At 38.6% G+C, this 66,244-nt stretch overlaps 2 long non-coding RNA genes across 2 annotated transcripts; both read right to left on the bottom strand.

Annotated features, from left to right (window-relative positions):
* Positions 1 to 19,175: 19,175 nt before the first annotated feature.
* Positions 19,176 to 19,847, bottom strand: LOC115186744 (uncharacterized). Its single transcript, XR_003875869.1, has 2 exons — positions 19,815 to 19,847; positions 19,176 to 19,491 (listed from the first exon to the last, which is right to left on the bottom strand). It is a non-coding gene; the product is annotated as an uncharacterized LOC115186744 (long non-coding RNA).
* A 28,940-nt stretch (positions 19,848 to 48,787) lies between these two features.
* On the bottom strand, positions 48,788 to 64,947 carry LOC115186714 (uncharacterized). Its single transcript, XR_003875850.1, has 2 exons — positions 64,797 to 64,947; positions 48,788 to 49,040 (listed from the first exon to the last, which is right to left on the bottom strand). It is a non-coding gene; the product is annotated as an uncharacterized LOC115186714 (long non-coding RNA).
* Between the last annotated feature and the right edge of the window lie 1,297 nt (positions 64,948 to 66,244).

Below are 66,244 nucleotides of genomic sequence, written 5' to 3'. Positions count from 1 at the left end.
TGAGGGATGCAGATGGGATTTTAGGTCACTCATAGGTGTGACTGTTCAAACCTCTCACCTCGCGCTACCTGGAAGCTTTTCAAAATGACATGTCTCCTGTGTAAGCTTGCCCTTGTTTAACTAGAACCAATGTTTTTGCCGCCCTGACCCCTGCCCTGAGGAATGGCACAGATACATCAGTACGTGCCTTTGACTGGGGAGGAGTGGCTAGCCACTTCACTGCAAGGAGATGACTACAAGAAAGATACTTTTGTATAAATAGTGTATGTGGACACCCCTTCAAATTAGTAGTTTCGGCTATTTCAGCCCCCCTTTGTTGCTGACAGGTGTATAAAATCAAGTACATGAAATGGGTTTCCATGACCGAGCAGCCGCACACAAGCCTAAGATCACCATGTGCAATACCAAGTGTCGGCTGGAGTGGTGTAAAGCTCGCTGCCATTGAACTCTGGAGCATTAGAAACCCGTTCTCTGGATTAATGAATCATGCTTCACTATCTGGCAGTCCAATGGACTAATCTGTGTTTGGCAGATGCCAAGAGAACGCTACCAGCCCCAATGCATAGTGCCAACTACGAAGTTTGGTGGAGGAGGAATAATGGTCTAGGGCTGTTTTTCATGGTTTGGGCTAGGCCCCTTAGTTCCAGAGAAATCTTAACGCTACAGCATACAATTACATTCTAGACAATTCTGTGATTCCAACTTTGTGGCAACAGTTTGGGGAAGGCCCTTTCCTGTTTCAGCATGACAATGTCCTTGTGCACAAAGCAAGGTCCATACAGAAATGGTTTGTAGAGATCGGTATGGAAGAACTTGACTGGCATGCACAGAACCCTGACCTCAACCCCATTGAAACCGTCGGGATGAATTGGAACGCCGACCGTGAACCAAGCCTAATCGCCCAACATCAGTGCCCGACATCACTAATCCTCTTGTGGCTGAATGAAAGCAAGTCCCCGCAGCAATGTTACAACATCTAGTGGAAAGCCTTACCAGAAGAGTGGAGGCTGATATACAAGCAAAGGGGGGACCAACCCCATATTAATGCCCATGATTTTGGAATGAGATGTTCGACGAGCAGATGTCCACATACTTTTTGTCATGTAGTGTAGATGGTACAAATTTAAACATTTGTCTCAGACAGTTAACTGAAGAACTCTGATGATCTTTGCCTGATAAATGGTTACATTGTAACCGGGGGTTGACACCTCATATCTCAGGAAGAATACCTTCAGACTACTCAGTCTATATCAGTTTTATAACATGCTTAGGGAATGTGATTTTGGGAAGGAGGTCATCTTAATGGGAGATTTTAATATTAATTATGAAGACAAGGCTTGTAGGAAAACCCTCAAACGGATCACTAATACCTTTGACCTTACACAACTAGTTAAAGGGCCAACCAGGGTGACTTGTTGCTCTAAAACACAGATTGATTTGGTGTTCAGTAATACACCAGAGAGAGTGACTAAATCATTCAATATGGTTACTGGGCTGTCTGATCATAATCTGACACTTATAGCCAGAAAGCTTTCTAAGAGCAGGTTTACCCTCTCTACTGTTAGAAAGACGGATCAACTAAGAATTCCTAAGAGTGAATTAAACTATTTTGAAATCACAATTAATGGAATTAACTAGAATGATCTCTTGTCCTATACAGACGTGGAAGCTGATAGTGAGGTTTTTCTATCCACAATCCAGACTACAATAAATGGTTTCCTAAAGAAAATCAAATCCAAACCTGGCCAAAAGAGCACTCTAGCTTGGCTAAATGTAGAAATCTGGAAATTGATGAAAGAACGAGATTATGCTCTAAAAACAGCCCTAAAATCCAAATTAGAGCATGACAGACGTAGGTTTACCATGTTGAGAAATAAGGAGATGAAAGAAGTCAGACAGGCCAAGGCAAACTTTTTTATTAACAGGCAAAGGGACATTTTAAATTGATCTGGGAGAATCTAAAAAAGTTAACAGGGAAAGACCATAGTAACACTGCAAAAAGACTAGAAATCCTGGTGAATAACAATCTAACACAGGATGCAGTCGAAATAGCAATAGCCTTCAATTCCTACTTTATTGACTCTGTCAGGGTACTGACACAGAACCCCTCCACTGGTTTCTTGGGCTCAGTGCTAGTAAATGACGCTCAACCTGTCTTCATCATAAGGGAGGTTTCTGAGTCAAAGGTGAACAAGGTGATTAGCTCACTAAAGAACTCTAAAGTATACAGACACCAACTAGTATCCCCTTTATGATCTAGCCAGGTCATTACAGTATATACAGTATCTCTACCATATACAGACACCAACTAGTATCCCCTTTATGATCTAGCCAGGTCATTACAGTATATACAGTATCTCTACCATATACAGACACCAACTAGTATCCCCTTTATGATCTAGCCAGATCATTACAGTATATACAGTATCTCTACCATATACAGACACCAACTAGTATTCCCTTTATGATCTAGCCTGGTCATTACAGTATATACAGTATCTCTACCATATACAGACACCAACTAGTATCCCCTTTATGATCTATCCAGGCCATTACAGTATATACAGTATCTCTACCATACACAGACACCAACTAGTATCCCTTTATGATCTAGCCAGGTCATTACAGTATATACAGTATCTCTACCATATACAGACACCAACTAGTATCCCCTTTATGATCTAGCCAGGTCATTACAGTATATACAGTATCTCTACCATATACAGACACCAACTAGTAGCCCCTTTATGATCTAGCCAGGTCATTACAGTATATACAGTATCTCTACCATATACAGACACCAACTAGTATCCCCTTTATGATCTAGCCAGGTCATTACAGTATATACAGTATCTCTAACATATACAGACACCAACTAGTATCCCCTTTATGATCTAGCCAGGTCATTAAAGTATATACAGTATCTCTACCATATACAGACACCAACTAGTATCCCCTTATGATCTAGCCAGGTCAATACAGTATATACAGTATCTTTACCATATACAGACACCAACTAGTATCCCCTTTATGATCTAGCCAGGTCATTACAGTATATACAGTATCTCAGACACCAAATTGTATCCCCTTTATGATCTAGCCAGGTCATTACAGTATATACAGTATCTCTACCATATACAGACACCAACTAGTATCCCCTTTATGATCTAGCCAGGTCATTACAGCATATACAGTATCTCTACCGTATACAGACACCAACTAGTATCCCCTTTATGATCTAGCCAGGTCATTACAGTATATACAGTATCTCTACCATATACAGACACCAACTAGTATCCCCTTTATTATCTAGCCAGGTCATTACAGTATATACAGTATCTCTACCATATACAGACACCAACTAGTATCCCCTTTATGATCTAGCCAGGTCATTACAGTATATACAGTATCTCTACCATATACAGACACCAACCAGTATCCCCTTTATGATCTATCCAGGTCATTACAGTATATACAGTATCTCTACCATATACAGACACCAACCAGTATCCCCTTTATGATCTATCCAGGTCATTACAGTATATACAGTATCTCTACCATATACAGACACCAACCAGTATCCCCTTTATGATCTAGCCAGGTCATTACAGTATATACAGTATCTCTACCATATACAGACACCAACTAGTATCCCCTTTATGATCTAGCCAGGTCATTACAGTATATACAGTATCTCTACCATATACAGACACCAACTAGTATCCCCTTTATGATCTAGCCAGGTCATTACAGTATATACAGTATCTCAGACACCAAATTGTATCCCCTTTATGATCTAGCCAGGTCATTACAGTATATACAGTATCTCTACCATATACAGACACCAACTAGTATCCCCTTTATGATCTAGCCAGGTCATTACAGTATATACAGTATCTCTACCGTATACAGACACCAACTAGTATCCCCTTTATGATCTAGCCAGGTCATTACAGTATATACAGTATCTCTACCATATACAGACACCAACTAGTATCCCCTTTATGATCTAGCCAGGTCATTACAGTATATACAGTATCTCTACCATATACAGACACCAACTAGTATCCCCTTTATGATCTAGCCAGGTCATTACAGTATATACAGTATCTCTACCATATACAGACACCAACTAGTATCCCCTTTATGATCTAGCCAGATCATTACAGTATATACAGTATCTCTACCATATACAGACACCAACTAGTATTCCCTTTATGATCTAGCCTGGTCATTACAGTATATACAGTATCTCTACCATATACAGACACCAACTAGTATCCCCTTTATGATCTATCCAGGCCATTACAGTATATACAGTATCTCTACCATACACAGACACCAACTAGTATCCCTTTATGATCTAGCCAGGTCATTACAGTATATACAGTATCTCTACCATATACAGACACCAACTAGTATCCCCTTTATGATCTAGCCAGGTCATTACAGTATATACAGTATCTCTACCATATACAGACACCAACTAGTAGCCCCTTTATGATCTAGCCAGGTCATTACAGTATATACAGTATCTCTACCATATACAGACACCAACTAGTATCCCCTTTATGATCTAGCCAGGTCATTACAGTATATACAGTATCTCTAACATATACAGACACCAACTAGTATCCCCTTTATGATCTAGCCAGGTCATTAAAGTATATACAGTATCTCTACCATATACAGACACCAACTAGTATCCCCTTTATGATCTAGCCAGGTCAATACAGTATATACAGTATCTTTACCATATACAGACACCAACTAGTATCCCCTTTATGATCTAGCCAGGTCATTACAGTATATACAGTATCTCAGACACCAAATTGTATCCCCTTTATGATCTAGCCAGGTCATTACAGTATATACAGTATCTCTACCATATACAGACACCAACTAGTATCCCCTTTATGATCTAGCCAGGTCATTACAGCATATACAGTATCTCTACCGTATACAGACACCAACTAGTATCCCCTTTATGATCTAGCCAGGTCATTACAGTATATACAGTATCTCTACCATATACAGACACCAACTAGTATCCCCTTTATTATCTAGCCAGGTCATTACAGTATATACAGTATCTCTACCATATACAGACACCAACTAGTATCCCCTTTATGATCTAGCCAGGTCATTACAGTATATACAGTATCTCTACCATATACAGACACCAACTAGTATCCCCTTTATGATCTAGCCAGGTCATTACAGTATATACAGTATCTCTACCAAATACAGACACCAACTAGTATCCCCTTTATGATCTAGCCAGGTCATTACAGTATATACAGTATCTCTACCATATACAGACACCAACCAGTATCCCCTTTATGATCTATCCAGGTCATTACAGTATATACAGTATCTCTACCATATACAGACACCAACCAGTATCCCCTTTATGATCTATCCAGGTCATTACAGTATATACAGTATCTCTACCATATACAGACACCAACCAGTATCCCCTTTATGATCTAGCCAGGTCATTACAGTATATACAGTATCTCTACCATATACAGACACCAACTAGTATCCCCTTTATGATCTAGCCAGGTCATTACAGTATATACAGTATCTCTACCATATACAGACACCAACTAGTATCCCCTTTATGATCTAGCCAGGTCATTACAGTATATACAGTATCTCAGACACCAAATTGTATCCCCTTTATGATCTAGCCAGGTCATTACAGTATATACAGTATCTCTACCATATACAGACACCAACTAGTATCCCCTTTATGATCTAGCCAGGTCATTACAGTATATACAGTATCTCTACCGTATACAGACACCAACTAGTATCCCCTTTATGATCTAGCCAGGTCATTACAGTATATACAGTATCTCTACCATATACAGACACCAACTAGTATCCCCTTTATGATCTAGCCAGGTCATTACAGTATATACAGTATCTCTACCATATACAGACACCAACTAGTATCCCCTTTATGATCTAGCCAGGTCATTACAGTATATACAGTATCTCTACCATATACAGACACCAACTAGTATCCCCTTTATGATCTAGCCAGGTCATTACAGTATATACAGTATCTCTACCATATACAGACACCAACTAGTATCCCCTTTATGATCTAGCCAGGTCATTACAGTATATACAGTATCTCTACCATATACAGACACCAACTAGTATCCCTTTATGATCTAGCCAGGTCATTACAGTATATACAGTATCTCTACCATATACAGACACCAACCAGTATCCCCTTTATGATCTATCCAGGTCATTACAGTATATACAGTATCTCTACCATATACAGACACCAACCAGTATCCCCTTTATGATCTATTCAGGTCATTACAGTATACAGTATCTCTACCATATACAGACACCAACCAGTATCCCCTTTATGATCTAGCCAGGTCATTACAGTATATACAGTATCTCTACCATATACAGACACCAACTAGTATCCCCTTTATGATCTAGCCTGGTCATTACAGTATATACAGTATCTCTACCATATACAGACACCAACTAGTATCCCCTTTATGATCTAGCCAGGTCATTACAGTATATACAGTATCTCTACCATATACAGACACCAACTAGTATCCCCTTTATGATCTAGCCAGGTCATTACAGTATATACAGTATCTCTACCATATACAGACACCAACTAGTATCCCCTTTATGATCTATCCAGGTCATTACAGTATATACAGTATCTCTACCATATACAGACACCAACTAGTATCCCCTTTATGATCTAGCCAGGTCATTACAGTATATACAGTATCTCTACCATATACAGACACCAACTAGTATCCCCTTTATGATCTAGCCAGGTCATTACAGTATATACAGTATCTCTATCATATACAGACACCAACTAGTATCCCCTTTATGATCTAGCCAGGTCATTACAGTATATACAGTATCTCTACCATATACAGACACCAACTAGTATCCCCTTTATGATCTAGCCAGGTCATTACAGTATATACAGTATCTCTACCATATACAGACACCAACTAGTATCCCCTTTATGATCTAGCCAGGTCATTACAGTATATACAGTATCTCTACCATATACAGACACCAACTAGTATCCCCTTTATGATCTAGCCAGGTCATTACAGTATATACAGTATCTCTACCATATACAGACACCAACTAGTATCCTCTTTATGATCTAGCCAGGTCATTACAGTATATACAGTATCTCTACCATATACAGACACCAACTAGTATCCCTTTTATGATCTAGCCAGGTCATTACAGTATATACAGTATCTCTACCATATACAGACACCAACTAGTATCCCCTTTATGATCTAGCCAGGTCATTACAGTATATACAGTATCTCTACCATATACAGACACCAACTAGTATCCCCTTTATTATCTAGCCAGGTCATTACAGTATATACAGTATCTCAGACACCAACTAGTATCCCCTTTATGATCTAGCCAGGTCATTACAGTATATACAGTATCTCTACCATATACAGACACCAACTAGTATCCCCTTTATGATCTAGCCAGGTCATTACAGTATATACAGTATCTCTACCGTATACAGACACCAACTAGTATCCCCTTTATGATCTAGCCAGGTCATTACAGTATATACAGTATCTCTACCATATACAGACACCAACTAGTATCCCCTTTATGATCTATACAGGCCATTACAGTATATACAGTATCTCTACCATACACAGACACCAACTAGTATCCCTTTATGATCTAGCCAGGTCATTACAGTATATACAGTATCTCTAACATATACAGACACCAACTAGTATTCCCTTTATGATCTAGCCAGGTCATTACAGTATATACAGTATCTCAGACACCAACTAGTATCCCCTTTATGATCTAGCCAGGTCATTACAGTATATACAGTATCTCTACCATATACAGACACCAACTAGTATCCCCTTTATGATCTAGCCAGGTCATTACAGTATATACAGTTTCTCTACCATATCCAGACACCAACTAGTATCCCCTTTATGATCTAGCCAGGTCATTACAGTATATACAGTATCTCTACCATATACAGACACCAACTAGTATCCCCTTTATGATCTAGCCAGGTCATTACAGTATATACAGTATCTCTACCATATACAGACACCAACTAGTATCCCCTTTATGATCTATCCAGGTCATTACAGTATATACAGTATCTCTACCATATACAGACACCAACTAGTATCCCCTTTATGATCTAGCCAGGTCATTACAGTATATACAGTATCTCTACCATATACAGACACCAACTAGTATCCCCTTTATGATCTAGCCAGGTCATTACAGTATATACAGTATCTCTATCATATACAGACACCAACTAGTATCCCCTTTATGATCTAGCCAGGTCATTACAGTATATACAGTATCTCTACCATATACAGACACCAACTAGTATCCCCTTTATGATCTAGCCAGGTCATTACAGTATATACAGTATCTCTACCATATACAGACACCAACTAGTATCCCCTTTATGATCTAGCCAGGTCATTACAGTATATACAGTATCTCTACCATATACAGACACCAACTAGTATCCCCTTTATGATCTAGCCAGGTCATTACAGTATATACAGTATCTCTACCATATACAGACACCAACTAGTATCCTCTTTATGATCTAGCCAGGTCATTACAGTATATACAGTATCTCTACCATATACAGACACCAACTAGTATCCCTTTTATGATCTAGCCAGGTCATTACAGTATATACAGTATCTCTACCATATACAGACACCAACTAGTATCCCCTTTATGATCTAGCCAGGTCATTACAGTATATACAGTATCTCTACCATATACAGACACCAACTAGTATCCCCTTTATTATCTAGCCAGGTCATTACAGTATATACAGTATCTCAGACACCAACTAGTATCCCCTTTATGATCTAGCCAGGTCATTACAGTATATACAGTATCTCTACCATATACAGACACCAACTAGTATCCCCTTTATGATCTAGCCAGGTCATTACAGTATATACAGTATCTCTACCGTATACAGACACCAACTAGTATCCCCTTTATGATCTAGCCAGGTCATTACAGTATATACAGTATCTCTACCATATACAGACACCAACTAGTATCCCCTTTATGATCTATACAGGCCATTACAGTATATACAGTATCTCTACCATACACAGACACCAACTAGTATCCCTTTATGATCTAGCCAGGTCATTACAGTATATACAGTATCTCTAACATATACAGACACCAACTAGTATTCCCTTTATGATCTAGCCAGGTCATTACAGTATATACAGTATCTCAGACACCAACTAGTATCCCCTTTATGATCTAGCCAGGTCATTACAGTATATACAGTATCTCTACCATATACAGACACCAACTAGTATCCCCTTTATGATCTAGCCAGGTCATTACAGTATATACAGTATCTCTACCATATACAGACACCAACTAGTATCCCCTTTATGATCTAGCCAGGTCATTACAGTATATACAGTATCTCTACCATATACAGACACCAACTAGTATCCCTTTATGATCTAGCCAGGTCATTACAGTATATACAGTATCTCTACCATATACTGACACCAACTAGTATCCCCTTTATGATCTAGCCAGGTCATTACAGTATATACAGTTTCTCTACCATATACAGACACCAACTAGTATCCCCTTTATGATCTAGCCAGGTCATTACAGTATATACAGTATCTCTACCATATACAGACACCAACTAGTATCCCCTTTATGATCTAGCCAGGTCATTACAGTATATACAGTTTCTCTACCATATACAGACACCAACTAGTATCCCCTTTATGATCTAGCCAGGTCATTACAGTATATACAGTATCTCTACCATATACAGACACCAACTAGTATCCCCTTTATGATCTAGCCAGGTCATTACAGTATATACAGTATCTCTACCATATACAGACACCAACTAGTATCCCCTTTATGATCTAGCCAGGTCATTATAGTATATACAGTATCTCTACCATATACAGACACCAACTAGTATCCCCTTTATGATCTAGCCAGGTCATTACAGTATATACAGTATCTCTACCGTATACAGACACCAACTAGTATCCCCTTTATGATCTAGCCAGGTCATTACAGTATATACAGTATCTCTACCGTATACAGACACCAACTAGTATCCCCTTTATGATCTAGCCAGGTCATTACAGTATATACAGTATCTCTACCGTATACAGACACCAACTAGTATCCCCTTTATGATCTAGCCAGGTCATTACAGTATATACAGTTTCTCTACCATATACTGACAGCCTTCCATCTGACAGACACCAATTAGTATCCCCTTCTATTATGTTACATTCATATTAGATGGCAAGACTCTGTAAAATGAGGTACTTGCTGCTGGACTGTTGCAGTGTTCTACAATGTGCTCAACATGGCTGCTATCAACACGTGTTGTACAAGCAATGCCTTGACAAGACAGTCAGCAGGAGAGATTTCATGATGGATCTGGCATGTGAGCTTTGTGAGAACCACATGAACGCAGAGAAAGAAGCTACAGTCACCAAGCAGGCAGCAGGTCCTGCTCTCCCTTTTCCCCCAGGCACCACATCTCCAAGCAGGCAGCAGGTCCTGCTCTCCCTTTTCCCCCAGGCACCACATCTCCAAGCAGGCAGCAGGTCCTGCTCTCCCTTTTCCCCAGGCACCACATCTCCAAGCAGGCAGCAGGTCCTGCTCTCCCTTTTCCCCCAGGCACCACATCTCCAAGCAGGCAGCAGGTCCTGCTCTCCCTTTTCCCCCAGGCACCACATCTCCAAGCAGGCAGCAGGTCCTGCTCTCCCTTTTCCCCCAGGCACCACATCTCCCTCGGGGGAGAAAAGAAGACACAATTTTATTTGAGAATATTTTCATACACATTTGTTTCACCATTTAGAAAAATACAAACAAAACATGCTAACCTCTCACCATTACCAATAACAGAGACTACAACAAAACATGCTAACCTCTCACCATTACCAATAACAGAGACTACAACAAAACATGCTAACCTCTCACCATTACCAATAACAGAGACTACAACAAAACATGCTAACCTCTCACCATTACCAATAACAGAGGCTACAACAGAACATGCTAACCTCTCACCATCACCAATAACAGAGACTACAACAAAACATGCTAACCTCTCACAATTACCAATAACAGAGACTACAACAAAACATGCTAACCTCCCACCATTACCAATAACAGAGACTACAACAAAACATGCTAACCTCTCACCATTACCAATAACAGAGACTACAACAAAACATGCTAACCTCTCACCATTACCAATAACAGAGGATACAACAAAACTTGCTAACCTCCCACCATTACCAATAACAGAGGCTACAACAAAACATGCTAACCTCTCACCATTACCAATAACAGAGGCTACAACAAAAACACTTGTTGACCAACTACAGGAATACTGACCTCAGAGTCTCCAGTCTGCAGTGGGGATTCCCCAGTCCAGCAGAGAGCAGCTTCACTCCTGAATCCTTCAGGTCATTGTTACTCAGGTCCAGCTCTCTCAGGTGTGAGGGGTTTGAACTGAGAACTGAGGCCAACACTTTACAGGATGTGTCTGTGAGTTTACAACCAGTGAGTCTGCCAACACAGAAGAAATACAATGACAGACAGGTTGTATTAAAATGATACCTGTGATACCTATTCAGAAATTAATGTATCATATTATAAATTACAAATGATCAAAGTTTTGCCTGCAGATAGAAACATGTATAGTACAAATATTTGAGTAGACTGACCAGACCAGTTTAAAAGCAGTATCAGTCAAAAGACAGTGTTTTGCAGTGGAAGATGCAGTGGAAGTGGAAGAAAGTGCAAAGTAGAAATAATGGGGTGCAAAGGAGCTAAATAAATAAATAAATACAGTAGGGGAAGAGGTAGTTGGGCTAAATTATAGATGGGCTATGTACAGGTGCAGTGATCTGTGAGCTGCTCTGACAGCTGGTGCTTAAAGCTAGTGAGGGAGATAAGTGTTTCCAGTTTTAGAGATTTTTGTAGTTCGTTCCAGTCATTGGCAGCAGAGAACTGGAAGAAGAGGCGGCCGAAGGAGGAATTGGCTTTGGGAGTGACCAGGGAGATATACCTGCTGGAGCGCGTGCTACAGGTGGGTGCTGCTATGGTGACCAGCGAGCTGAGATAAGGGGGGACTTTACCTAGCAGGGTCTTGTAGATGACCTGGAGCCAGTGGGTTTAGCGACGAGTATGAAGCATTTGATCCCCTGCTGATTTTGTATGTTTGCCCACTTACAAAAAAATGATCAGTCTATAATTTGAATGGTAGGTTTATTTGAACAGTGAGAGACAGAATAACAGCAAAAAAATCCAGAAAAAACACATGTCAAAAATGTTATACAATTATTTGCATTTTAATGTGGGAAATAAGTATTTGATCCCTCTGCAAAACATTACTTAGTACTTGGTGGCAAAACCCTTGTTGGCAATCACAGAGGTCAGACGTTTCTTGTAGTTGGCCACCAGGTTTGCACACATCTCAGGAGGGATTTTGTCCCACTCCTCTTTGCAGATCTTCTCCAAGTCATTAACGTTTCAAGGCTGACGTTTGGCAACTTGAAACTTCATCTCCCTCCACATATTTTCTATGGGATTAAGGTCTGGAGACTGGCTAGGCCATTCCAGGAACTTAATGTGCTTCTTCTTGAGCCACTCCTTTGTTGCCTTGGCCGTGTGTTTTGGGTCTCTGTCATGCTGGAATACCCATCCACAATCCATTTTCAATGCCCTGGCTGAGGGAAGGAGGTTCTCACCCAAGATTTGACGGTACATGGCCCCGTCTATCGTCCCTTTGATGCAGTGAAGTTGTCCTGTCCCCTTAGCAGAAAAACACCCCCAAAGCATAATGTTTCCACCTCCATGTTAGACGGTGGAGATGGTGTTCTTGTGGTCATAGGCAGCATTCCTCCTCCTTCAAACACGGCGCGTTGAGTTGATGTCAAAGAGCTCCATTTTGGTCTCATCTGACCACAACACTTTCACCAGTTGTCCTCTGAGTCCTTCAGATGTTCATTGGCAAACTTCAGACGGGCATGTATATGTGCTTTCTTGAGCAGGGGGACCTTGCGGGCGCTGCAGGATTTCAGTCCTTCACGGCGTAGTGTGTTACCAATTGTTTTCTTGGTGACTATGGTCCCAGCTGCCTTGAGATCATTGACAAGATCCCCCCGTGGAGTTCTGGGCTGATTCCTCACCGTTCTCATGATCATTGCAACTCCACGAGGTGAGATCTTGCATGGAGCCCCAGGCCAGTTCTTTTGTGTTTCTTCCATTTGCGAATAATCGCACCAAATGTTGTCACCTTCTCACCAAGCTGTTGGCGATGGTCGTGTAGCCCATTCCAGCCTTGTGTAGGTCTACAATCTTGTCCCTGACATCCTTGGAGAGCTCTTTGGTCTTGGCCATGGTGGAGAGTTTGGAATCTGATTGATTGCTTCTGTGGACAGGTGTCTTTTTTTACAGGTAACAAGTTGCGGTTAGGAGCACTCCCTTTACTTAAGAGTGTGCTCCTAATCTCAGCTTGTTACCTGTATAATAGACACCTGGGAGCCAGAAATCTTTCTGATTGAGAGGGGGTCAAATACTTATTTCCCTCATTAAAATGCAAATCAATTTATAACATTTCTGACATGAGTTTTTCTGGATGTTTATGTTGTTATTCTGTCTCTCACTGTTCAAATAAACCTACCATTAAAATTATAGACTGATCCTTTCTTTGTCAGCGGGCAAACGTACAAAATCAGCAGGGGATCAAATACTTTTTCCCCCCCACTGTATATGGGGCTTTGGTGACAAAACGGATGGCACTGTGATAGACTGCATTCAATTTATTGAGTAGGGTATTGGAGGCTATTTTGTAAATGACATCGCCGAAGTCGAGGATCGGTAGGATGGTCAGTTTATAAGGGTATGTTTGGCAGCATGAGTGAAGGATGCTATGTTGCGAAATAGGAAGCCAATTCTAGATTTAATTTTGGATTGGAGATGCTTATAGTGAGTCTGGAAGGAGAGTTTACAGTCTAACCAGACACCTAGGTATTTGTAGTTGTCCACATATTCTAAGTCAGAACCGTCCAGAGTGTTTCAGAAACATGTTCTCTTCTTACTGACAATACAAGTGAAGTGACTCCAAAATGACAGGACATTATTCACCATTCAGTTTCTATTAGGAAAAACATAATCCAAAACACAACCAATAAATGGTGACATTCTGTACTGTCAACTAATATGAAACATTCGATCTCAAATCCAAAATTCTGGAGCATAGCACCACATTTAAAACTGTAGGCTTCACTGTCCAAACACATATGGTGTGGACTATGTGTGTCTGGTAAACACATGTGGATCTGGTGAACAATTATCACTTGTTGACCAACTACAGGAATACTGACCTCAGAGTCTCCAGTCTGCAGTGGGGATTCCCCAGTCCAGCAGAGAGCAGCTTCACTCCTGAATCCTTCAGGTCATTGTTACTCAGGTCCAGCTCTCTCAGGTGTGAGGGGTTTGACCTCAGAGCTGAGACCAGAGAAGCACAGGCTTTCTCTGTGACTCCACAGCCTGACAGCCTGCAACGAGATCATCATGACTTCACAAACACACTGTTAATTTAACACCAGTAGTGTAGAAGGACAATGGCAGATTCATTTGGTTTATTCTCTCAAACAGCATATAGATTCATCTTCCGTCTCCTAGAATTGTATGGTCATATTGTTATACTAATGTGAAAATCAAAGCATTTATTCAATATGTTATTCAACATAATATTATATACATATTATAATACATATTTTTATCTAAACGTAATATTTCTTCCTGATGATTAGTTCTTATATGTAATTTGATGTACTCACAGAACAGCTCTGGAGGCTTTGACCACTGGCAGCAGCCTCAGAAGAGTTTCCTCTGATCTGGAGTATTTCTTCAGGTCAAACACATCCAGCTCCTTTTCTGAAGTCAGCAACACAAAGACCAGAGCTGACCACTGTGCAGGTGACAGGTTGGGTTTTGAGAGACTTCCTGAGCTCAGGAAGCTTTGGATCTCCTCCACTAGAGAATGGTCATTCAGTTCATTCAGACAGTGGAACAGATTGATGCACCTCTCTGGAGAGGGATTCTCCCTGATCTTCTTCTTGATGTACTTGACTGTTTCTTCATGGATCTGTGAGCTGCTTCTTGTCTTTGTCAGTAGACCTCGTAAGTGCTTCTGATTGGACTCTAGTGAGAGGCCCAGAAGGAAGCGGAGGAACAGGTTCAGGTTTCCTGTCTCACTTTGTAAGGCTTTATCCACAGCACTCTTGTAGAAAGTAACTTCAGGCTTGTCGTTTGTTTGCTTTTGTCAATTAGATTCTCATTGTTGTTGATGAATGAGAGGAACACATACACAGCAGCCAGAAACTCCTGAATGCTCAGACGAACAAAGCAGTACACCTTGTCTTGGTACAGCCCACATTCCTCTTTAAAGATCTGTGTGCACAATCCTGAGTACACTGAGGCTTCATTGACATCAATGCCAGCCTCTTTCAGGTCTTCTTCATAGAAAATCAGATTGCCCTTCACTAGCTGTTGAAAAGCCAGTTTTCCCAGTGACAGAATGCTCTCATTATTCAAGTGTGGACCTGTCTCTTCTTTCCCAAGATACTTTTCATTTTTCTGTTTGGTATGAAACACCACAAGGTGTGTGTACATCTCAGTCAGAGTCTTGGGCATCTCTTCTCTCTTATGTTTCAGCATGTGTTCAAGGACTGTTGCAGAAATCCAACAGAAGACTGGAATGTGGCACATGATGTGGAGGCTCCTTGATGTCTTTATGTGTGAGATGATTCTGTTGGCCAGGTCCTCATCCCTGAATCTCTTCCTGAAGTACTCCTCCTTCTGTGGGTCATTGAACCCTCGTACCTCTGTCACCTGGTCAACACACTCTGAAGGGATCCTATTGGCTGCTGCAGGTCGGGTAGTTATCCAGAGGAGAGCAGAGGGAAGCAGATTTCCCTTGATGAGATTTGTCAGCAGAACATCCACTGAGGTTGACTTTGTGACGTCCCAACAGATCTTGTTATTCTGGAAGTCTAGGGGCAGTCGGCACTCATCCAGACCATCAAAGATGAACAGAACTTTGTACTTGTTGTAGATGGAGATTCCTGATTGTTTGGTTTCCATTGAGAAGTGATTGAGAAGTTCAATGAAAGTGTGTTTGTCCTCTTTCATCAAATTCAGCTCCCGGAAAGGGAATGAAAACACAAATTGAACATCCTGATTTGCTTTTCCTTCAGCCCAGTCCAGAATGAACTTCTGCACAGAGACTGTTTTTTCCAATGCCAGCGACTCCCTTTGTCAGCACAGTTCTGATACGTTTGTCTTGTCCGGTTAAGGGTTTGAAGATGTCGTTACATTTGACTGCAGTCTCTGGTCTTGCTTGTTTCCTGGTTGTTGTCTCAATCTGTCTCAGCTCATGTCATTATTGACCTCTCCTGTTCCACCCTCTGTGATGTAGAGCTCTGTGTAGATCTTATTGAGAAGTGTTGGGTTTCCTTGTTTAGCGATCCCCTCAAATACACATTGAAACTTCTTCTTTAGATTAGATTTGAGTTCACGTTGGCAAATCACAGCAAGCTCATCTGAATCTAGAAATAACACAGAGGATATTAATATTACGTCTGTTTTAATAACTACAGTATTATAGGACTGTTATAAACATTTTAAATTATAATCATTTATTCTCTTATCTGACTGTATAAATGTGTAAATGTTTTCATAATGCATTACAGACTGGTGTGACTGATTATATTATTATTGGTATTATTAATGTTGTCTCTCTCTCTCCTCTGTCTCTCCTCTGTCTCTCAATTCAATTCGCTTTATTGGCATGACGGAGCAATGTACATATTGCCAACCTTACAATATGAAAATAGTAAGAATCAAAATTGTCAATGGGATTGGTTGGTTGGTCTGTCAGACACTGTCCCTCAACTTATGGCAGGCAGCAATGTAGTGCGCTGCCAACCCACAGCTCTCTGCGTCCTCCCCCAACAGGACGGGTAGCCTACTCTCATCAGAGAAGTCTTTGAAACCTTGAATAAGGGTTTCACATTTGGGGAAATTACACTCTCTAATTGTTTTATATTTTTTACATTTGTCAGGAAATGCAGCTCCGTCTCAGGTTCTACTGTTGTGCAGTGGTTGCACAGCCTTTCCCTCTACAGGGAGCCAGGTTTTCCTGTGTCTCTCTCTCTCTGTCTCTCTCTCTGTGGCTCTCCCTGTGGCTCTCTCTGTGGCTCTCTCTGTGGCTCTCCTCTCTCCTCTGGCTCTCCTCTCTCCTCTGGCTCTCCTCTTGCTCTCCTCTCTCTCTCTCTCTCTCTCTCTAAATTAATCACCACAACACATCCCTGCTGCTACTTGATGAGGTCACTAGGTGTTGTGTTAAGGCTGCTACAATATCATTGAGTTACACAGCTACTTTAGCTGTACTTTAGCTACAGCTTTTAAATGTTTTAAAACAGCATTCAACATGAGGCAGACAGATCTTACAGTTCTCCAGTGTGTCAGCAAGCTCCTTCTGGTTCATTTTCCTCAGGACGTGCAGTGTGATCTTCAGAGCCCCCTCTCTGGCACTGCTCTCCTGCTTCTCATCTTCAGCATCCACCACTTCCTCATCCTGCTTCTGACTCTCAAAGCCTTCTGGGAGTTCTGGACTAAGAATCCTCTTGAACATCTTCAGCTCGTTCTTCACAAATGTCATAATTTTCTCTTCAAGCAACTGAAATAAATCAAGTAAATAAGTTAAGCAAGAGAATAAATGCTTTCTCATTAACACATTAATGAATGATTGACAGATCAACTTTACTTGAGGTAAACAAAAACAAATGTACATAACAGGATCACATACACTGAATATAGAGTCCAGGTCTGTTTGATGACTCTGGGAAGACTGACCACTGAGAATCTCTGACTCTGATCTCTCCTGTTGGTTTCTGTAGACAAAACATGAGATTACAGTACACACACACCACATAAACACACACACACACACACACACACACACACACACAGAGAGAGGGAACGATGTGTTTGTTTAATATTGTTTTAGGGCTATATAAATGGATAAAAGGATTAGCCTGTGGATTATGAAAACAACAAAAAGAAATGAGAAAATGGGAGAGGAGAAATGACTAGAGACAGTGTTGTTTAAGCTCCTGACCATGAGTTCTTCTTACCTTTGTTCAGTAGAAAGTCTCCCTCTCTAAACACTATAGGATGCTTCATAGACTGGTTACTCTTCATGGACACACAGCTGGGAACAGGGGAGGCTGGTCTCCTCCTGCTTGATTGGTCTTCAACACAACAGAGACAAACATTACATCTCTCATCTACTCTGATCTCAGATGGGAAACATAAGAAGAGTTTCATTCCAAAACGCAACATATCACTTTACAGAAATGAGCTTTTATTGTTTAAAGAAATTATGTATTAATTATTACATCTCTCACAGACAAGGATTTGTTTAAAATCTATCACTTGATGGTTTCATTTCAGAGAGACAAAAATCATGTTTTTTTATGCAAAATGCTATATATCTCCCTCACTCTCAAATGTGACCGACCGGCTCAATTTGGTAATTAACTAAATAACTACATATATAGTGATTTTGGTTTATGTCAGTTTAATTGTTTGTTATGGTATAAGTGGTTATTTTATGATTGTAAGTGATAAATTAACTAGTAATTCTCAGTAATTACTACTTTAGTAAGGAATAACACATTTTTCAGCACTACTGCAGTTGTTACATAATTCCAATAGATGGGAGCATAAGACCACAAATTAAATTTCAAGAAGATTAGATTAGTTTTCTCCCTGGATACACCACCACTCCCCACGCTACTTTCTGTCCCTTTACACACTGCTAACGCAAGAGGAGGACTGAAAAAGCATTTAACAGATTACTGTAAAGTAATATTATTATGATTCAATGTTTAGTAATATAACGATGATTCATGTTTATTATTACCTGTTTTTATGCTCATGTTTTACACTTCATTAATATAACGATTATCAATAAGCCTGAACATTAATTCAGTCATCTCTGGGTCTAGAAAAACGTATTTTCCCAGTACATTCATCAACCAGCATCCACCTGCTCTGCCTTCTCGCACATGAAGTCAACTCAGCCCCGCTAAACAGCTGGTGTCTTCACTTCACTCTCACTCGCCTTCTCAGGGGGCATGTCGAGGTAAATTTACTAACCAGGAGGGTTGAATTATGTCATTTATTGGTGGGCTGGAAGACGCGCTCTTGTCTTTTCTATTCCGAGCTTGTTGACTCCCAATATCAGATATTAAGATGATGTTTACAATGTATGTACTACTGATTATCTACCCGGGGTTCAATACCTCACTATTTTTACCTCACTATTTACACCTCACTATTCAATACCCTCACTATTTACACCTCACTATTTACACCTCACTATTCAATACCTCACTATTTACACCTCACTATTCAATACCTCACTATTTAACACCTCACTATTCACACCTCACTATTCAATACCTCACTATTCACACCTCACTATTCAATACCTCACTATTCAATACCTCACTATTCAATACCTCACTATTTACACCTCACTATTTACAACCTCACTAGTTACACCTCACTATTCAATACCTCACTATTTAACACCTCACTATTCACACCTCACTATTCAATACCTCACTATTCAATACCTCACTATTCAATACCTCACTATTCAATACCTCACTATTCAATACCTCACTATTCAACACCTCACTATTCAACACCTCACATTTACACCTCACTATTCAATACCTCACTATTTACACCTCACTATTCAATACCTCACTATTCAATACCTCACTATTCATACCTCACTATGCCAATACCTCACTATTTACACCTCACTATTCAACACCTCACTATTACACCTCACTATTCAATACCTCACTATTTACACCTCACTATTCAACACCTCACTATTTACACCTCACTATTCAACACCTCACTATTCACACCTCACTATTCAATACCTCACTATTCAATACCTCACTATTCAATACCTCACTATTCAATACCTCACTATTCAATACCTCACTATTCAATACCTCACTATTCAATACCTCACTATTCAATACCTCACTATTCAATACCTCACTATTTACACCTCACTATTTACACCTCACTATTCAATACCTCACTATTTACACCTCACTATTTACACCTCACTATTCAATACCTCACTATTCAATACCTCACTATTCAATACCTCACTATTTACACCTCACTATTTACACCTCACTATTCAATACCTCACTATTCAATACCTCACTATTCAATACCTCACTATTTTTGTTTCTCTCCCTAAAGCAACACAGCCCTAATAGGAGATATATAACTAACTAAAGTAATGAGTGACCATTTCAGAAAATCATGGGACATATAGTCTGTGGTTGCATGCTATTTTATGTCAATCATATTGCTGCTTGTAGCCTATAACTGATGCTTCGTGGTCTTATGCTGCCATCTATTGGAAATATTTAGCAATTAAAAGTTATTAATTTACTTACAGACATTGGTGAGGCAGCTGAGAATTAAAATAAACGGAATGTGTCCAGCCTACTGAGGAGCCCCGAAAATAATATTCAAAAGATTGGTCCTTGGACACAGAGGGGTTAAACACTAAAGTGACCGTCCATCTAGTGAAGAGAGGAGAACCGGACAGAGGTAGCCAGCATCCGTCAACGAGAGAGAAGGAGAACTACGATGCTACTAATTAGTAACTAGCTAGCTTACCGAGCTGTACCGACTAGCTAGGCTAGCTAGCAGGTCGTTCGTCTGTCCCTCGTCTCGATGACGAATCCGGTGAACCACAAAATGAAACGAGGATAGAGAGTGAAAAGGATCTGGCTACACTCATACTGTCCCTGACCGTAAAGCAAAAAGCTAATTGAACAATAAACTTCAGCGTTTCAACACTGTAACAAACTCTGTCGTTATTCCCAAAATCACCTCAGCCCACTCTGCGCGTAACCGGACAATATGTTTGGCGCCACAATGTACGTGGACGCGGACAGTTCTGTACGTGGACAGTTCTGTACGTGGACGCGGACGTTCTGTACGTGGACGCGGACAGTTCTGTACGTGGACGCGGATAGTTCTGTACGGGGATGCGGGAAGGTCCAGAACGCGGACATGAGCAGTGCAACACAATCAACTAAACCCAGCCTTTAAAGTAGGTTACATTAGTAATATTATTTTTTATTATTATGTTAAACAACATTCTACGTTTTTTTAAACAATATTTTGAGATCTGGGCCCATGTCCACAAAGCGTCTCAGAGTAGAAAATTGGTCGTATAAGTGCTGAGATAAGACATTTTACACTTATGGGTATAAATTAAAGCTATGCATGAAGTCTCTAGTCCACCTAGTCGGCAGATATTTAGGACACCTCGTGAGCTGTCTTAAGTATTAAGAGTTAACAGCAGGTGTCTTGAAACATTTACAATGAATAGCAATATTACAATAATGGATACATAGACCTCCAAACATTTACAATGAATAGCAATATTACAATAATGGATACATAGACCTCCAAACATTTACAATGAATAGCAATATTACAATAATGGATACATAGACCTCCAAACATTTAACAATGATAGCAAATATTACAATATGGATACTAGGACCTCCAAACATTTACAATGAATAGCAATATTACAATAATGGATACATAGACCTCCAAACATTTACATGAATAGCAATATTACAATAATGGATACATAGACCTCCAAACATTTACAATGAATAGCAATATTACAATAATGGATACATAGACCTCCAAACATTTACAATGAATAGCAATATTACAATAATGGATACATAGACCTCCAAACATTTACAATGAATAGCAATATTACAATAATGGATACATAGACCTCCAAACATTTACAATGAATAGCAATATTACAATAATGGATACATAGACCTCCAAACATTTACAATGAATAGCAATATTACAATAATGGATACATAGACCTCCAAACATTTACAATGAATAGCAATATTACAATAATGGATACATAGACCTCCAAACGTTTACAATGAATAGCAATATTACAATAATGGATACATAGACCTACAAACATTACAATGAATAGCAATATTACAATAATGGATACATAGACCTCCAAACATTTACAATGAATAGCAATATTACAATAATGGATACATGGACCTACAAACATTTACAATGAATAGCAATATTACAATAATGGATACATAGACCTCCAAACATTTACAATGAATAGCAATATTACAATAATGGATACATAGACCTACAAACATTTAAAATGAATAGCAATATTACAATAACGGCTACATAGACCTCCAAACATTTACAATGAATAGCAAATTACAATACGGATACATAGACCTACAAACATTTACAATGAATAGCAATATTACAATAATGGATACATAGACCTACAAACATTTACAATGAATAGCAATATTACAATAATGGATACATAGACCTACAAACATTTACAATGAATAGCAATATTACAATAATGGATACATGGATGTTTGTAGGTCTATGTATCCATTATTGTAATATTGCTATTCATTGTAAATGTTTGGAGGTCTATGTATCCGTTATTGTAATATTGCTATTCATTGTAAATGTTTGGAGGTCTATTTATCCGTTATTGTAATATTGCTATTCATTGTAAATGTTTGTAGGTCTATGTATCCGTTATTGTAATATTGCTATTCAATGTAAATGTTTGGAGGTCTATGTAGCCGTTATTGTAATATTGCTATTCATTGTAAATGTTTGTAGGTCTATGTATCCATTATTGTAATATTGCTATTCATTGTAAATGTTTGGAGGTCTATGTATAAATTATTGTAATATTGCTATTCATTGTAAATGTTTGGAGGTCTATGTATCCATTATTGTAATATTGCTATTCATTGTAAATGTTTGTAGGTCTATGTATCCATTATTGTAATATTGCTATTCATTGTAAATGTTTGTAGGTCTATGTATCCATTATTGTAATATTGCTATTCATTGTAAATGCTTGTAGGTCTATGTATCCATTATTGTAATATTGCTATTCATTGTAAATGTTTGTAGGTCTATGTATCCATTATTGTAATATTGCTATTCATTGTAAATGTTTGGAGGTCTATGTATCCATTATTGTAATATTGCTATTCATTGTAAATGTTTGTAGGTCTATGTATCCATTATTGTAATATTGCAATAATGGATACATAGACCTACAAACATTTACAATGAATAGCAATATTACAATAATGGATACATAGACCTACAAACATTTACAATGAATAGCAATATTACAATAATGGATACATAGACCTCCAAACATTTACAATGAATAGCAATATTACAGTAATGGATACATAGACCTCCAAACATTTACAATGAATAGCAATATTACAATAATGGATACATAGACCTCCAAACATATACAATGAATAGCAATATTACAATAATGGATACATAGACCTACAAACATTTACAATGAATAGCAATATTACAATAATGGATACATAGACCTCCAAAACATTTACAATGAATAGCAATATTACAATAATGGATACATAGACCTCCAAACATTTACAATGAATAGCAATATTACAATAATGGATACATAGACCTCCAAAGATTTACAATGAATAGCAATATTACAATAACGGCTACATAGACCTCCAAACATTTACAAGGAATAGCAATATTACAATAACGGATACATAGACCTCCAAAACATTTACAATGAATAGCAATATTACAATAACGGATACATAGACCTCCAAACATTTACAATGAATAGCAATATTACAATAATGGATACATAGACCTCCAAACATTTACAATGAATAGCAATATTACAATAATGGATACATAGACCTCCAAACATTTACAATGAATAGCAATATTACAATAATGGATACATAGACCTCCAAACATTTACAATGAATAGCAATATTACAATAACGGATACATAGACCTCCAAACATTTACAATGAATAGCAATATTACAATAACGGATACATAGACCTACAAACATTTACAATGAATAGCAATATTACAATAATGGATACATAGACCTCCAAACATTTACAATGAATAGCAATTTTACAATAATGGATACATAGACCTACAAACATTTACAATGAATAGCAATATTACAATAATGGATACATAGACCTCCAAACATTACAAATGAATAGCAATATTACAATAATGGATACATAGACCTCCAAACATTTACAATGATAGCAATATTACAATAATGGATACATAGACCTCCAAACATATACAATGAATAGCAATATTACAATAATGGATACATAGACCTACAAAACATTACAATGAATAGCAATATTACAATAATGGATACATAGACCTACAAACATTTACAATGAATAGCAATATTACAATAATGGATACATAGACCTCCAAACATTTACAATGAATAGCAATATTACAATAACGGATACATAGACCTCCAAACATTTACAATGAATAGCAATATTACAATAATGGATACATAGACCTCCAAACATTTACAATGAATAGCAATATTACAATAATGGATACATAGACCTCCAAACATTTACAATGAATAGCAATATTACAATAATGGATACATAGACCTCCAAACATTTACAATGAATAGCAATATTACAATAACGGATACATAGACCTACAAACATTTACAATGAATAGCAATATTACAATAATGGATACATAGACCTCCAAACATTTACATGAATAGCAATTTTACAATAATGGATACATAGACCTACAAACATTTACAATGAATAGCAATATTACAATAATGGATACATAGACCTCCAAACATTTACAATGAATAGCAATATTACAATAATGGATACAAGACCTCCAAACATTTACAATGAATAGCAATATTACAATAATGGATACATAGACCTCCAAACATATACAATGAATAGCAATATTACAATAATGGATACATAGACCTACAAACATTTACAATGAATAGCAATATTACAATAATGGATACATAGACCTACAAACATTTACAATGAATAGCAATATTACAATAATGGATACATAGACCTACAAACATTTACAATGAATAGCAATATTACAATAATGGATACATAGACCTCCAAACATTTACAATGAATAGCAATATTACAATAATGGAGGTCTATGTATCCATTATTGTAATATTGCTATTCATTGTAAATGACCTACAACATTTACAATAAATAGCAATATTACAATAATGGATACATAGACCTCCAACATTTACAATGAATAGCAATATTACAATAATGGATACATAGACCTACAAACATTTACAATGAATAGCATATTACAGTAATGGATACATAGACCTCCAAACATTTACAATGAATAGCAATATTACAATAATGGATACATAGACCTCCAAACATTTACAATGAATAGCAATATTACAATAATGGATACATAGACCTACAAACATTTACAATGAATAGCAATATTACAATAATGGATACATAGACCTACAAACATTTACAATGAATAGCAATATTACAATAATGGATACATAGACCTCCAAACATTTACAATGAATAGCAATATTACAATAATGGATACATAGACCTCCAAACATTTACAATGAATAGCAATATTACAATAACGGCTACATAGACCTCCAAACATTTACAATGAATAGCAATATTACAATAACGGATACATAGACCTACAAACATTTACAATGAATAGCAATATTACAATAACGGATACATAGACCTCCAAACATTTACAATGAATAGCAATATTACAATAATGGATACATAGACCTCCAAACATTTACAATGAATAGCAATATTACAATAATGGATACATAGACCTCCAAACATTTACAATGAATAGCAATATTACAATAATGGATACATAGACCTCCAAAACATTTACAATGAATAGCAATATTACAATAATGGATACATAGACCTACAAACATTTACAATGAATAGCAATATTACCATAAGGATACATAGACCTACAAACATTTACCAATGAATAGCAATATTACAATAATGGATACATAGACCTACAAACATTTACAATGAATAGCAATATTACAATAATGGATACATAGACCTACAAACATTTACAATGAATAGCAATATTACAATATGGATACATAGACCTACAAGCATTTACAATGAATAGCAATATTACAATAATGGATACATAGACCTCCAAACATTTACAATGAATAGCAATATTACAATAATGGATACATAGACCTACAACCTTTACAATGAATAGCCATATTACAATAATGGATACATAGACCTCCAAACATTACATTGAATAGGCAATATTACAATAATGGATGCATAGACCTACAAACATTTACAATGAATAGCAATATTACAATAATGGATACATAGACCTCCAAACATTTACAATGAATAGCAATATTACAATATGGATACATAGACCTACAAACATTTACAATGAAGCATAGACAATAATGGATACATAGACCTAAAACATTTACAATGAAGCAATATTACAATAATGGATACATAGACCTCCAAACATTTACAATGAATAGCAATATTACAATAATGGATAATAGACCTCCAAACATTTACATGAATAGCAATATTACAATAATACACATAGACCTCCAAACATTTACAATGAATAGCAATATTACAATAAAGGATACATAGACCTCCAAACATTTACAATGAATAGCAATAACAATAATGGATACATAGACCTCCAAACTTTACAATGAATAGCAATATACAAATGGATACATAGACAACACACATTACAATGAATAGCAATATTACAATAATGGATACATAGACCTACAAACATTTACAATGAATAGCAATATTACAATAATGGATACATAGACCTACAAACATTTACAATGAATAGCACTATTACAATAATGGATACATAGACCTACAAACATTTACAATGAATAGCAATATTACAATAACGGCTACATAGAACCTCCAAACATTTACAATGAATAGCAATATTACAATAATGGATACATAGACCTCCAAACATTTACAATGAATAGCAATATTACAATATGGATACATAGATCTCCAAACATTTACAATGAATAGCAATATTACAATAATGGATACATTATTACCAAACAAATCAAATTTAAATTTGTCACATGTGCCAAATACAACAGGTGACCTTACTGTCAAATGCTGAATACAAGCTCTTAAACCAACAATACAGTTAACCTGTTGAGGCCACTGGTTAGCAATGAACCCTGAGACGGATTGCTAGCAAGGCTGGAAATTCAAAACATCAAAAAACTAATAATTTCAATTTCCTCAAACAATCAACTATTTTACACCATTTAAAAGATAAACATCTCCTTAATCTAACCACATTGTTCGATTTTCAAAGAGGCTTTACGGCAAAAGCATAAAGTTAGATTATGTTAGGACAATACATAGCCACAAAAGTACAAACATCCATTTTCAATTCAAGGTCAGGCGTCACCAAAAGCAGAAACCAGCTAAATTATGCACCAACCTTGACAATTCTCCATCAGATGACACTCCTAGGACATTATGTGTTATACAATACATGCATTTTTTGTTCCATCAAGTTCATATTTATATCCAAAAAACCGCATTTTACAGTAGCGGTGAAATTCTGATTTTTTTCTTCTCTGAAATGCTTCCGGTGAACAACGTTACAAATTTTCAAAATTACTATTCACAAACATTGGTAATTATAATATTGTCATTCAAATAATTATAGTTTAACATTTCGTAAATGATACTGTCTTGCCAGATTTCAAAATAACTTTACTGGGAAATCACAAGTTGCAATAAACCAGGTGCTGTGCTAAGAACAATAAGCTAGCCTAATTAGCTTAGCATCATCTTGTAACCATGTATATCAATAATACTATTGTCAATAATCCATTACCTTTGATTATCTTCATCCATTGGCAGTTCCAGGAATTCCAGGTCCACAACAAATGTGGTTTCTTTTGACAAAGTTCATAATTGATGTCCAAATAACTCCAAGTTGTTCCATGTTGTTAGCGCTTCGGTGGCTACTAAAAGTAGCGCGGAGGGGGTGTGTGAAATCACGGCAAAAGTTAAAAAGTTACAAAAATAATCTATTTATGTTTGTTCAAACATGTCAAACGTTGTTTAGCATCAATCTTTAGAGCCATTTTTAACGTGAAACATCAGTAATGTTTCAACCCGACTTCACCTGTGTCTAGAAAAACGTTTTTAAAAATGTCTCGTGTCTCATGATTGCGCAGGTGCAGGCCATAATGGAAGTGACGACATCCCACGGACATCAACTTCAATGCATTCTAATTTGCTCCCTGTTAATCATGGAAGCTTCAAACAACTTTATAAAGATCGCTGACATCTAGTGGAATCCGTAGGAGTTGCGAACTGAATCCTTTCTCACTATGGTATCTAATAAACAATGACACTAAATAGTACAGCCACTAAATTCTCATTTTTTAATCTATTTTCTCAGGTTTTTGCCTGCAATATGAGGTTTGTTATACTTACAGACACCATTCAAACTGTTTTAGAAAATTCAGAGTGTTTTCTATCCGAATGTGTTAATAATATGCATATCCTAGCTTCTGAGTTGGTGTAGGAGGCAGTTAAAAATGGGCACGTATTTTTTCAAAATTCTCAATACTGCCACCGTGGCCCGTAGAGGTTTTTAAGAGTTAAAACAGGGTGCAGCCTTGACCTCTAAATCTCTTTCAATAGGAATACATTGCCTGCTGCCCTAATTCCAACCTTCCTAAGTCTGGCAGAACTACTAATAACATTTTTATTAACAGCAAGACAATTACAGTAATATATATATTGAATGAAATAACGAAGATATTTACCTTGAACCAGTAGCAGATGCCATCTTGCTCCAAGTAATTTCTCAACTAAATTTTTTCAGAATACAGCAAAGGTAACAATCCAAAATCAGCTCCTTGGAAGTGTGTTCTCTCTCAGTATAAAGTTCTATTGAGAATAATGGCCTTCTCTGGAGAAGGCCTTCTCTGGAGAAGGCCATTATATACACACTCAGATAGGCACAACCCTTTTCAACATTTAAATATCGAAACAAGAAAAAACCCTGTGTTTAAAGTTGTGTTAAATTGATCATTCATGAGATGAGATTAACACCTTGCATTGATTGTCCATCCAAGGTGGTTGCCTACGTCATTGTTATGTTGAGGTTAGAAGATCATCAGGGTGATTCATTTCAGGGCTGGGCTCTCTTTCATTCAGTAATACAGAGGCAGGGCAATCAAAGGCTCCAACTCACTGAACTGCCCATCAGCCCAGCCATTGTTATTATTCATACTGTTTGGAAACAGGTTCTATTCAGAACCTCTCAGACTAGAAAATATAAATAATTTTACTATAGTGTTTTAAATTGTTTGCATGTAGAACGGCTGGTAGGAATAATAACAATGGCTGGGGCTGATGGGCACTTCAGTGACTTGGAGCCTTTGATTGCCCTGCCTCTGGGAGCCTGTCCACTTGTTACATGATTACTGAGTGAAAGAGAGCCTATGAAAGTTTTCATGGAGGGTGGGTGACCCCCTTGGTGGCTGAACCTGAGATCAATGAGAGAACTTGTCAGAAAAAACGACAGAGTCCCACTTTCTCTGTCATTGTACAAAGTAGAGAGTGGGGAAAAAATGTGTACAAATGTATACAGAGGCTCTGGAATTTGTCATAAAAAAAAAAAAAAAAAATTGTGAAAAAGGATTCAATAAAGTTCCAACAGTACATGAGATGATCAGACTGAACCAACTGCTATCTTAAAATGTTTATTCAGTTAGGAAACAGAGGATGGATCACATAATTAAAGTTATCACACAATTAAATAATAAATCCTCACTCACAAAGACAAACATGGCTTCATTATTGTTCACAGTTTATTATCATAGTTTCTCACAGATCCTGGCTTCCACTGTTAGAATGGCTGAGCGAGAGGAGGTGGGGCTTTTTTCATAGCCTGAGAGAGAGAGAGAGAGAGACATTCAGTTTAAACTAGAGGGGCTGGGTGCGCCCCCTGTTGGCTGAACCCGGGTGGGAGGTTCCCCCTTAGCAAGCAATGGACCCCAGCACAACCACTGAAGCCATTAATAAACTATATTCAAAAACACACCTGGTAACCTGTTCAATCACCAGGCACACGGCTCAACATGGTTCAATGACAGAGAAAAAAAAATATGTCAAAATGAATAAAAAAATGATACAGCTGTCTTTAATAAGATCAAACTGAACTAACTGCTATCTTGAAATGTTGAAAAAGTGTTTTTAAATAGGCATCCTATCATTTGAAAATTAGTTGAAAGGCTAAGTGATTCTCCTCCTGACAAGAAGCTGACAGTCTTCAAACAGAGCAAAAAAAAGTGGTCCCAAACAATATGTCAAAATGAATAAAAAAATGATACAGCTGTCTTTAATAAGATCAAACTGAACTAACTGCTATCTTGAAATGTTGAAAAAGTGTTTTTAAATAGGCATCCTATCATTTGAAAATTAGTTGAAAGGCTAAGTGATTCTCCTCCTGACAAGAAGCTGACAGTCTTCAAACAGAGCAAAAAAAGTGGTCCCAAACAATATGTCAAAATGAATAAAAAAATGATACAGCTGTCTTTAATAAGATCAAACTGAACTAACTGCTATCTTGAAATGTTGAAAAAGTGTTTTTAAATAGGCATCCTATCATTTGAAAATTAGTTGAAAGGCTAAGTGATTCTCCTCCTGACAAGTTGACAGCCTTCAAACATAGTGCAAAAAAAGTGGGCGTGAACATAGAATATTTTTGGGTCAAAAAAAATAATATACAGCTGTCTTTAATAAGATCTCACTTGAATTAACTGCTATCTTGAAATGTTGAAAAAGTGTTTTTAAATAGCTCAGTCTTATCACTCAATATGAGTCAAAATCTGTCACTTCCAAGAGTGCTCATTTTGTCAAAAATTAAAAAATAAAAAAATTAACAACTCACAGCTGTGTTAATAGACCCAACTCAAACATCTGCTATCTTGAAATGTCCAAAAAAGGTATTTAAATGGGCCTACCAGACATCTCTTGAGAGAAGATAAGGTCAGGGACTCCTGAATAACTCTCTGTCATGTTGAAATAGGTTCTCCTGTCTTACTTTCTGTCATGTTGAGATTGGTTCCCTGTCTTACTTTCTGTCATGTTGATATTGGTTAGTTCTTCTTGAGAGAACTAACCCAAAATTAGTCCAACTTTCCCAAAATTAGTCGAAAGGCTAAGGCATTTTCTAAATAGCTCAGTCTTATCACTCAATATGAGTCAAAATCTGTCACTTCCAGGACTGCTCATTTTGTCAAAAATGAAAAAATGAAAAAAATAACAGCTCACAGCTGTGTTAATAGACCCAACTCAAACATCTGCTATCTTGAAATGTCCAAAAAAGGTATTTAAATGGGCCTACCAGACCTCTTGAGAGAAGACAAGGTCAGGGATTCCTGACTGACTTTACTCTCCGTCATGTTGAAATATGACAAAAGTTCTAGGCTGTTTTAACCACTTCCGGTTGTCACAGGAAGTTCTTACTCAACACACGTTGTCTTTGGGGTAGACATAAACAGAATCCTGAATAAGAAGTCTCTACCTTAATAATTGACTGAATGACACATGGTTGAGTTGAGTAATTTCACTATCTGCAGGTGGCCATATGACAATAGCTCTAGGCTGTTTTTAACAACTTCCGGTTGTCACAGGAAGCTCTTGCTTCACACACGTTGTCTTTGGGGTAGTCTCAGTCCTGTCTGATGCTGTCTGGCCAGTGAAACAGTCTGTCTCAGTCCTGTCTGATGCTGTCCGGTCAGTGAAACAGTCTGTCTCAGTCCTGTCTGATGCTGTCCGGTCAGTGAAACAGTCTGTCTCAGTCCTGTCTGATGCTGTCTGGACAGTGAAACAGTCTGTCTCAGTCCTGTCTGATGCTGTCTGGACATAAAGAGTATAACATTGTTGCTGCCCGTAGCGTTGAAGGCAAGGGAAGCCAGTGAGCATTTGGCTTCCTTTGATTGTGTTGGCTGTGCTAGCTGTGTTAGCTGTGTTAGCTGCGTTAGCTGTGCTAGCTGTGCTAGCTGTGTTAGCTGTGCTAGCTGTGTTAGCTGTGCTAATCCAAATTTATGGTTTTAAAAAAGGGCAAAATTAAAGACAGATCGTAACTGTAGGTGCTGAACTCTCTGTGTCGTTTTAAATCAATAGTCGTTTTGGTCGTCCCTAAAATGTCTGAAACATATATTTTGCTTTTGACCGTGCTGCAGGTCACCTAACTGTTGGTTACATGCAATAAGCTTTGTGTGGACTTCACCGGACAGCGGTTGCTCTCTGGTTTGAGATGAAAACAAATGTCTAGTTTAATGTATTCTGCCGCTGTGTCTAGTAGTAGTACCATCAACAGACAGCAGGGGGCAGTAGAACCTGTCTTCACAGTGGAAAGGCAGACACAGTGGATTCATTTGTCTTTAATAAGATCAAACTGAACTAACTGCTATCTTGAAATGTTGAAAAAGTGTTTTTAAATAGGCATCCTATCATTTGAAAATTAGTTGAAAGGCTAAGTGATTCTCCTCCTGAGAAGAAGCTGACAGCCTTCAAACATAGCAAAAAAGTGGTCCAAAAAACAATATGTCAAATGAATAAAAAAATGATACAGCTGTCTTAAAACCTCTTGCGCATACTCCTAGCGACATTAGCATAACGAAATTCAATATATATCTTTTTTCAAATATAGGGCTGTCTCATATCGTTTTATAGATACCCCTCTCTTGAATCGACCCTCGTTGTCCGATTTCAAAAAGGTTTTACAGGAAAAGCACAATATTAGATTATGTTAGAGGAGTACTTTGTAAAAATTGCATCATATGAATTTTCCAACCAAGCACATGCATCACATATAACCAAAAAACAGCTAAATGCAGCACTAACCTTTTACAAACTTCATCAGATGACACACCTAGGACATCATGTTACACACAGCATGCAATCTTTTGTTCAATAAAGGTCATATTTCTATATAAAAACAGCATTTTACATCGGCACCTGCCGTTGACTAACTATTTTCCCATAAAATGCGTCCCGGGAAACAGTGCTACAATTTTATAAATTACTATTCGAAAACGATTTTTTTTTTTTATATATTGTCAATCTAAGATTTATAGATGAACATCTCTTGAAAACACCTGTCATAACAGATTTTAAATTAACTTTACAGGGTAATCACACTTTGAGATCAACGGGGATGCGATACCCAGAAAACGAGCTCGAAAGCCTAGCTCGGCGCCATCTTTGAACAATTGCAAATCACATCTGATATTGTATAATATCGCCAATAATCCCTCACCTTTAGTTGTCTTCATCAGAAAGCACTTCCCGATATTCCAGGTCCATGACAAATGTATTTTCGGTCGAAAAAGTCCATGCTTTATGTTCCATTAGCTTCTTGTTGTTAGCGCGTCCTAAGGCTGTAATCAAATGTTGATCCGTGCGCGGCACCTGGCTAACGCAAAATGACTGTTTGCTATTAGTTAGGTTCGTTCAAACATGTCAAACGTTGTATAAAATACTCGTCAGGGGCCTGTTTCAACAAGAGAGCCAATCAGATTCGAGTGGGACGATTTCATTGTGTTTCAAAAGGTTTCCAAAGGTGGGGGCAGACACGGCCGCCGACGTCACAATGCTGATGGCCCTACTACAGTGACCAATTGCCACATCGTCTCTTTCACTGAGTTTCGACCGCAGAACCCTCAAAACACTTTGTAAAGACTGGGGACATCTAGTGGAAGCACTGGAAAGTGCTCAATTATCATTTTTTCACGTTGTGAATTATAGGTAAGGCTGTGAAGTCGAGTCGACAATTCAGATTCCCACTTCCTGGTTCAATCGGTATCGGGGTTTTGACTGCCATACGAGTTCTGTTATACTCACAGACACCATTCAAACAGTTTTAGAAAATTTAGGGTGTTTTCTATCCATATAAAATAAGTATATGCATGTCCTAGCTTCGGACTTTGATTAGTAGGCCGTTGAAAATGGGAACGATTTTTTTTCAAAATGCGCTGTGGCGCCCCCTATCCTAGGGTAACGTCAAGAGAATAAGATCAAACTGAACTAACTGCTACCTTGAAATGTTGAAAAAGTGTTTTTAAATAGCTCAATCTTATCACTCAATATGAGTCAAAATCTGTCACTTCCAGGACTGCTCATTTTGTCAAAAATGAAAAAATGAAAAAATTAACAACTCACAGCTGTGTTAATAGACCCAACTCAAACATCTGCTATCTTGAAATGTCCAAAAAAGGTATTTAAATGGGCCTACCAGACATCTTCTTGAGAGAAGATAAGGTCAGGGACTCCTGACTGACTCTCTGTCATGTTGAAATAGGTTCTCCTGTCTTACTTTCTGTCATGTTGAGATTGGTTCTCCCTGTCTTACTTTCTGTCATGTTGAGATTGGTTAGTTCTTCTTGAGAGAACTAACCCAAAAGTAGTCCAACTAACCCAAAATTAGTCGAAAGGCTAAGGGATTTTCTAAATAGCTCAGTCTTATCACTCAATATGAGTCTAAATCTGTCACTTCCAGGAGTGCTCATTTGTCAAAAATGAAAAAATGAAAAAATTAACAACTCACAGCTGTGTTAATAGACCCAACTCAAACATCTGCTATCTTGAAATGTCCAAAAAAGGTATTTAAATGGGCCTACCAGACATCTTCTTGAGAGAAGATAAGGTCAGGGACTCCTGACTGACTTTAATCTCCGTCATGTTGAAATAGGTTCTCCTGTCTTACTTTCTGTCATGTTGAGATTGGTTTCCCTGTCTTACTTTCTGTCATGTTGAGATTGGTTAGTTCTTCTTGAGAGAACTAACCCAAAATTAGTCCAACTAACCCAAATTAGTCGAAAGGCTAAGGGATTTTCTAAATAGCTCAGTCTTATCACTCAATATGAGTCAAAATCTGTCATGATTGGACAGCGGGGCCATTGTTGAAGTCCCTGGTCAACGAGGTGGCAATGTCACAATCTGTGCTGCTATCAGCAACCATGGTGTTCTACATCACCATGTTACACTCGGCCATATAACACCCAGCACCTTCTAACATTTATGGCCAATCTAAGATATATTTTATTTGAGCAGCAGGTTCAAGAGCAGCAGGGTCTAGAGCTAAATGAGAATCCCATCCCACCTATGTGATTGTCCCACACTATGTCAGTTTCCAGCGAGCTGCTCAGGTAAGGGAATTGGTTTAACATCAATGGGCAGTTTATGAACTTGTACCTCCCTCCATACTCGCCTTTCCTGAATCCAATTGAGGAGTTTTTTCTCCTCTTGGAGATGGACAGTGTATGATAGACAACCCTCCACCAGAGTAAATCTGCTGCAAGCCATGGATTTATCCTGTGGTGATATAGGTGAGGAATCATGTCAGGGCTGGATAGGGCACACAAGAGGCTTCTTCCCCCGTTGCCTCAGGAGGGACAATATTTCTGATCAATTTTGAGCTACTATGATAGAACATGTTTTCGTTCATCAAAAGACAATGACGGAAAAATATGATTTTTTTTTAGATTAAAAATGTACTTCTCCCTGAGAATTTTGTATGTTTTGAACAATGTGTTTTCTATTTTTCGGTGTATTGTTTACTGACTGCTTGAGAGTGTATATCATTTTGATCACTTTGTTTATGATTTGAGAGCAGTGTTTGATTTTGAACACAGGTAAAACTGTTTTGAGGTGAATGTTTCATTTTGCGAGAGGAGTTAGAGTTTATGTAAATAGTGCTTGAAGATGAGGAGAGGAGAGGAGTCAGAGGTTATATAAATAGTGCTTGAAGATGAGGTTTTGTGTTTAATGTTTTCAGGAAATGGAGCAAGGTTTCAGAAATTGTGTTTTAGCAATTGAGAAAAACTGTAATGACTCTGATGAGTGTCCAACTTCAATCACCTAGGCAACAACCTTGCATGGAAATATAATAACCAGGGTGACTATAGAGTGGGCAACAGTTCATCACTCAGGAGTCAATGTCATGTCTGTTGTCTTTTTTCAGAGAGAGAGAGAGAGAGAGAGAGAGAGAGAGAGAGAGAGAGAGAGAGAGAGAGAGAGAGAGAGAGAGAAAGTTGAAAGTTGTCACAGATGCAAACAATTTAAAACACTATAGTAAATTTTATTTATATTTTCTAGTCTGAGAGGTTCTGAAAGTATGAATAATAACAATGGCTGGGCTGATGAGCAGTTCAGTGAGTTGGAGCCTTTGATTGCCCTGCCTCTGTATTACTGAATGAAAGAGAGCCCAGCCCTGAAATGAATCACCCTGATGATCCTCTGACCTCAACATAACAATGACGTAGGCAACCACCTTGGATGGACAATCAATGCAAGGTGTTAATCTCATCTCCTGAATGATCAATTTAACACAACTTTAAACCCAGGTTTTTTTACAGGAATAATAACAATGGCTGGGCTGATGGGCACTTCAGTGACTTGGAGCCTTTGATTGCCCTGCCTCTGGGAGCCTGTCCACTTGTTACATGATTACTGAGTGAAAGAGAGCCTATGAAAGTTTTCATGGAGGGTGGGTGACCCCCTTGGTGGCTGAACCTGAGATCAATGAGAGAACTTGTCAGAAAAAATGACAGAGTCCCACTTTCTCTGTCATTGTACAAAGTAGAGAGAGGGGAAAAAAATGTGTACAAATGTATACAGAGGCTCTGGAATTTGTCATAAAAAAAATAAAAAAAAAATAGTGAAAAAGGATTAAAATAAAGTTCCAACAGTACATGAGATGATCAGACTGAACCAACTGCTATCTTAAAATGTTTATTCAGTTAAGAAACAGAGGATGGATCACATAAAGTTATCACAGAATTAAAGTTATCACACAATTAAATAATAAATCCTCACTCACACAGACAAACATGGCTTCATTATTGTTCACAGTTTATTATCATAGTTTCTCACAGAGCCTGGCTTCCACTGTTAGAATGGCTGAGCGAGAGGAGGTGGGGCTTTTTTCATAGCCTGAGAGAGAGAGATATTCAGTTTTACTAGAGGGGTTGGGTGCGCCCCCTGTTGGCTGAACCCGGGTGGGAGGTTCCCCCTTAGCAAGCAATGGACCCCAGCACACCACTGAAGCCATTAAGAACTATATTCAAAAACACACCTGGTAACCTGTTCAATCACCAGGCACACGGCTCAACATAGTTCAATGACAGAGACTGTGGACTTAGAATAATTTTGGGTAAAAAAAAAAACATTGTGAAAATTAATAAAATAAAGTTGCAGCTGTCTTTGATATGCTCAAAATTAACTAACTGCCATCTTGAAATGTAGAGAAAGTTTTTTAAAATAGGCATCCTATCATTTGAAAATTAGTTGAAAGGCTAAGTGATTCTCCTCCTGACAAGAAGTTGACAGCCTTCAAACATAGTGCAAAAAAAGTGGGCGTGAACATAGAATATTTTTGGGTAAAAAAAAAAAGAATATACAGCTGTCTTTAATAAGATCAAACTTAACTAACTGCTATCTTGAAATGTTGAAAAGTGTTTTTAAATAGCTCAATCTTATCACTCAATATGAGTCAAAATCTGTCACTTCCAGGACTGCTCATTTTGTCAAAAATTAAAAATTAACAACACACAGCTGTGTTAATAGACCCAACTCAAACATCTGCTATCTTGAAATGTCCAAAAAAGGTATTTAAATGGGCCTACCAGACATCTTCTTGAGAGAAGATAAGGTCAGGGACTCCTGACTGACTCTCTGTCATGTTGAAATAGGTTCTCCTGTCTGACTTTCTGTCATGTTGAGATTGGTTTCCCTGTCTTACTTTCTGTCATGTCGAGATTGGTTAGTTCTTCTTGAGAGAACTAACCCAAAATTAGTCCAACTAACCCAAAATTAGTCGAAAGGCTAAGGGATTTTCTAAATAGCTCAGTCTTATCACTCAATATGAGTCAAAATCTGTCACTTCCAGGACTGCTCATTTTGTCAAAAATGAAAAAATGAAAAAAATAACAACTCACAGCTGTGTTAATAGACCCAACTCAGTAGTGTGTGTCTAGGTAACATGCGTTGGTCAGTGTGTTTAGCGAGAGAAACAGATGGCAGAGTCTCTGACGTCTCACACACACACACACACACACACACACATAGTTATCTATGTACACCCGGTGTATCCAGTATAAACTAACGGTGTACACCCGGTGTATCCAATATAAATAATCGGTGTACACCCGGTGTAACCAGTAATAAACTAAACGGTGTACACCCGGTGTATCCATTATAAACTAACGGTGTACACCAGGTGTATCCAGTATAAACTAAACGGTGTACACCTGGTGTATCCAGTATAATCTAAACGGTTTACACCCGGTGTATCCAGTATAAACTAACGGTGTACACCCGGTGTACCCAGTATAATCTTAACATGTACACCCGGTGTATCCAGTATAAATTATCGGTGTACACCCGGTGTATCCAGTATAAATTATCGGTGTACACCCGGTGTATTCAGTATAACGTAATGGTGTACACCCGGTGTATCCAGTATAATCTAAACGGTGTACACCCAGTGTACACGGTATAGACTTAACGGTGTACACCCAGTGTATCCAGAATAAACTAAACGTTGTACACCCCGGTGTATCCAGTATAAACTAAATGGTGTACACCCGGTGTATCCAGAATAGACTTACGGTGTACACCCTGTGTATCCAGTATAAACTAAACGGTGTACACCCGGTGTTTCCAGTATAATCTAAACGGTGTACACCCCGGTGTATCCAGTATAATCTAAACGGTGTACACCCGGTGTATCCAGTATTATCTAAACGGTGTACACCCGGTTGTATCCAGTATAATCGTCTCTCCCTCTGACCGACTCCTGGATCTGGATACGCGTTTCTATGGAGACAAGAGGTCAGGTCAGGGGTCACACAGAACCATCACTACCACCATCATCATCCTCCTCCTCTTCCTCACCTCCATTAGAATCCTGGTAGACGTCAGTCTCCCCCAGATCTACTCCCAGTCTCCTACAGACAGACAGGTTAGGGTTAGGAGGTGTTACATTTACATTTTACATTTTTTTACTGAACAGACAAGACAGACAGACAGACAGGTTAGGGTTAGGAGGTGTTACTGAACAGACAGACAGACAGACAGACAGACAGACAGACAGGCAGGCAGGCAGGCAGGCAGGCAGGCAGGCAGGCAGGCAGGCAGGTTAGGAGGTGTTACTGAACAGACAGACAGACAGACAGACAGACAGACAGACAGACAGACAGACAGGCAGGCAGGCAGGCAGGCAGGCAGGCAGGCAGGCAGGCAGGCAGGCAGCCAGGTTAGGAGGTGTTACTGAACAGACAGACAGACAGACAGACAGACAGACAGACAGACAGACAGACAGACAGACAGACAGACAGACAGACAGACAGACAGACAGACAGACAGACAGACAGACAGACAGACAGAAATCCCTCTCTCTGGGCGTGAGAGTATAGCTTACACCCTGGAACTATGGACCTCCAGGCGTCTAAACCTCTACTACTTTGCCCGGGTAAATCCCTCTCTCTGGGCATGAGAGTATAGCTTACACCCTGGAACTATGGACCTCCAGGCCTCTAAACCTCTACTACTTTGCCCGGGTAAATCCCTCTCTCTGGGCATGAGAGTATAGCTTACACCCTTGAACTATGGACCTCCAGGCCTCTAAACCTCTACTACTTTGCCCGGGTAAATCCCTCTCTCTGGGCATGAGAGTATAGCTTACACCCTGGAACTTCGGATCTCCTTAAGAGTTAGAACAGGGTGCAGCCTTGACCTCTAAATCTCTTCCAATAGGAATACATTGCCTGCTGCCCTAATTCCAACCTTCCTAAGTCTGGCAGAACTACTATAACATTTTTATTAACAGCAAGACAATTACAGTAATATATATATTGAATGAATAAAGAGATATCTTACCTTGAACCAGTAGCAGATGCCATCTTGCTCCAAGTAATTTCTCAACAAAATGTTTTCAGAATACAGCAAAGGTAACAATCCAAAATCAGCTCCTTGGAAGTGTGTTCTCTCTCAGTATAAAGTTCTATTGAGAATGACTTCTCTGGAGAAGGCCATTATATATACACACTCAGATAGGCACAACCCTTTTTCAACATTTAAATATCGAAACAAGAAAAAAACCTGGGTTTAAAGTTGTGTTAAATTGATCATTCAGGAGATGAGATTAACACCTTGCATTGATTGTCCATCCAAGGTGGTTGCCTACGTCATTGTTATGTTGAGGTTAGAGGATCATCAGGGTGATTCATTTCAGGGCTGGGCTCTCTTTCATTCAGTAATACAGAGGCAGGGCAATCAAAAGCTCCAACTCACTGAACTGCCCATCAGCCCGGCCATTGTTATTATTCATACTGTTTGGAAACAGGTTCTATTCAGAACCTCTCAGACTAGAAAATATAAATAATTTTTACTATAGTGTTTTAAATTGTTTGCATGTAGAACGGCTGGTAGGAATAATACAATGGCTGGGCTGATGGGCACTTCAGTGACTTGGAGCCTTTGATTGCCCTGCCTCTGGGAGCCTGTCCACTTGTTACATGATTACTGAGTGAAAGAGAGCCTATGAAAGTTTTCATGGAGGGTGGGTGACCCCCTTGGTGGCTGAACCTGAGATCAATGAGAGAACTTGTCAGAAAAAATGACAGAGTCCCACTTTCTCTGTCATTGTACAAAGTAGAGAGTGGGGGAAAAAATGTGTACAAATGTACACAGAGGCTCTGGAATTGTCATAAAAAAATTAAAATTAAAATAAAGTTCCAACAGTACATGAGATGATCAGACTGAACCATCTGCTATCTTAAAATGTTTATTCAGTTAGGAAACAGAGGATGTATTACATAAAGGTATCACAGAATTAAAGTTATCACACAATTAAATAATAAATCCTCACTCACACAGACAAACATGGCTTCATTATTGTTCACAGTTTATTATCATAGTTTCTCACAGATCCTGGCTTCCACTGTTAGAATGGCTGAGCGAGAGGTGGTGGGGCTTTTTTCATAGCCTGAGAGAGAGAGAGAGAGAGAGAGAGACATTCAGTTTTACTAGAGGGGTTGGGTGCGCCCCCTGTTGGCTGAACCCGGGTGGGAGGTTCCCCCTTAGCAAGCAATGGACCCCAGCACACCACTGAAGCCATTAAGAACTATATTCAAAAACACACCTGGTAACCTGTTCAATCACCAGGCACACGGCTCAACATAGTTCAATGACAGAGACTGTGGACTTAGAATCATTTTGGGTAAAAAAAAAACATTGTGAAAATTAATAAAATAAAGTTGCAGCTGTCTTTGATATGCTCAAAATTAACTAACTGCTATCTTGAAATGTAGAGAAAGTGTTTTAAAATAGGCATCCTATCATTTGAAAATTAGTTGAAGGCTAAGTGATTCTCCTCCTGAGAAGAAGCTGACAGTCTTCAAACAGAGCAAAAAAAGTGGTCCCAAACAATATGTCAAAATGAATAAAAAAATGATACAGCTGTCTTTAATAAGATCAAACTGAACTAACTGCTATCTTGAAATGTTGAAAAAGTGTTTTTAAATAGGCATCCTATCATTTGAAAATTAGTTGAAAGGCTAAGTGATTCTCCTCCTGAGAAGAAGCTGACAGCCTTCAAACATAGTGCAAAAAAAGTGGGCGTGAACAGAATATTTTTGGGTCAAAAAAAAGAATATACAGCTGTCTTTAATAAGATCAAACTGAACTAACTGCTATCTTGAAATGTTGAAAAAGTGTTTTTAAATAGCTCAGTCTTATCACTCAATATGAGCAAAAAAAGTGTCACTGAGAAATAGGATAATTATGAAACATGAAAACTATATTGTCTGACTCAGCTACTATGCATGTTGGTTGGACAACACGAACACTTCGCTCGCTACATGTGAAAATTAAAAAGGATGGTTAGGATACTTAGCATGTTAGCTAACCCTTCCCTAACCACTAGGCCAGGGGTTCTCAAACTTTTTTGTGATAGCAAATTCATCAGTGACCCCCTCATAATCAGAACACAACTCGAGTGAGATAAAAAAATATCATACAAGGAGTTTTACCATGATTTCGTGTGCAAGGCCGGACAAACCAAGTCTCGGGCCCTGGGAATGAACATTTTAAAGGTCTGCCTCTTGGAGGGAAAAAAACTTGCTAATATCCTGCATTCTACACATTTTGTCATGGGGCAGAGAAATGTTTCTTGTTGCAACTATAACGCTAATATCCTGCAGTTCTACACATGTTGTCATGGGGCAGAGAAATGTTTCTTGTTGCAACTATAACGCTAATATCCTGCAGTTCTACACATGTTGTCATGAGGCAGAGAAATGTTTCTTGTTGAAACTATAACGCTAAGATACTGCAGTTCTACACATGTTGTCATGAGGCAGAGAGAAAACGACTGTGTAATGAAGACGCTGTAAGTTGAGAAGCAGGTGAAACGTTTAATAAAACAACAAACGAGACAACATAACAGTAGCGTCTTTGCATGTACACAGGATCAATACTGACTGGGGAAGGAACCTAAGGGAGGGCCAGATATAGGGGTGGTAATAAGTAAGGTAATGGAGTCCAGGTTTGCCTCATGACAACGTGCAGGTGCTCGTAATGATGGATCCCAGGACCGGCGGTTAGTATACCGGCGACGTCAAACACCGGAGGGGAGGAGCGAGAGCAGACGTGACAGACTGCCACCTCTCATTGAAGCCATGGAAGTTCACGGCCGACCGCACCACTGCAGGCATTGTTAGCAGAAAACAGGATCCCCCATAATAGTGAAATAAATAAATAGAAAGTCAATCATGGCACCAATAAATGCTTCTAATACACCAGATGTATGTCCTTGAACCGATTATGTTTAAATCTCATTTAAAAAGCATTTTTGAAACGGTCTGTTTGAGATACAAGTTTGAGGTGGCTTTTTTAAAGTATTTTTTCTCCAATTAATGCTTCGGCCACAAATACGAGTATAGTCAAAATTATTTGGGTATGAGTTAACAGAACATTAACTTTTAAAAGTTTTGATTTTCACTGGACAATTACTTTAAATTACAGTGCATTTATGTAAAAAAATATAGTATTGAAGTATTGAGATGGAAAATGTATAATAGGTGGAGTACTGTGGATACCAATAGGCTCATGTTGCCCAGGTTTAATAACATACCAATAGGCTCATGTTGCCCAAGGTTTAATAACATACCAATAGGCTCATGTTGCCCAAGGTTTAATAACATACCAATAGGCTCATGTTGCCCAAGGTTTAATAACATACCAATAGGCTCATGTTGCCCAAGGTTTAATAACATACCAATAGGCTCATGTTGCCCAAGGTTTAATAACATACCAATAGGCTCATGTTGCCCAAGGTTTAATAACATACATTGTAGATTAATAATATTACATTGTATTGTATTACACCCTCTAAACTTCCACGGATCCCTGGGGCAAAATGTGTTTTTTCAGTTGTTGGATCCCCCCGCTCCCTTTTGCCCTCAGAACAACCTCAATGCGTTGGAGCATGGACTCTACAAGGTGTCGAAAGCATTCCACAGGGATGCTGGCCCATGTTGGACTCAAATGCTTCCCACAGTTGTGTCAAGTTGGCTGGATGTCCTTTTGTCTTGCCCATTTACCTTCTGAATGGCACACATACACAGTACATGTCTCAATTGTCTCAAGGCTTAAAAAAACCTTCTTTAACCTGTCTCCTCTCTTTCATCTACACGGATGGAAGTGGATTTAACAGGTGACATCAATAAGGGATCATATCTTTCTCCTGAATCCCCTGTTTTCAATACAGGTATAACGACACTGAGCTTTTTTTCGAAAATGTTTTATGAGGTTGGAGAACACATTTGGGAGGGATCTTGAAACTTTGCCGCAAGTGGATCTTTTAGCAAGACAATAACCCCAAGCACACATCAAAATCCACAAAGAAATGGTTCATTGACCACAAAATAAACATTTTGAATGGCCGTCTCAGGATTTGATCCCCATTGAAAACCTGTGGTTTGAATTGAAGAGGGCAGTCCATAAACGCAGACGAAGGATATCAAGGATCTGGAAATATTCTGTATGGAGGAGTGGTCTAAGATCCATCCCAATGTGTTCTCCAATCATCATAAAAAAAGTGTTTAAGGCTGTGTTGTTATCCTCGCAAGGGGAGGATGCTAGAGTATTAAAAACAGGGGTGCCAATCATTTTGATAATTTTGTATTACTTGTTTAACAAAATCTCTTGCTCTGAGCACTTGCATTAGTATAAAATAATATAATTTTCCCTTTTTTGCATTCAAATACTGTAGAATTAGTAGTATTTGTATTATATATTTTATATTGTATTTTTTGCTCATCTTTCTCAAGGGTGCCAATAATTTGGGACTTGACTGTATGTAATCAAATAGTCCATATTTCAGAGGTACCTTTTGTATGAGGTAAGATGTTCCTTCTAAATCTTGTTATTGCGTAACATTTTTATGCTTGTCTTTGAAACGAATAGTCCAAGAGTACCCAATGTTCAGAACCAGATTTTGGTTTCAGCTGACAACTACATACCTTTGCCTTTCAATATCCTACACAATATCCCCTTGACTGGTGTGCATGAAGATATCAAGAGAGACAGACATCTAGCAAGAAAAAGTCAATTGGAGGGAACACTGACAGATCAGCGCAACAAGACCATGGATTTTTACACTGGCTGCAGTGAGCAGAAAGCAAGAAAACTCAATAAAAAAATGTGAATGTGGAAATGCGTAAAATAACATTGTGAATCCGACTGAGTGAAAACAATTCACAATTCTCCTACATTTACAGTCCTAGTTATCATTGCCCAAAACAAAGGGAATCATTTCAAACATCTCACACATTTTTGCTTATTGTGTCCATTGACTAGAATTCATATATATTTGGGTTAAAAGACCAATTCAGTGGAAAAACAAAATGGGGTAAAAATAGCCCAGCCCAGTTAATATTGACTGCAGCTGCAGCTCCTCAGGCAGCAGCACTCCCACTTCATCTTACGTTAGGGACACAGATCAAGGGTTCTCCAGGGACTGACAGTATTCTTCAAGCTAATTACATCCAGTTTATTTGGGGTGTCAGGTAGCCTAGTGGTTAGCGCATTGGGCCAGTAACCGAAAGGTTGTTGGATCGAATCCCTGAGCTGACAAGGTAAAAAATCTGTCATTCTGCCCTAAATAAGGCAGTTAACCCACTGTTCCCTGGTAGGCTGTCATTGTAAATAAGAATTTGTTCTTAACTGACTTGCCTAGTCAAATAAAAGGTTAAATTGACAGCACCTTGTCTCTGCAAGCCAAGTAGGAAGGTTAGTTCACCTCACAAACCAGAGTCCATTTTTTTTTTTTGATTAACATCGAGGATGAGTGCCATGGGAACTATCGGTATGGCCCAGCAGGACCAGCCTAAGTGACAGGCCTCACATGTTTTAATATAATGCACACAAAATAATGGAGCCCTTAACCTTCACGGCACATTCAACGTTTTTTTTTTCTTCTCTCCATGCAATCCTCGCACGCAGACGTATGTGTGTGTGCAACAGGCTGAATGAAGCTAATGAATCCAACATGGACAGAGAGGCTGCATTGTTTTGTTCATCATGAACCATGCCTATAGACCAATCACCATGACTAATTAGCTCAACTAAGAGCAGCAATTTACTCTACAGGCCATAATGGGAGGTGGAAGCTCAACTTGCAATATTTAATGCTCTTATATAATGACACATAACCAGTGGTGTAAAGTACTCAAGTAAAAATACTTTAAAGTACTACTTAAGTCATTTTCTGGGGGGTATCTGTACTTTACTATTTATATTTGACAACTTTTACTTTTACTTTGCTACCTTCCTAAAGAAAATAATGTACTTTTTACTTCATACATTTTCCCTGACACCCAGAAGTACTTGTTATGTTTCGAATGCTTAGCAAGACAGGAAAAGGTCAAATTCACACACTTATCAAGAGAACATCCCTGGTCATCCCTTCTAACTCTGGCAGACTCACTAATCACAAATGCGTTGTTTTAAATGATGTTCGAGTGTTGGAGTGTGCCCCTGGCTATCTGTAAAAAAAAAAGGCAATAAAAAAATGGTGCTGTCTGGTTTGCTGGGAGTTAAAAAATTAACCCCAAAAGGTTCTTTGAGGAACCATGATAAGGGGTTCTTCGAAGAACTTATAGGAGTTCCCACAAAAGGTTCTTCAAATAACTTTTAGGGGTTCCCCCACAGTCTCAATTTCAAGAACCCCTAAAGGATACTCCAGGAACCTTTACTTTTTAGAGTGTATATTGATAAAAGTCACCTTGTCCGAGAGACATTTACATAGTTATACACAGCCCAATTTGGGATGACTATTTTAGGGTGAATAGCAGCCACAACAGACAGAACCTGATATCGCCCATAATTCGACGTCCTTGGACGTCATGTGCTGACTGGGTATGACCAAAGTTATTCTATTTATCTACACTTTGAAGTACATTTTTACAACTATAATAAATGTTTCTGATGCCACATCACCCGTTTTCAAAGGGAGTCGTTGGTTTTTAGGGGCAGTCCGCTTTTAAGCTTTTTGTCTGAAAGTATTTTCTCAACTGCGATACCAACTCCACTCTATAAGGAATGTGAAATGATTTATACTTGTACTTTTAATACTTAAGTATATTTTAACAATTACATTTACTTTTGATATTTAAAACCAAATACTTTTAGACTTTACTTTCCCTTTTACTTGAGTAATTTTCTATTAAAGGTATTTTTACTTTTACTCAAGGACGACAATTCAGTACTTTTTTCCACCACTGCACATAACTGAGATTTATAGCTGGTAAGATCCCTGTGTGGACCAATTCAAAACTGTGGGGACATAGAAAATCTGATTACAGCTATTATTATAAATTAAACTGAGCCTTACACTGTGCATTCCATCTCAATTATATGAGGATCAAGCACGACTAAGACCTGAAATCAAAATGCTGAACAAAAGAAAAAAAGCATTTGGTTTGATGGCATACAGATTTATCTTTTAAGCTTCGGGAGGTACAAGATCTGTACCCTTGTTAAACGTCTTTGGTTGTAACTAAAGTGGAGATGACAGGCGGAAATGTCCCCTGTGTGCCCATAGCAATGCCTGAGGCTGTGGGGGACACTGTCACAACACTACCCAACTGATCCTCACAGCAAGACATGACTTCATCCGCACAATCTTTTAGTTTACAACAAAACAAATCTCACAAACCAATGCAAATGACAAAAGAGAAGCAGTATAACAATAGACTAACAAATGCCCTTGATACAAATTAAAATGGATATACAGGCGTCTGTGCAAAGTAAAATGCCTAAGTGGTAGGCAGAAGTGTGTGGTGAACGTTTGAGGAGCAGTGGTAGCTAGCTGGGAGGGCTGACTGACCACGGGGCTTATGAAGCTTGTGTTTGTCATGCATGCAGTGGATGTGTGTTTGTTTGTGTGAGGAGAGCCGTGGCGATCTCCTTGGGTGAGAGGCGAGGCATAGGGAAGGCTGTTGGATTAGGGGCTAGGTCAGGGCTCCCACCCTGGAGCAGGAATAATGGACTGGCCATCTCTACTCGATGTCCCCCAAGCCAGGGCTGTCTTTACTGTCATGGCCTAGCTGTACTAGAACACAGCAGTGACTCCTTCATCTCTCTCACACTCCCTCGTCTCCTTATCTCTTTTCTACCCTTCTCCAAAGTCCACTCAATCTATGACGACTCCCCCATACTGCATATCTCTTCCCAGCCTTCTCTTTCCACACCTTCTCTCATCTACCTCTTACTTTCTCTATCAATCCATTTTATTTTGCTGTTACAGGATGTGTGAAGAGCACTGTGAAAGGCGCTTTATTCCTGAATCCAGCTATCCGTAGATCTATAGGTGACTCCTCGCTTGCTCTGTTGATCTTTGTTGTGTTTGTTAACCATGTACAGTAGTCTCATCGTTCTACTCCCTGTCAATATACTGTGGTCTCAATCACACTCATCTAATGAACAGGCACCCCACCCAGAGCACGTCACTCCATCAACTGTCCTGCTGTCTGCAGCTAGGGAGAGCCAGCAGCACAGGACTTAGTGAACAAAGCAACACATATTGTGAGTGTGACTGTATCTGTGTGTACGGTATGAGAGAGGGGAAAGAAGAGCGATACAGAGACACAGAACGTCATTGTTCTCTACACTCAATCATAAAAGTTCACTTTCCAAAGCACATCTTTGTTTTTTGTTTTTTTACCTGGAAGCCATATCAAATATATCTCAGATTATAAGTAAATGCATAGTAACAGCTCATTACCACAATTAAACTAAACAACACAGCCTCTGTCGACACATCATCTGGCTTCAGACAGAAGCTGTTGAATATTTTTTTACCGCAAACATAACATACAGTCTGCAAGCGTATGAAATATACATAACTCGGCATCTAGTAGATATTCAGTTTTCCCGATTATAACAGATAGAAATGCCATGCACCACAAGTGATTCATTTTATAAAAAGGCTTACTTCAAGTCTAGCAAACCAAACACTATAATTTCAGTACAACATGCAGTTGAACACATGTACAGTATATAAACAATCAAGAGAATCTCACCTGCATTGTCACTGCACTTGTTAAAAGTCCACCTTTAGTGCCTGCAATATTGTGGAGAAGTATATGGTCCAATGGTCATTGATGCCCTTTTCGGAGTAAATCCGGCTGATAGGAGACAGGAAATGTATAGTCCTTGTATCACGCTGCCTCCACAGAATTCGTACACCTACAGTAGACAGAGAAGCACTGCGTCACTGTACTGTCTTTCTTGCATTCTTTATTTACTTCACTCTCTGTGTTTCAGCCTTCGCTATCTGTCTGTCTCTCTCTCACTCTCTCTCAACCTCTTTGTTTTCTCTCTCTCTCTCTAGTAGTCTCTGAGTCTCTCTCACATGAGCACGCTTTCTCGCTCTTCCACAATTACAGCTGCAAGCTACAGTCCACACAGAGCAGCTTCTCTCTCCCAGTCTCTTTCCCCCACACTTTCCCTCCCCCTTCTGTCTCTCACCACTCCAAGCGACTTATATGCCCTATGTCTTGTGCGCTCTCTACACTCAAAAAAAGGTGCTATCTGTCCCCATAAGAGAACCATTTGACTAACCTTTTTTGGTTCCAAGTAGAACACTTTGTTCCTGATAGAAACTTGAGGTTCCCATGTAGAACCATTTCCACAGAGGGTTCTACATGGAACTAGTGCTGAGCGATAAGTGTTTTTTGAGCTCGATTTCGGTTTTGGGTTCGATTATAAAAAAATAATTATGTTTTTTTATTTGTTTACGATAATTTTTTTCAAAATTAAATGCATTATGAAATAATGACATTCAAATGATTTTAGAGCTTTTTAATTGAAATTCTAAAGCCAACACAGTGAACATTCACATTCAATTATTTCTGTCAGGTCCACATTGGGTTGACATCAATAGAAAAATAGGAAATTGCTATGAAATAATACAATATTTCAGTTGTGTATATTACTTAGTTTTATTTGATGGCTTTATTATTTTTAATTCCTTAAAGTCATCATCTCATCTCTGCTCAGGCAGTAGCAGCTAGCCAGACAAAGTTATCTCTGCGCACCCTGTACTGTACTGTCTTTAGTCATCCTATTCAGCTAGGCAAGCCTGCCTAAGTATGTTGCAGAGCTGTCTGACAAAATTATTTGACTAGCTCTTCAAAGTAGATAACCAACCTGGACTGGGGGGTAGATGTAACTAGTAAACGAAATCTGGGACACTTCAATTATACTGAACAAAAATATAAATGCAATGTGCAACAATTTCAAAGATTTTACTGAGTTACAGTTCATATAAGGAAATCAGTCAATTTAAATAAATTCATTAGACCCTAATCTATGGATTTCACATGACTGGGAACACAGATATGCATCTGTTGGTCACAGATACGTAAAACAATATTGGCCTCATTATGGGCCTCAGAATCTCGTCACGGTATTTATGTGCATTCAAATTGCCATTTTTTTGTTGTCTGTATTTTATGCCTACCCATACCATAACCCCACCGCCACCATGGGGCACTATGTTCACACGTTGACATCAGCAAACCTCTCGCCCACACAACGCCATACAACGTGGTCTGCGGTTGAGAGGCCGGTTGGTCGTACTGCCAAATTCTTTAAAGCAACGTTGGAGGTGGCTTCTGGTAGAGAAATTAACATTAAATTATCTGGCAACAGCTTTGGTGGACATTCTTGCAGTCAGCATGCCAATTGCACGGTCCCTCAAAACTTGAGACATCTGTGGCATTGTGTTGTGTGACAAAACTGCACATTTTAGAGTGGCCCTTTATTGTCCCCCAGCACAAGGTGCACCTGTGTAATGATCATGCTGTTTATTCAGCTTCTTGATATGCCACACCTGTCAGGTGGATGGATTATCTTAGCAAAAGAGAAATGCTCACTAACAGGGATGTAAACAAAATGTGAGAGAAATAAGCTTGGGTGCGTATGGAACATTTCTGGGATATTTTATTTCAGCTCATGAAACATGGGACCAACACTTTACATGTTGAGTTTATATTTTTGTTCAATGTAGTATGATGTTACGAATTACAATTCGTATGATATGTTGCTAATTGCAATTTGTTATGAATTGCAAATAATGCAATATGTTATGAATTTGCAAAACTTCAAATTTGTTGTGGCTAACGTTAGCTAGGTGGCTAACACTAACCTTAACTAGGTGGCTAACGTTAGCTAAGCTAGAGGATAGGGTTAGGGGTTATTGTTAGGGTTAAGGTTAGGGTTGAGGTTAGGAGTTTGGTTAAAGGGATAAGGTTAGGGGAAGGTTTAGCTAACATGCCAAGTAGTTGCAAAGTAGCTAAAAAGTAGTTGCTAATTAGCAAAAATGTTAAAGTTGTACATGATGAGATTCAAATACACAACCTTTGGGTTGCTAGACCCAACCACCCCGACCAACCACCCAACTTTTGTTTTTGCCATAATTAACCTTCTGTCTTATGTAACCATACCAACATAACACATCATACTAATTTGGAGGTCCCGGATTTACATTTACTATGTTACGTCTAGTCTATGAGACCAGGCTGAGATAAGGCATACTTTCACAAACTGTCTCTATCCCTCTCTCATTGTTGTGTTGTGTACATCTCCTATGTGGTTTATGCGGTCTGTGTGTATCTAACCTAAAGTAGCAGGCGTAAAAGTTTCTCTCTGTCCGAGCTGGAAAGAACAGCCAGCTTGCAGAGGTGCAAAATGTACTCAATAGTCATAGTTGAGTAAAAGTAAAGATACCTTAATAGAAAATGACTCTAGTAGTAGTGGAAGTCACCCAGTAAAATACGACTTCAGTCATTAGATTTTTATTTTAATTTAACTAGGAAAGTCAGTTAAGAACAAATATTTATTATTTACAATGACGGCCTACCCTGGTCAAAACCGGACGACGCTGGGTCAATTGTGCGCCACCCTATGGGACTCTCAATCACGGCCGGATGTGATACAGCCTGGATTCAAACCAGGGACTGAAGTGATACCTCTTGCACTGAGATGCAGTGCCTTAGACCGCTGCGCCACTCAGGAATAAAAGTCTAAAAGTATTTGGTTTTAAATATACTTAAAATAAATGGAATTGCTAAAGTAAAAATAATTTCAAAATACTTATATTAAGCAAACCAGATGGCACAATGTTTTGTGGATAGCAAGAAAGACATCTGCCTCACCTGCCCTGAATGACGGGTTGCCACTGGCTAGTACACATGATTCAATTATTTTGGATAAGATATTTGTATTTGTCAAAAGGGCAGTTGAGCATCGTGTCACCAGAATAAGACCCTCGATATTTATTGGAAAGGAGCACCAAGCTCATCACCGTGCACTTTCAACACTGTGAAATTCATCATAATATACTTAATCTGTTGCCTAAGAAACTGCATGGTTTCCTGAGTAGTAGTGGGAGGCCACACTCAATATCATCGCGTGACAAGTTTACTTCGATATGATGGAAATGACATAAATATTTGAGCATAAAGGCGTTTCCACCGCCATTTCTCGCATAATTAATTTTACAGACAAAAATATCCCACCATGTCGAACGAACAAATTAAAAACTGTTGATAAAAACGTGGTTAATGTAGTTAATTACGACATTTCTGCGCTGAACTAGGTTGAATATTTGGTTAATGAAAACTACAACTCCCTTCAGCCCAGTGTCCCACATAGTTCTTGACTTGATTTCTCTCGTGAATGATTTGATTTCTCTCTGGAGAAACGGCGCGTTGGGATCACAGAAATAACGAACTAAATGGAATTCAAGTCATTGAACCCACATCGGTCAATTAGTTGTTGAATAACCGGAGAAAAAAATACGAAATTTCGGTTAATCGCTCAGCACTTGCCCTCTCTCCAGTGCTTAATTTTAGCCGGATCCTACTGGAACAGGATCTGGCACCTCTCCGTCTTGGAACAGTTTCGTTTTGTCCGGATCCGGTACCTCTTCTGGCATGAAAAATAATTGTCACTTTTTGCAATGTAAAGATTCTAATAAACGTGATCAAAGTTCTTTAGAGTTGCCTCTTCTTTAATCCCCCCCATCTCTCACTACAATGAGATTCACTTTTCTATTATCTCTCCCGCTCTCTACTCCGATAGAAATGAGCCTGCAACTCTCATCTCTCCAGCATTGCAATTCATAATGTCCTTATAGAGGCGCGCAAAGGGTTGAAATACATTTGACAAAGTTATGGTTACTGCTGTCTGTTGAGAAATAAATTAAATAGGCCTAGGCTATTGATGGATTCAATGTCGTTTTCATTGATCTCAGATTCTCAGTTTGTCAGTGTCTAAATTGCCTGTCATTTCGATCATTTTGTGCTTTCAAGACAACTTGGAACTCGAAAAAAAATAAGCCGAATCATGATGTCAGTGATCGTCAGGTCGGAAAGTCGGAGCTCTAGAAGAGGCCAGAGTGTGGAATTTCAAATTGGATGACCATCCAAAACAAATTTTTCCAGTCTGAGCTCGTTATTTCCCCAATTTCGCAGTTGTCTTGAACGCACTGAAGTCTGAAGTCGTAGATTGCCCAGCTCCGAGTTCCCAGTTGTTTTGAACGCAGCATTACAAAAGAGCGTGCCAAAATCTCCAATCGTAAAATGACGTAGAATCGCATTAAATGCGTTTATAAAAAGGCCAAACATTTTCTGGACCCTAGGCCACAAACCTTCTTTCCCATGTGGGCAACTTCTGTAAATGCCTCTACTTACTGCTCTATGCCACTACGCAAATGTGATGATATGCATGCAATGCAGGTCACCCCCCTCTCGTGCTCACTTGTTCCGGCAACTCCTGATTTACAAATTAGGCACTGTCTAGCTCTTTTTTTCTCCCTCAGTCAGTCTTTTTCCAGTAACTCCACAGTCAACAACGTCTAGCCTAGGGGTGTCAAATTCGATTCACAAGTGTCTGCGGGTTTTTGGTTTTTCCTTTCAATAAAGACCTAGACAACCAGGTGAGGGGAGTTCCTAACTAATTAGTGACCTTAATTAATCTATCAAGTACAAGGGTGGAGGGATAACCTGCAGACTCTTGGCCCTCTGTGGAATGAGTTTGACACGTGACTAACCCTTACCTAGCTCTCTCTCTCTCTGTGGCTTGTATTCTTTCCCCTGGCTTCCTTGTTTGGGGACTCTCTCCCTCCCCTACCTACTCGCTCTCTTCCTCTTCCCCCTTTCTCTCCTTTCTCCCCCTCTCTACTCTGTTTCTCTCTCATTCTTCCACCCCTGGCAGTGCACTCTTAATCCCCCCGCCAGAGTCCATGCCCTTGTAGTGCCGAGAGCATACGCTGGCGACCGTCAGCCCAGCTCCAGTTGATGAGGTAGCAGCATATCGCTTAGGGGCCCTGGCATGGGTCACATCCTGCCACGGCCCTGCCGCAGCCTTCAGGGAGGCACCATCCTAGTCAACTCCCCCCTCCACTATCACTGCACTTCATGTGTAAGCACTGAGCATTCATGGCTGCTTCACCCAATCATAATAACTTATCACAATAAAATAACAACAGCTTGCAGTCAACGGTAGATCCACCTAGCCAGGTAAACACTTCTTTAATCACTAGATTGTAATACTGGGGTGGTGAACTATTAATGAATTACCACATAATTGTTAACAATATATAAATGAACGTCATATAAATGCACACACTCAATCTCATAGCAATATAACAAGGTCATTCTTCTTTCCGATTTGGATAATCTGGCAACGTCAAGCATTCCCCCTAGCATGCCCATGTTTGTCTTGTCTTATAATGCATTTGTGTGGTATGGAGTCCACATACCTACAAATCCAGAAGGCTAAATTAAAATGGCGTGCTGACTGTTAATGGAGTGGACAAACATATGACTTCACTGTCTGTTGTGGCTTCAAGCTCATGTAATGAATAATACAACAGTCTCCACCTGTATCAGTGCAGTCAATGGGCCTGACAGTTGCTATTTATATGTATATTTTCAGCACAGTGTCTTCCCTCCACGATCACACTCAGTCAACTTGTCCTTGAATTACACAGACAAGATAACAAAACAATACCCAGAGAAAAGACAGTTTATTATCTTCTTTTAAAAGCTAATCAGCATGTAGTGACATAGCCTGATGTAAAATAGAAATTCCAGGAGAAAAACTCTCCATGTAACTAAATTATGCTCTGAATGAAAGTAAGCTCACCCATGCGGTTAATTTGACTAATTTTCTGAAATGACTTTTGTTTCTCATGAGGCGATGTAGCTAGCTAATGAGTTTGTCGGTCCACTCCAGCTGAATAATATGTATAGAGATCCTATTAAATAACTATTCTAGTATTCTAATTCATAATTCTATGGTCATATGACCCACAATGAGAGACAACTGGGGAATGCAGCTGATTGGTAGATTACTACGCTGACATCACAATGTCAGACCTGGGAAGCACTGCTCCCATTGCCTTCCCATGCCCTCCGCCCATTTTCTCGGTCAGTCACAGCACCCCACCCACCCTTTTCCCCTCCCACTTAATGACCCCATACCTCATTATGATCTGCAAAGTCCCTTGGTGTCCTCTCACCATATTTATTTTTAATTAGTTCAATTTAATTGAACCTTTATTTAACTGGGTAAGTCAGTTGAGAGCAAATTCTTATTTACAATGACGGCCTACCAAAAGGCAAAAGGCCTCCTGCAGAGACGTGGGCCTGGGATTAAAAATAAAAACAATATAAATATAGGACAAAACACACATCAAAACAAGAGAGACAACACAACATATGGTCCCCCACAGCACACCCTATCTCTTTAAAGGTACGGCACTCTGGTAAGAATGTACTGTATTTTCAACCACATGGCTGTCAGGTAGAGTCATAGCATCTGTACTGAGAGTGGTGTTATTGATATTTTTGCTACGAGTGCTTTACTATGTAGATTCTCCTCTTGTCATTTGTGAATTATTCCATCCTGTCTCAGAAGCACTCTGATGTAGCCAATGGTAATGTGCAGTTTGAACCATAACAACGTTTTAGTAAAGGGATGAGGGATGGCACTGGAGAAATGAAACCACTTTCAAAATTATAGACAGAGTCATGAATGCAAGGACCTTCCACGGTATCAAAGTTATAGTTTTAACCATGTTTTGAGGCTATACAGTGTTTGTTACATTCACAAGTATAGTTTAACCATGTTTTGAGGCTATACAGTGTTTGTTTACATTCACAAAGTTATAGTTTTAACCATGTTTTGAGGCTATACAGTGTTTGTTTACATTCACAAAGTTATAGTTTTAACCATGTTTTGAGGCTATACAGTGTTTGTTTACATTCACAAAGTTATAGTTTTAACCATGTTTTGAGGCTATACAGTGTTTGTTACATTCACAAAGTTAAGTTTAACCATGTTTTGAGGCTATACAGTGTTTGTTTACATTCACAAAGTTATAGTTTTAACCATGTTTTGAGGCTACACAGTGTTTGTTTACATTCACAAAGTTATAGTTTTAACCATGTTGTGAGGCTACACAGTGTTTGTTTACATTCACAAAGTTATAGTTTTAACCATGTTTTGAGGCTATACAGTGTTTGTTTACATTCACAAAGTTATAGTTTTAACCATGTTTTGAGGCTATACAGTGTTTGTTTACATTCACAAAGTTATAGTTTTAACCATGTTTTGAGACTATACAGTGTTTGTTTACATTCACAAAGTTATAGTTTTAACCATGTTTTGAGGCTATACAGTGTTTGTTTACATTCACAAAGTTATAGTTTTAACCATGTTTTGAGCTATACAGTGTTTGTTTACTTTCACAAAGTTTTTAGTTTTAACCATGTTTTGAGGCTATACAGTGTTTGTTTACATTCACAAAGTTATAGTTTTAACCATGTTTTGAGGCTATACAGTGTTTGTTTACATTCACAAAGTTATAGTTTTAACCATGTTTTGAGGCTATACAGTGTTTGTTTACATTCACAAAGTTATAGTTTTAACCATGTTTTGAGGCTATACAGTGTTTGTTTACATTCACAAAGTTATAGTTTTAACCATGTTTTGAGGCTATACAGTGTTTGTTTACATTCACAAAGTTATAGTTTTAACCATGTTTTGAGGCTATACAGTGTTTGTTTACATTCACAAAGTTATAGTTTTAACCATGTTTTGAGGCTATACAGTGTTTGTTTACATTCACAAAGTTATAGTTTTAACCATGTTTTGAGGCTATACAGTGTTTGTTTACATTCACAAGTTATAGTTTTAACCATGTTTTGAGGCTATACAGTGTTTGTTTACATTCACATTGTTTTGAGGCTATACAGTGTTTGTTACATTCACAAAGTTATAGTTTTAACCATGTTTTGAGGCTATACAGTGTTTGTTTACATTCACAAAGTTATAGTTTTAACCATGTTTTGAGGCTATACAGTGTTTGTTTACATTCACAAAGTTATAGTTTTAACCATGTTTTGAGGCTATACAGTGTTTGTTTACATTCACATTGTTTGAGGCTATACAGTGTTTGTTTACATTCACATTGTTTTGAGGCTATACAGTGTTTGTTTACATTCACATTGTTTTGAGGCTATACAGTGTTTGTTTACAATCACATTGTTTTGAGGCTATACAGTGTTTGTTTACATTCACATTGTTTTGAGGCTATACAGTGTTTGTTTACATTCACAAAGTTATAGTTTTAACCATGTTTTGAGGCTATACAGTGTTTGTTTACATTCACAAAGTTATAGTTTTAACCATGTTTTGAGGCTATACAGTGTTTGTTTACATTCACAAAGTTATAGTTTTAACCATGTTTTGAGGCTATACAGTGTTGTTTACATTCACAAAGTTATAGTTTTAACCATGTTTTGAGGCTATACAGTGTTTGTTTACATTCACAAAGTTATAGTTTTAACCATGTTTTGAGGCTATACAGTGTTTGTTTACATTCACATTGTTACATTCACAAAGTTATAGTTTTAACCATGTTTTGAGGCTATACAGTGTTTGTTTACATTCACAAAGTTATAGTTTTAACCATGTTTTGAGGCTATACAGTGTTTGTTTACATTCACAAAGTTATAGTTTTAACCATGTTTTGAGGCTATACAGTGTTTGTTTACATTCACAAAGTTATAGTTTTAACCATGTTTTGAGTCTATACAGTGTTTGTTTACATTCACAAAGTTATAGTTTTAACCATGTTTTGAGGCTATACAGTGTTTGTTTACATTCACATTGTTTTGAGGCTATACAGTGTTTGTTTACATTCACATTGTTTTGAGGCTATACAGTGTTTGTTTACATTCACATTGTTTTGAGGCTATACAGTGTTTGTTTACAATCACATTGTTTGAGGCTATACAGTGTTTGTTTACATTCACATTGTTTTGAGGCTATACAGTGTTTGTTTACATTCACAAAGTTATAGTTTTAACCATGTTTTGAGGCTATACAGTGTTTGTTTACATTCACAAAGTTATAGTTTTAACCATGTTTTGAGGCTATACAGTGTTTGTTTACATTCACAAAGTTATAGTTTTAACCATGTTTTGAGGCTATACAGTGTTTGTTTACATTCACAAAGTTATAGTTTTAACCATGTTTTGAGGCTATACAGTGTTTGTTTACATTCACAAAGTTATAGTTTTAACCATGTTTTGAGGCTATACAGTGTTGTTTACATTCACATTGTTTACATTCACAAAGTTATAGTTTTAACCATGTTTTTGAGGCTATACAGTGTTTGTTTACATTCACAAAGTTATAGTTTTAACCATGTTTTGAGGCTATACAGTGTTTGTTTACATTCACAAAGTTATAGTTTTAACCATGTTTTGAGGCTATACAGTGTTTGTTTACATTCACAAAGTTATAGTTTTAACCATGTTTTGAGGCTATACAGTGTTTGTTTACATTCACAAAGTTATAGTTTTAACCATGTTTTGAGGCTATACAGTGTTTGTTTACATTCACAAAGTTATAGTTTTAACCATGTTTTGAGGCTATACAGTGTTTGTTTACATTCACAAAGTTATAGTTTTAACCATGTTTTGAGGCTATACAGTGTTTGTTTACATTCACAAAGTTATAGTTTTAAACCATGTTTTGAGGCTATACAGTGTTTGTTTACATTCACAAAGTTATAGTTTTAACCATGTTTTGAGGCTATACAGTGTTCGTTTACATTCACATTGTTTTGAGGCTATACAGTGTTTGTTTACATTCACAAAGTTATAGTTTTAACCATGTTTTGAGGCTATACAGTGTTTGTTTACATTCACAAGTTATAGTTTTAACCATGTTTTGAGGCTATACAGTGTTTGTTTACATTCACAAAGTTATAGTTTTAACCATGTTTTGAGGCTATACAGTGTTTGTTTACATTCACAAAGTTATAGTTTTAACCATGTTTTGAGGCTATACAGTGTTTGTTTACATTCACAAAGTTATAGTTTTAACCATGTTTTGAGGCTATACAGTGTTTGTTTACATTCACAAAGTTATAGTTTTAAACCATGTTTTGAGGCTATACAGTGTTTGTTTACATTCACATTGTTTGAGGCTATACAGTGTTTGTTTACATTCACAAAGTTATAGTTTTAACCATGTTTTGAGGCTATACAGTGTTTGTTTACATTCACAAAGTTATAGTTTTAACCATGTTTTGAGGCTATACAGTGTTTGTTTACATTCACAAAGTTATAGTTTTAACCATGTTTTGAGGCTATACAGTGTTTGTTTACATTCACAAAGTTATAGTTTTAACCATGTTTTGAGGCTATACAGTGTTTGTTTACATTCACAAAGTTATAGTTTTAACCATGTTTTGAGGCTATACAGTGTTTGTTTACATTCACATTGTTTACATTCACAAAGTTATAGTTTAACCATGTTTTGAGGCTATACAGTGTTTGTTACATTCACAAAGTTATAGTTTTAACCATGTTTTGAGGCTATACAGTGTTTGTTTACATTCACAAAGTTATAGTTTTAACCATGTTTTGAGGCTATACAGTGTTTGTTTACATTCACAAAGTTATAGTTTTAACCATGTTTGAGGCTATACAGTGTTTGTTTACATTCACAAAGTTATAGTTTTAACCATGTTTTGAGGCTATACAGTGTTTGTTTACATTCACATTGTTTGGGAGGCTATACAGTGTTTGTTTACATTCACATTGTTTTAAGGCTATACAGTGTTTGTTTACATTCACATTGTTTTAGAGGCTATACAGTGTTTGTTTACATTCACATTGTTTTGAGGCTATACAGTGTTGTTTACATTCACATTGTTTTGAGGCTATACAGTGTTTGTTTACATTCACATTGTTTTGAGGCTATACAGTGTTTGTTTACATTCACATTGTTTTGAGGCTATACAGGTTTGTTTACATTCACATTGTTTGCTAGGCTATACAGTGTTGTTTACAATCACATTGTTTTGAGGCTATACAGGTTTGTTTACATCCAATTGTTTTGAGGCTATACAGTGTTTGTTTACATTCACAAAGTTATAGTTTTAACCATGTTTTGAGGCTATACAGTGTTTGTTACATTCACAAAGTTATAGTTTTAAACATGATTTTGAGGCTATACAGTGTTTGTTTACATTCACAAAGTTATAGTTTTAAACCATGTTTTGAGGCTATACAGTGTTTGTTTACATTCACAAAGTTATAGTTTTAAACCATGTTTTGAGGCTATACAGTGTTTGTTTACATTCACAAAGTTATAGTTTTAACCATGTTTTGAGGCTATACAGTGTTTTGTTTACATTCACAAAGTATAGTTTTAACCATGTTTTGAGGCTATCACAGTGTTTGTTTACACTTCACATTGTTTACAAACAATGGAGTTAAACAAGATTATATTTTGCATTCTGATGGGGTACAACAGTTAAACTAAGGTCATAAATAGATGTATTGAAAAGTTGTTGACAAGCAGCCAGCAGCCAGTCCTCCAGACTGCTGCCTGAGCACCTTTGTCTGCTCACACAAGCTGTGCTCTGCTTTGATACCAACACAGAAATATATAGAAAGTCACTGATTTAATATTTCATATTTGTAACGAACATCTAACAACAGATGTCTGTTTGTATGTGGTCTGACAGAGACTTGAGGACAGTGAAGGTCAAATGCGTAAGCATCATAAATGATTGCACTCTGAAGCAACAAATCTATAATTTAAACTGTTGACAGGATTATATCTTTGCCCCTTGGTGGAGTCAATCAAACTAAAAGACGTCAAGAAAAGTCAAGAAAGTCCACAGCCCACTTGCCTGACTCCTGCTATTCAGAAGAGTACAATTTTTTATTAAGGGTCTGGAAAAATACACAACACTATTTACATAGATAGAGAGGCTCCTCAATGGGAGCAGCACTTGTGAATACAATTAATTCAACTGAAATACAATGAACTCTTATGACTCAGAGCAATGGATTTGAAATATTCTTTCAAAATAAAATATCAAAGAAATGAATGACGTCCAGAGTTACAAAATTCCTGTAGTTGTCATTCAAGACTATGTGATAACTTGTTGATCTCAGGAGGTTTTGAATGTTATATGATCACATATGACTCAGGCATTTGAGTCACCTGGTTCAAAGGGACAGTTCACCATCCTCTGATTGGCAATCAGTGTGTGGTGTAAACCTTTGTTGATTCCGTATTGAATAGCAGTGATTGAATCAACGTGAATAGCTTGAAACATTCATGACTAAGACCTTTGTATAGACAGACATAGCTATCCTGATTTGTGCTGCAGCGAAAATAGAGAGGATGCATAGTACAGTAATGTGAAAGTGTAACCATACAGCTGAAGAGTAAAGGCTGGTAACAGTGCACCAACTCGTCTCTTTCTCCTGCTTTAAAAACCTTTTACTGCAGAGGACTACATCAGTGTCACACAGAGTGTTTCTTGGTAGTCAAACAAATCTACTTTGAAACAAAAGTACTCCACTCGTAGGAGTGGTTTGTTCATAACCATCCTCCTTTTTGAGGCCACTAGGTCATTTGACTGCAGGAAAGGGCTACAGCTGGAATCCTTAATTGGTGAAACTGCCACATCCGTTTGGGATTACAACAACAAAGAAGTTACTGCAAACAACCAACACTGTTTTTTCCCTCTGACATTATTGCATGCGTGATAGAACAGCACAATATGTACTGCAATTTTCTGACGTCGCTGCCGGAGTCTCCTCTCCTCTGTTTCAACAACAAAACAAAAACAATAACAAAAAAGACGCACAACACACACACAGATTTGGTCCTCAGATACTCAAGAAGTTCTAAAGCTGCACCAATGAGAGCATCTTGACTGGCTGCTTCGCCGTCTGGTATGGCAACTGCACCGCCCTTGACCACAAGGCTCTACAGAGGGTGGTGCGGACAGCCTAGTACTTCTCTGGGGCCGAACTCCATGCCATCCTGGACGTTTATACCAGGCGGTGTCTAAGGAAGGCCCAGGAAATTGCCAAAGACTTCAGCCACCTAAGCACATGGACTGTTCTCTGTGCTACCCGGAGCAACGGGTCTCAGACCAACAGGCTCCAAGATAGCTTCTATCTTGAAAGCAATTAGACTGCTGAATAGCTTCTCAGACTATCTGTACTGACTCTACCTGCACTGGCTATATATACATACACATGTCTCTATCCCACACACAACACACACACATAACACACTCACGCATACTGATGTCACATACACACACACACACGCCACCACAGACTCACACCCAGCATATGCACTGCTGCTACTTTTCACTCTTATTATTATATTTATATATATACTGCTCAAAAAAATAAAGGGAACACTTAAACAACACATCCTAGATCTGAATGAAAGAAATAATCTTATTAAATACTTTTTCTTACATAGTTGAATGTGCTGACAACAAATCACACAAAAATAATCAATGGAAATCCAATTTATTAACCCATGGAGGTCTGGATTTGGAGTCACACTCAAATTAAAGTGGAAAACCACACTACAGGCTGATCCAACTTTCATGTAATGTCCTTAAAACAAGTAAAAATGAGGCTCAGTAGTGTGTGCCTGTATGACCTCCCTACAACGCCTGGGCATGCTCCTGATGAGGTGGCGGATGGTCTCCTGAGGGATCTCCTCCCAGACCTGGACTAAAGCATCCGCCAACTCCTGGACAGTCTGTGGTTGCAACATGGCATTGGTGGATGGAGCGAGACATGATGTCCCAGATGTGGCTCAATTGGATTCAGGTCTGGGGAACGGGCGGGCCAGTCCATAGCATCAATGCCTTCCTCTTGCAGGAACTGCTGACACACTCAAGCCACATGAGGTCTAGCATTGTCTTGCATTAGGAGGAACCCAGGGCCAACCGCACCAGCATATGGTCTCACAAGGGGTCTGAGGATCTCATCTCGGTACCTAATGGCAGTCAGGCTACCTCTGGCAAGCACATGGAGGGCTGTGCGGCCCCCCAAAGAAATGCCACCCCACACCATGACTGACCCACCGCCAAACCGGTCATGCTGGAGGATGTTGCAGGCAGCAGAATGTTCTCCACGGCGTCTCCAGACTCTGTCACGTCTGTCACATGTGCTCAGTGTGAACCTGCCTTTCATTTGTGAAGAGCACAGGGCGCCAGTGGCGAATTTGCCAATCTTGGTGTTCTCTGGCAAATGCCAAACGTCCTGCACGGTGTTGGGCTGTAAGCACAACCCCCACCTGTGGACGTCGGGCCCTCATACCACCCTCATGGAGTCTGTTTCTGATCGTTTGAGCAGACACATGCACATTTGTGGCCTGCTGGAGGTCATTTTGCAGGGCTCTGGAAGTGCTTCTCCTGCTCCTCCTTGCACAAAGGCGGAGGGAGCGGTCCTGCTGCTGGGGTTGTTGCCCTCCTACGGCCGTCCTCCACGTCTCCTGATGTACTGGCCTGTCTTCTGGTAGCGCCTCCATGCTCTGGACACTACGCTGACAGACACAGCAAACCTTCTTGCCACAGCTCGCATTGATGTGCCATCCTGGATGAGCTGCACTACCTGAGCCACTTGTGTGGGTTGTAGACTCCGTCTCATGCTACCACTAGAGTGAAAGCACCGCCAGCATTCAAAAGTGACCAAAACATCAGCCAGGAAGCATAGGAACTGAGAAGTGGTCTGTGGTCCCCACCTGCAGAACCACTCCTTTATTGGGGGTGTCTTGCTAATTGCCTATAATTTCCACCTGTTGTCTATTCCATTTGCACAACAGCATGTGAAAGAAATGTATTGTCAATCAGTGTTGCTTCCTAAGTGGACAGTTTGATTTCACAGAAGTGTGATTGACTTGGAGTTACATTGTGTTGTTTAAGTGTTCCCTTTATTTTTTTGAGCAGTGTATATTTATTTAACCTTTATTTAACTAGCAAGTCAGTTAAGAACAAATTCTTATTCACAATGACAGCCTCCCCGGCCAAACACGGACGACACCGGGCCAATTGTGCGCCGCTCTATGGGACTTTCAATCACGGGCCGGATGTGATACAGCTGGATTCAACCAGGGACTGTAGTGACACCTCTTGCACTGAGATGCAGTGCCTTAGACCGCTGTGCCACTCGGGAGCCCCAGCCTCCTGTACATGTACATATTTACCTCAACTACCACGTATCCCTGCACATTGAATGGTATTGGTACTCCTTGTATAATAGCTCATGCTTGTGTGTTTTATTTCTCGCTTTTTTTATCATTTTATCTAAAACTCTACATCTTTGGGAAAGAGTTTGTAAGTAAGCATTTCACTGTTGTATTTGGCGCATGTAACAAAATACATTTGATTGGACACACACACACACACACACACACAACACACACACCCACACACACACCCACACACACACACACACACACACACACACACACACACACACACACACACACACCACACACACACACACACACACACACACCACGTGAAATGCTAAATGTATGTAATGGCTGCTGGCAGATGGGTGTTTTTATCTGTAGACGTACCTGTACATCATGTCCTGTCCTGTAGTGTGATACCCAACACAACACACAGGTTCCAGTCTGGAATCACAAGCACTAAGGACAATCAGTGGCTGTGACAGTGTGACATAGAGCCACAATGACGTTACCAGTCTTATGTAACATCAGGCACTAAGAGCATGACAGTCAGAGACATCAACAGCATTACAAGTGCCAGGCAATCCATCCCCTCTGTCCTTGCATCAGTCATTGCGTTATGCCAGCCCCGCCCACTTGTTTCAGAAACATGAATGAATGATACCGATGAGACCATCTGAGAGACAATCTGCTAACCTCGTTAGCCCTGACACAGTTCCTATTAAACAATGGCTGTTGTATATGCTTTAATTACACTGATGAGGTACATGATACTGTTCAGCCAGTATCAATCCCTAGATCTACAGCAATATAAGTACACGACAACATACTGTACGTTGTACGCTCACCTCTTTGCTACAAAGACTGCAGCTTTTTTTCTGTTTGTCAATGAAAGCCTCTCATTTTACATTTAATCGATACTATAGCAAAATAATTTTGCACGGACAAAAGGAGGATGGCTATGAACAAACTACTCCACTCCAACGAGTGGCCATAAGAAGTGAGATCGCACACTGATGCATGTCAGAAGGTGCTTTCAACTGGGATGTGTAGTAGCCCTGTCCTGCAGTCAAATTATCTAGTGGCCTCACGGGTGGAGTGATATTCTTATTTTTCATATTTAATCATTTATAAACATTATTCGCTTTTTTTTATGCAGAAAACCCGGTGTTTCTATGTCTAACAGTTTTGTTATATTCAGTATTCTATGACGTATAAAGTGTAATATTGGATGCAAACTCAGAATTGAATACATCAGATAATGACCAGATCTCCCAGTGGAAGAAAGGTCACATAATACTACAATTTCTTTCCCCAACACCAGCAAATTCTTTAGTTGCCAAGGCTGGACTTTTCCTAATGTTGTTGAGAGACAAGAAGCAAAGGGACAGACTATAGTTTACTCAACTTACACTACTAGGCTACCTGTTCTCTCTCCCTCTGTCAACAGCCAAGTGGAATTCACATGATTTCACAAAGCTGGAACTCAGTCAGCTGTATAAGGAAATAAGCAAACAGGAAACCACTCACCCAGAGGCGGTGCTCCTAGTGGCCAGAGACTAATGCAGGGAAACTTAAATCAGTTCTACCAAATTTATATCAACATGTTAAATGTGCATCCAGAGGGAAAAGAATTCTAGATCACCTTTACTCCACAGACAGAGACGCATACAAAGCTCTCCCTCGCCCTCCATTTGGTAAATCCGGCCACAACTCTGTCCTCCTGATTCCTGCTTATAAGCAAAAATGAAAGCAGGAAGCACCAGTGACTCGGTCTATAAAAAAGTGGTCAGATGAAGCAGATGCTAATCTACAGGACTGTTTTGCTAGAACAG

The sequence above is a fragment of the Salmo trutta genome, unplaced genomic scaffold, assembly GCF_901001165.1.
Source record: "Salmo trutta unplaced genomic scaffold, fSalTru1.1, whole genome shotgun sequence".
NCBI lineage: Eukaryota > Metazoa > Chordata > Actinopteri > Salmoniformes > Salmonidae > Salmo > Salmo trutta.
Note: the sequence above shows the minus strand (reverse complement) of the source record. Positions and strands in the feature narration are given on the sequence as shown.